At 39.9% G+C, this 70,713-nt stretch overlaps 7 protein-coding genes across 8 annotated transcripts in view; 4 read left to right on the top strand and 3 right to left on the bottom strand.

Moving 5' to 3' along the window:
• Positions 1–1,176: 1,176 nt before the first annotated feature.
• LOC102709991 (digalactosyldiacylglycerol synthase 1, chloroplastic-like) lies at positions 1,177–5,638 on the bottom strand. The gene is made up of 7 exons (XM_006647288.3): positions 4,968–5,638; positions 4,408–4,440; positions 3,416–3,503; positions 2,866–3,332; positions 2,505–2,771; positions 2,081–2,430; positions 1,177–1,971 (listed from the first exon to the last, which is right to left on the bottom strand). Exons 1-7 carry the CDS (start codon positions 5,607–5,609, stop codon positions 1,455–1,457), a joined length of 2,364 nt encoding a protein of 787 aa, XP_006647351.3. The 5' UTR covers positions 5,610–5,638; the 3' UTR covers positions 1,177–1,454.
• Positions 5,639–9,542: 3,904 nt separating this feature from the next.
• Positions 9,543–14,262, top strand: LOC102709710 (basic leucine zipper 34). Of its 2 annotated transcripts, none has more exons than XM_040520923.1 (5): positions 9,543–9,748; positions 10,261–10,924; positions 12,720–12,795; positions 12,886–13,012; positions 14,031–14,262. In XM_040520923.1, exons 2-5 carry the CDS (start codon positions 10,356–10,358, stop codon positions 14,240–14,242), a joined length of 984 nt encoding a protein of 327 aa, XP_040376857.1. In that variant the 5' UTR covers positions 9,543–9,748; positions 10,261–10,355; the 3' UTR covers positions 14,243–14,262. The 2 variants fall into 2 exon arrangements, with proteins under 2 accessions (XP_040376857.1, XP_040376858.1); XM_040520924.1 differs by lacking the exon at positions 9,543–9,748 and adding an exon at positions 10,007–10,023.
• Positions 14,263–19,717: 5,455 nt separating this feature from the next.
• LOC102712059 (NDR1/HIN1-like protein 1) lies at positions 19,718–20,794 on the top strand. Its single transcript, XM_006648643.3, has one exon. The coding sequence runs from the start codon at positions 19,862–19,864 to the stop codon at positions 20,537–20,539; it is 678 nt and encodes a 225-aa protein (XP_006648706.2). The 5' UTR covers positions 19,718–19,861; the 3' UTR covers positions 20,540–20,794.
• A 4,508-nt stretch (positions 20,795–25,302) lies between these two features.
• LOC102709432 (threonine--tRNA ligase, chloroplastic/mitochondrial 2) lies at positions 25,303–29,552 on the top strand. The gene is made up of 8 exons (XM_006647286.3): positions 25,303–25,700; positions 25,794–25,940; positions 26,263–26,410; positions 26,522–26,775; positions 27,324–27,701; positions 28,158–28,466; positions 28,537–28,737; positions 29,137–29,552. The coding sequence occupies exons 1-8, from the start codon at positions 25,395–25,397 to the stop codon at positions 29,398–29,400; spliced, it is 2,007 nt and encodes a 668-aa protein (XP_006647349.2). The 5' UTR covers positions 25,303–25,394; the 3' UTR covers positions 29,401–29,552.
• Positions 29,553–35,302: 5,750 nt separating this feature from the next.
• Positions 35,303–43,811, top strand: LOC102709145 (pyrophosphate-energized membrane proton pump 3). Its single transcript, XM_040520517.1, has 15 exons — positions 35,303–35,610; positions 35,720–35,988; positions 36,428–36,631; positions 37,737–37,888; positions 37,964–38,111; positions 38,200–38,332; positions 39,448–39,620; positions 40,110–40,230; positions 40,522–40,709; positions 41,187–41,624; positions 42,061–42,225; positions 42,407–42,562; positions 42,646–42,757; positions 42,846–43,065; positions 43,472–43,811. Exons 2-15 carry the CDS (start codon positions 35,899–35,901, stop codon positions 43,569–43,571), a joined length of 2,400 nt encoding a protein of 799 aa, XP_040376451.1. The 5' UTR covers positions 35,303–35,610; positions 35,720–35,898; the 3' UTR covers positions 43,572–43,811.
• A 10,632-nt stretch (positions 43,812–54,443) lies between these two features.
• LOC102711782 (protein SMAX1-LIKE 3-like) lies at positions 54,444–58,358 on the bottom strand. Its single transcript, XM_040521292.1, has 3 exons — positions 56,857–58,358; positions 55,982–56,204; positions 54,444–55,822 (listed from the first exon to the last, which is right to left on the bottom strand). The coding sequence occupies exons 1-3, from the start codon at positions 58,116–58,118 to the stop codon at positions 54,626–54,628; spliced, it is 2,682 nt and encodes an 893-aa protein (XP_040377226.1). The 5' UTR covers positions 58,119–58,358; the 3' UTR covers positions 54,444–54,625.
• A 10,458-nt stretch (positions 58,359–68,816) lies between these two features.
• The window catches only part of LOC102711507 (2-Cys peroxiredoxin BAS1, chloroplastic), a 3,901-nt gene continuing 2,004 nt past the window's right edge, over positions 68,817–70,713 (bottom strand). Inside the window, exons 5-7 of the mRNA XM_006648641.3 lie at positions 70,209–70,334; positions 69,964–70,077; positions 68,817–69,203 (exon numbers count right to left, since the gene is read on the bottom strand). Of these exons, the coding sequence (XP_006648704.2) occupies positions 69,087–69,203; positions 69,964–70,077; positions 70,209–70,334 (357 nt within the window). The 3' untranslated portion in view covers positions 68,817–69,086. The remainder of the gene's footprint in view (positions 69,204–69,963; positions 70,078–70,208; positions 70,335–70,713) is intronic.

The raw sequence follows: 70,713 nt of genomic DNA, 5'->3' as shown, positions 1-70,713 counted from the left end.
ATCTTTTCATACACCCAGCCAAACCTTGTTTTCACATGTTTTATTCACGAAGTAAGCTGTTCTCGCTTCTTTTATGAGGTACTACTATATGGTTATAGTGAGTTAATGGTATATCTCACAAAGAGATTCTTAGATTTAGTGGTAAAGTCATAAAATACTCCACCGGTCTTAAAATATAAGAATTTTTAGTGTAAATACTGAAGTTAGATCAAATGATTATTTTCAGTCACTTTGATGATCAATTTTTAAATTCTATTTATTAAATGGATTAGATTCTCTTTCCAATTGCTTACGAACATTAAAGTAATAGCAATCATTGTAGAAATATTTATTCTATAATACAAAATTTGAATCATGAAAATGCTTATGTTTTGGATGAGAGGAGTACACAAAAAGCTAGAGTTATTTTTTACTAGGTCCACAACTCAATATTCACTTTAGATTTGAAAGATATACAAACAATACTAGAGAAAGGCTAATAATAGGGTCAATTACTAGATGTTTTATGCATTCCTTGGGCAAATAGAGAAACAAACTGCTTAAAAAAGTCGGGTTATAAGAGTAAGAATTCCGCGGGTCCTTTCCGCTCTAATCAGATAAAGGGGGGTAAGGACCCGCTAAGTTCCTATTTTTTCATGTTTCCAATCTGGTCCCTCCGATTACTATAGAGATGAACCCAATCCAGAATATGAACCCTAAAAAAAATACCTATTAAACCAATCACAGGAATACCGGTTACAGTACCTATCAGCCAAAGAGGAATTCTTCCAGTAGTATCGGCCATTTCCCCTACTTTCCTCCACATTTTATCAAGTGGTCATGCTAGAGACAAAAACAGTCATGATACGAAAATCTTTATTGTAGAACTAAAAATTAAAAGCTCCAATACTTTAATCAAATTATTGTAAAACTAAAAATTAAAAGATGTATTTTACGAAACTATAGATTTAATATCATTACTTTTAAAAAATACATATTTGAAGTGTCGTATCACAAAACTATATATTTTATAATTTAAAGAAACTATAGTACCATGCATCTAAACTCTAAAGATATATATATCTTTTATGACCACCACTGTAGATCTATAGTTTGCGATATACACAGGGTCATCTTAGAAGAAAAATACAAACGACATATTTGCAAATAGAAAATAATTGATGAATACAACTTTTATATTTATGTTCGTAGCGATCTAGAAGACAAAACCAAGAAATAAATTTAAAAATAACAAGACAAGGACCATAGTACCGATGTAACATACCTGAAACTCCGACTTTTACTTATAATATTTTTACAAGCAGTACAATACAATGCTACGATTATGACAATAGCTTTAGTACTAATTACCATGTACAGTACGAGACTTTACAAAGATCTACATGACTCGTCACCTACATAAATGTACCCCAGTACCTACAACTAAAAGATTAACTTGTGCATGCAGGTTTCCATCACCAACCATATACAGGGTGCTGAACCTGAGGTGGCAAAAGGCCCATGTCCACGCAGTGCTGCTTGTCGTAGTCGCGTGTACCAGGAATCGCCCCCGTGGCCAACCTGAGAGCCTCGTTACCAGTTAGGCAGTGATGGGCAAACGCCAATCCTCCATCCATGATGTCCGACAAGTTAGGCTGAAGGGCTCTTCTGGCTTTGTTTCTGTGCACGCCTTCTGCAGGCTGGCTGAGAACCTTGTCGAGGTCCGAATACTCCATGAATCTCTCCGTTGCTGCCTCCCATGATAGGTTGTACCTTTGCTCGGCAGTGAGAGGCTGGGGTTCTCTGGCCATGGCCTCGTTCACTCTGGCGACGAATTCCTCGGGTGTTCTGTATGTCAGGCAGTTCGGGAACGACATGAAGAATTCGTTCGATGGGTGCTCCGCACAGACGACGAATTTCCCCATTGCGAGAGCTTCGGCTGTGGCTGTGCACAGGACATCGCTGATGCTTGGGTTAATGAAAACCTTGTACCTGACATTACACAAAAGGGAGGAAGTTCGATCAGCAATCACCAAAAGGTAAACACAGATTATGAAACGATATGAAACTTAAGAAGGCTATTTTCGTGAGTGATACATACCCATGGAGTGAGTCATCTGCATGGTCCCTTCCTTTAAAGAAGTTGACATTCAGGTTAAGCTTCTTGGCAGTAGATTGGACTTCATGTGAGTCCTCCCCACTACCATATACATCCAACTTGAATCCTTGCAAGTCAATTCTGCGTTTATCCAACAAACCTAACAGTTCCCTGTACCCTTTGGCCCAGACCATTTTTCCCAGAAAATATGCTCCCTTGGAAAATGACTGCTGCCCGTTCTCCCTGTCAGCCATTAGTTTATCTCCGATCTTAAGGAACTTTGGATTTACACCATGAACGTTGCAAACAATAGACTTGGGAAGATCCTGAGTTGCGGCAGAGAGACGTAAAACCTGCGTAAGCCATTCATTAGCAATACTGAAATCCATCCAGACAATACCACAACAAATTGAGCTGGAGACAGCACCTTGTCACAGTATGCTCTGGTCACCCAATTGTTGATGTGTTTAACTAGGAAAGCTTGAACAGCACCATTCTTCTCTCTCTTGATATATTCTAGGTAATTTGTATGAACTACACCAACTACATGATTGAACTTGTCAGTCCAACGGTTCCCGTGATGATACCAGTTCAGATGTTCTGGTTCTTCCAATATTGCAATATCAGCTTCTCTTGATGAAATGAACTGTGATGTATCCCCAGCAGGAATGATGCTACGACGCTCTTTAGAGAACTGCAGGACAGACAAGACATCAATGTATTTATTGAAGATAACCATATATTGACCTTGACATAAGATGTACCGTATGAGTGTATGAGATAATTACCTTGCCAGGATAAAAGGATATCTTGAAATTTGATTCAAACCCAAGCCTTTCCTCCAGCCACTTCTTTATATATGTTTCCTGCTCTTCTGGTGAACTGAAGGTCATGCTATTTGGATACACAAGTTCTTGGTCTGACTTGCAAAGCCAAGGCACCACCAGCGTGACATCTTGTTTTGCACTTCTTGCCAAGTATGCTGCCCGGAACAATGGATTAACTGCTGTTCCTGTCATCCATGGTAGGCTTGCTGTGGTGACTATCGCAACATGCCTTTTATTGTCTGAAACCTCGTATTTTGAAGGCTCGTTCCATAAACCATCATCTGTGTGATAGCCAGTACTTTGAAGCACACTAGAAATTCTTAGATCAAGCTCATCTGTTGAGCTATCATCTCCGAGCAGGGATGAATCTGCTGAAAGGGAATGATTTTGTCTGCTATACAATGTCTCCACTAGTTTGTCACGTAGTTCTGCACCGCAGTACAAACAGTATATAAGAGGGCCAGCATCTAATAAATGGAACGAAATACAACAGTGTTGCTTTTATGCATACCTCTCCTTACACCAAGTTGGTCCAAAAATGGCCCAGATTGCCTCACTAGATTTGCCATAATTTCATTCAGATCAAGAGGCGGAACTTCCTGCATTAGACTCAAAGGTTATATCCATAACGACGTTAACCAAGCAACAATAGTTTAATACAATAAATTTGACTTCGCATCAATTACTTTGAAATATTTCAACAGGATAGTTGGTTGAATTCATTTATGAAACATTTGTAACACTGTCATTCCGTAATAAGTCTCAACGTAGCAGTATATAACTATAGAGTTTAAGACTAAGCACTTTTCAGGAGAAACGACACACTAGGATGAAAAGCCATTTAAGGGCCCCTTTGAATCACATAAACGAAAAAAAATGGAGAAATAGAAAAAACATATGATTCTGACAGAAATGTAAGTGTAAAACAGAGTATTGCAAAACATTGAAAAAACATAGGAATGACTATTTGATTGGACCACAAGAAAAACACAGCAATTTAAGAAGAGATAAAGACTCAAAGGATTTTTTCCATGAGGTTCTACCTCTTGCTAAATTTCCTCCAAAACTTGTATGGGAAGAGGCATTCCTTAGGAATTTCATAGGATTTCATAGGGTTCGTTCCTTTGATTCAAAGGGCTTTGTTGAAAAAATTCCTATAGGAATAAAATCCTCTAGAATTCCTTTGAATTTCCGTTGAATCAAAGGGGGCCTTATCATCTCCGTGTCTATACAAATTTGAAAGATAGTTCCTTCTTATGACATGTTCTTTGACCTAGATCAAACCAATGAGTGAAGAAAGAGATGAACCAACCAAAATAAATAAAGGGAAATTAAAATACTGCAATTCATCATATCATAGAGGGAAAACATCTTGAATGTGGGTTTACCTAGAATTATTTTGAAATATTGCAATCAAATAAAAAGGATGTTTTCAGATGGTAAATGAAATTTATATCAGTTAAAGTACAGCCATAGTCCTAATTTTATGGTTTGTGGAGTTACCTTAGATCCAAGAGGCTCCATGTTAAATGATTTCTGCACCAAGGAAAAAAATATAGATGAGAATTTGATGACGCAAGACAGTACCTTTTGTTTAAATCATTTTTTTTTCTTATTGGATGAACCATATGACATTATAATTCAATTGAGAAATATAATAACAGAGGTAGGGTCACATACTTGGTACACACAAAATCGTGCATATCTTTTGCAACAATGAATTAAAATCGTGCATATCATTTGCAAGAATGAATTGAAATGAAACGTAGCAATCATAACTAATTTCATGATTATGAATCAATTCTGTAACTGTGATTTGTTTTACATTCGTCCAGCATTTCGGATTGGCATGAGAACAAAGTGACAGAGCTTGGAGCTCATAACGCAAGCATGTCGTATTCACCACTAACACCAGATTATTTTTTAGTGTCACTGATTTCTATGGAGATCATCATGCAAGTAAAGTCTCGAGTTCTTCGTTTGAAGTGGACACAGTACTCTCATAATCGAAGTAGCCCTTGCATAAGAGAACCAATTAGTAGTAGGAATTAGCGCGGAATTACCAGGCTCGACTTGAATTTGTCGACGAGCTCGCCGGGGCCAGGGAGTCCCCCCAAAATCTCGCTGCCCTGGCTGCGTCGCTCCAACTCCCTCAGCCCGCCGCGAATCATCCTCACCACCTCCCACTCCTTGTCCTCCTCCGCGTCTCCGCCCCACGCGGCGGCGCGCCTCCATCCGACGTCGGAGACGAGGGCGTTGCGTATGGCGGTGACCCCGGAGAGGTCGACGCGGGCGGTGGTGGCGCCCCTGGGCTGCGTCGGCACCGCCCAGCCCTCGAGCACCCTCCTGCCGATGGCGAGGTCGGCCAGGTCCCCGGACGCGTAGTGGCGGCGCAGTTCGGAGATCCTGGGCTGGATCCGGTTGCGCACGAACTCCACCTCCGCGATGGGCGCCCCCGCGGCGACGGGCGGCGCCGGCGCGGCCACCGTGGTGGAGGCCGACACCAGCAGCTGCTCCAGCTCCCTGTCGGCCAGCGTCCGCAGCGAGTCCGCCCGCGCCCGCATCAGCCTCAGGTCGGCGCTCGCCGAGTCCCGCACCTCCCTCCACCCCCTCGACAGGAACGACAGCGCCGTGCCCGCGCCCGCGTCCCCTCCCCCCTTCCCGGCCCCGGTCATCGACGCCGCCGCAGCCGCCGCGGCCTCCATGATGCCTCCGACTCCGAGTTCGCGGGCGAGTCGTGTGGGATTTGGAGAGAGAGACGCGAGTCGGTAGGGGGGAGGAAGACGACGACGTCCTCACGCCACGCGTGAAGCCGCCACTGGGTCGCTGACCTGGCGGAGCTGGCAGGTGGGGCCGGGGTGTCAGTGGGCGTGGCCAATGGGAGGATGTGCTGACGTGGAGGGAATATGCTTTGTGTGAGATCCGCTGGGATGGGATGGCTGACCTGGGAGTGACAAATGGACGGCTGAGCTTTCCCTGCTGCTCTCCTCCATCAGATGATTTTCGACTGTCTTTTTCTATGAAAAATTAAAGGGAGAAAAAGGCACCTTCTAGTGATTCTGCGTTTCTTCCTCGGAGCTCTTGGAAGCTTCGTGTTAGAATTTTTTTTCATTTTTTTACCATTTTAATATATTATTTATTTTTAAAAATAAACTCATTCAAAACTTATTTCTAAAATTTTTACGATTCGACCAGACCCGGTCAACCCAACCGACATGGCAATTTTACAATACCACGTCATAATTTGTTGAAATTTATCGACATCACAGCATTTGTGCTTCGTGGCAATGTTTATATAGTTGACGTGACAATATTATCCTATCACACAGACGGAGCTAGCATGGCAAGACGATGTCTATTTTGTAAATAAGTTCTGGAATAATTTATTTTTAAAAACAAATATTAAAGAGGTGGAAAACATTAAAAAAATCTCCGTGTAAATTCACACATCCATGTAAGCATTGAATTATATTGTCAAAGACGATAAATTAGAAGTTTACTATCAGATCAGATATCATATAAAGATTATGGTGGTGTTTGGAATGGATAGAGAAACAATGGCCTGGATAGGCAGCACACCGCAGCCAGCTGCAAGAGTAAGCCAAGCCGTATTTGTTCTAAACTTCTAATTAGCCATGCAGTGCAGCTACATACAGCTGTAGCGAGTGCTGCCCATCAGGGCTGGTATGGTGCGGTTTTCAGCGAAATGGTTTGCTTCCATTTCTACACCGCTGTATTTAGACTCAGGATTTTGTGTGAGGTGCTGCTAATTGTCCAAAAATCATCTAAAATTTATTGTCAGTCAAGGAAAAAAAAAGACTATTTGACGATCAAACTGAATAGGGTTGTTGATTTTATTTGCCACTGTGTTGTTGTCAAATGGGCGAGAAAGAGTCTAAGAGCATCTCATCGACAGATCATCTAAATTTGGTTATCCATATCTTTATTTGGATGATCATCTAAAACAGTTCCATCTTATATATCTCTATGTACTCTAGCAGATTATCTATATATGACATCGTCTATATTTCTTTAGAGGATGGAGTGAGAACATTCAGATATAGAGTTTCTCTCTCCAAATATGAATGATATCTAAAAATAGAGGATGCGATGGATGTTCTGCTAGAGCTTAATCTTTACCTTTCATTCTCTATTTTTAGGATAGAAAATGAGATAGATGAACTGTTGGGATGCTCTAAAGGAGTTGTGCAAGGCAGCCAGAGCAAAGCATGGGTGAATAACCTGCGCAATGCGAAGATGGGCATGTTCGATTACTCATATGTTTTTAGACTGACTCATCCCTTTTAATCTAGGCTGACTTTAATCTAGTTGTGGTGATACCTATGTAATTGATTGGTTGTTTCCGTTGATTAGTTTGGCTAGCATGAGATTTTGTTTGATTGATTTATAAGAGTTGTTTAAGGTATGAAGAGATCTTGTTTGGTTGGGTGTATAAACCTTGGACATGGATATCTTTTTATGGTGACATTACCACCTGAATTTTTGTCCATTAATATTTTCTCCGCTAAATTTATCATATGAACCTATTTCCGAAATCAATTCATAATAGACAGTAAAAATTGTAAAATGATGATGTACACTTGCACAACTGCACAGTATATCGGTACATTAAATATATTTCTTAGTACTAAGAGCAAGTTCAATAGTATAGCCAACTGTTGGCTCTAATTTGTTTATAGCCAACTTAATAGCCAATTCATACAATAGCATAGAATACACAATTAATATTTGGTCTCATCTGTCATACACACATGTATCTTGGAGTCCGTGCTGCAGCTGACTACAAACTAGTATCCCGCTGCCCTTGTCTCTTTTCTTTTATCTTTTTAAAATATACTTATAGCTGGCTTATAGCCTGCTATTATATCTGCTCTAATGACGTTCTCTAATGGAAAACATAAGGAGAGAGAGAAGGCTAAAGCTTTTTTCTGCGCCAAAGTAAAAAAAAAAATCTCTATATCAGTACTCTGATTTGCATCCACCAAAGAACTACTAAATGCCAAGTTAACCGGGGCTAATGTCTCACACCAGTTCTTTTTACACACGGGTAAGGTAATGCTACTACAAATTAAGCTTGAACCGATGGAAGTAGATACAAAGACCAATGTGCCCACGCTGGCACACACAGAACACAAGCCTGGAACAGTCTGCAACAGCAGCAGCAGCAAGCAAGCAAGCAACTCCTGAACCATTTCTGCACAACGCTGGCCCGGAATCCGACGAACATATCGATCCGCCCAACCATTTGGAGTTCATTACTACTACTACTACGCATCAGGCTGTCAATTAGCAGCAGCTTGATGATAATTCAGTGGCAACTAGTCATCCCCAACAGCTTATCTAAATTTGATTATCTATATTTTCATTTGGGTAATCATCTAAACTAGTTTTATTCTTCATATCTCTTTATACTCTACTAGATCATCCATATATAATATCATTTATATCTCTTTGGAGGGTGGAGAGAGATCATCCAAATATGAATGTTCTCTCTCTTGATATGATTAATAGATGACATCTAAAAATAGATGACATGATAGCCGTTCTGTTGGAGCTTAATTTGTAGTCTTCATCTTCTATTTTCAGGATAGAGGATGAGATAGATAAGCAGTTGAGGATGCTGTAAGCTCATGGAGCGTAGAGCTGCTATAAAAAAAAGCGCCCTAAGTGAGGTTAAAAACACGACTGCGACAGTGAAAAACGGGGAATCACCGAATCAGACAGCATTTCGAGGCCATGGTGCTTTTCGTTCTAGCTCACCGTAGCTTTTCCTTTGTGTGCACTCGAGAGGAGAGGACTCCAATGCATGGCATGTGAGCAGTGACCGGACTTAGGAGGAGGATTGCATGAAGGTGCAGCAAGTGAAGCTTCTAGAAGCTTTGCGTCGCCTCCACTCTACACCTTGTTTTTAATTTTTTAACTTTAAATTTAGAGTCAAATTTAGAGTTTTTTACTGAAGTTTATTTTACAGTCTTGATTTTAAATTACCTTAAATACATATAGAAAATTATTATCCATAAATTATTTTTCATATGATGTTTGCCTTTTCTTCCGTAAAACACCCAAACAATCATGCTTGAATCACTGCGTACAAGTTGGAAGCAGGTCATCTATCAAACATGGTGGTAATTTGACAGTGGGAATCGTCTTTTGTTTGTTGAAGGAAAAAAAAGGCAAAGAACAATTCGTGAAGAAAAGTTTTATATACATGTCCTTGGTAATAAAAAAGCAAAGATTGAAAAATAAACTCTAATTAAAAAGTCCTAAAATTAGACGAAAAACTCAAATTTTAATTTATAAGGATAAAAAAGCGAATTGGGGTGGACGTTTTCTACAAACATAAATAGGAATTTTGACTTCGTCTGGCTTAGAGCATCTCTAAGAGATATCTAAAATTGATCGCTAAAACTAAATGATCCAATAACAAATATATTCGTAACAGTGTCAAAAAGTGTCAAAAAGTTAAATGCCCAAAAGTTGCCAAATTTGGGAGTAAAACGGAGACGCGGGGGGCGTGGTAGCTGGGCCTGGCCCATAACGCCAGTGATTATAGTACGAACCCCCCTCCTTTTCGGGGGGCATAAAATCATTTTCTTCCTCCTAGAACCCTGCTCCTCCTCCCTCCGCCAGCTCGCCACCGCCGCCGGCCATCAAAATCCCCCTCTTTTCTTCTCGCTCCATTCCCGCCGCCGCCGGTAACGCCCTCCGCCGTACCCGGCCGCGGGGTGGGCGGCCTCCTCCTCGCGTGCGCTTCCGGGCGACGCGGCGCCGACCTGCTCCTCCGCCGCCGCCTGACTCCGTCTCGGTTGGAATCGGATCAAAGGTTCTCTCCTTTTCTTTTATCTCTCTCTTTCTCTGTGTTCGCGGTCCATAGTACTCGGTGCTGCTTGATGATCCGGCGGGGCGTCGGGTTGGGAATCCGTCCGGGATTGGATTGGTTTTCTTTGCGTGTAATCAGTCCCGGTTTCTTCTTGATTTCCTTCGTGTTGGGGGTTTAGTACTAATTGTAATAGCTGCTTGTGTTTTCCTTTTTTTAAAAAAGAAGAAATTTTGTTGGGGGTACTGTACATCTGAACCCTCGTCGTCCCCACGCGCTAGGTCCTCCTCTGCACTTGCTTGTTTAGTTTGCAGGCACCGGGAGATTAATTTGCACTTGTTTTTTCATGCTACATGTTTATGATGTTCTTCCTATGTTCTGATCCCATAAAAGATCGTTTTTTTTGTAGCAGGAGATATTTCTGTGGCAATGTAGCTTACCAGGGTGCCTTGATTTATACTTGATGCATGTTTACTGTGTTCCTCGTCACATGTTATATGTGTTTTTTGGTTTTGCAGATGAACGGAATCGAGGGGATGATGTTGGATGGGCTGTAGTTGAGTAGCACAAGAGAGGTGAACAGCGGCGGCGAGTCTGCGGGTGTGTTCTCGCCATGTCTCGGTCACCACATCTCCCACCCCGCTACCCGCCCCTGGGTCCGCAAATCACGAGAAGAGATGACAGCTTATTCACGCAGAGCTGCAGGTTTCCGTCAGAGGATCCATTCGTTGGTGAGCCGCCGTGTTGGCTCGATGATCTCCTCGCAGACTCTGGGAAAAGCCACAACCTTCCTCCTCTCAGGAGAGCTTGCAGCGATTCTGATGCTATCTTGGATGTGCTGACAACGTTCCAAAGCCCAACTTACTCAATTGAGGAAGGGAATCTGCAGCCGCTTGGTGAAGCTGGGGAGTCGTTCGATGCTGTAGTGGAAGGGGGTGGAAATGCTGCTGGCATTGAAGGTAGCTGTGTCTATGGGCCAAATTCACCGAGACAGAAGACTAGGCTGACCAGCTCAGAGAGTTCCATGGTTAACGCTGTCCTCGAGAATGTGCCTAGCAACCCCTTGCAGTACCTGATGATTGATGCAACAAATGGTGCGAATTGTAATGTGGGTGCAACCAATGGAACTGGAGACACTGGTGATGCTGCATGCCATACTGATCAAGAGAAGTCACTTAAAAGGTACATTATATTTGTGAATCTCTACCAGTGTGCATCATTCATAACTTTTGTGATTCCAAGTATTTTCCTGTCTTTTCCCCTGAAATTAAGATTCAACAGTAATCAATGTATTAAGCTCGAGCTATTGACATATATTTATATAAGTAGAAGGCTAGGTGAAAAGAATGCTACTAGGTAATAGTATCCGAAGAGAGAATCAGTAGACTCGCTGTTTTGGCAAAATGCAGGCAAAACATATTGGTATATCTGATATGATAGCATTCTGCAGTGGTGGATAAACAATTCTGGTTTCTATCATCAGCAATTTAATGGCTTGCCTTTTGTGTTTGCCACTAACAATTTAGGTTTATATCATCAGCAGTTCAGAGTTAGGTTGTGTGCAGTTAGGTTGTTGGGGGGGGGGGGGGGGCAAGGCAGTGGCGGTTGCCACCGGAGATGAGGAAGAAGGGTGTGTTGGGGGACAAAACTTGCTAGAATTATGTTGGGTGCGGTTAGGGCTGTGGGAGGAGTGAGGGCGAGGCTGTTAGGCGCTGCTGGTTGCAGGAGGCGATGATTACGGCGAAACAGTTATTAGGCACGATGTTGTGAGATAAGGAGGCCTTAGTCACTGAACATGAGGAAGACAGTGGCATGGATGCATGGAGGGGAGTTCATGGGTTAGGTTGGGTAGGGCTAAGGAGGCATTGTGAGGACAGCGAGGATGGTGCTGTACTAGCTGCAGGAGACAAGGCAGTGTGAGGGTGAGGACGGTGCTGTACTAGCTGCAGGAGACAAGAGATGGGGTGAGATCATGGGAGCTTGACGCCTACACCTGAAGTCATGAGGGAGGGAGGCTGGTGGGCTGGGAGCCTGGGATCACAGTGGAAGGGCCATGGGGGGGAGGTTATACAGGACAATGGGATGGGAGAAATGGGTGGTCGGTGATGAGCAGAATTGGGCATATGATGTGGCCACTGCCAAGCCATGCCCTTTAATTTTGTGTAATCCTGTTGGTGCAGTATTTATCTGCACAAATATTCAGTGTGAAACATGACCAAAATTCTGTAATACACTCTGCACAGTCATGTGTAAGCAGGAAGTTCCTCTCTGGATTTTCAAAGATCTGTGTTAGGATTATCTTTGAACTATTTTCTCACAATTTTTCTGTAGTGTAACATAACGGGAATGTGGTTCATTTTTTCTTTTCTTTTAGTTCCATAAGTTAGAGCAATTTGGTCTGCTACCAGTTTCATTGTTTATTCATTTAGTGCCTATAATTGAGCTTATTAAAGATAACTTCCGGTGCCAACTTTTGACACTGACAAGAAATTCAATTAAAAGAGTGCCTGTGTTAATGCGGTGACAACTTCCATCAAATATGCAGTCATGAAACCAAAACAACACCTCAGGAAGTCTGATGACAACTGACATATATATCTTTTTTGAAGATTATTAGTTGGGATCTTGTTCTCATGGTAAGGCTTTAAACTGTGACAAGTGAATCATGCAAGAATCTTGTTATCAATGGCATCCCACTGCATCTGTTGGAATGCTGACAGAACTTAGTTGCTATATATGGGGTTGAGGAGCTGATAGTATGACCATCTTGATGCCCATAACTCTGCTTATGAAAATGCATTACATAATTTTTTACTTTATGTAGCATGGCACTATTTAGACTGTTTTTTCATGTACAATTGTCATGTTTCATGTATGAAACTGAATTGTGTTTAGTTTGTGTGGAAAATTCTGCTCTACGCATTAAGAACAATCGAATGTGTCAGGATATTGAGACAGCATTTTAACATTTGTGCAGGCGCTCAGGTCAAAGATCTAGGGTCAGGAAACTTCAATACATTGCTGATCTTGAAAGGACTGTTGACTCACTTCAGGTATCTGTAATATATCTATTTATTATTACTTCATTTAGGATTAAGTAGTACCTAGTCTTTAATGGCATAAATTTATTTTCTATTTTTCAGAACATAGGGGCTGATTTGGCTGTAAGGGTGGCATCTCTTTTCCAGCTTCGTAATGCTTTATCAATGGAAAACAAACAACTGAGGAGGCAGATCACTAGTCTTCAGCAAGAAAAACTAGTTAAAGATGGTATGCCTAAAGATTGTTGCCCTTTCATGAATTGCCAGCACACATTGAACTTTTTAGAGTATGCATCCTTGTTTAGTTGCATAGATTTTATGTGCTGCACACTTTAATCAACACCCAAGTACAATTCAAAAACCACACCTATCATTTGATTGGAAATTGCAGTTCTGTTCAATAAGAAGGCAATTGAATTTAGTCTGCAGGAAATATGTGATTGTTCTTAGTTTATCTTTATAAAGCTGCATGCTTTTGGCTAATGTGCAAACCACTCACAAATGTTGAATGCTGGCCGTTTGAATGATCATTACTGTTTTGTAGATATAGCTAACAGCATTATGTGCACAAGCTCCCCGTGTGTCACAGAAAAAGGTGAACTGGATAGAATGAGTATTTGCCTTCTGATAATTTCCTATCAGAAATGTAACTATGGCTTGCCCATCCTACCATGAAGGTTTTTCTGTGTGCATCCATGCATTGGTAGTTTGATAATCGGTGGTACAATGACCCTTAGATCTTGGTGCTTTCGTGCTTTTGTGTGTTTCTTTGATTCTCCAGGTCTTCTATTGTTGCTTCCAAGTTATTCGGCCTAACACACTACTCCCTCCGTTCCATATTATAAGATTGTCTGGGTTGGTCTAGATTTATTCATATATCAATGTATATGTTTTATATGTGTCTGAATTCATTACCATACATATGAATCTAGACAAAGTCAGAAAGTCTTATAATGTAGAGCGGAGGGAATAGATTGTTAGGGAGAGACTAGTTAAGTTCTATGTAGCTTGATTTTGTTGGAGGAATGTGAGGGTGTTCCAGTTTGGATACCAATTAAATCATCACGATACAATAGAATAAAATTGCGATTCTCATTCACTAATATTCAGAAACTTGTGTTGGTTTTATATCCAAACTTCAAAAACGGAAGTCAACGTGCAAAGCATTAGTCTGCACTTCTCATGCCCTATTTGTCATCTTTGGTTGTCCTCAACAATGAGCTGAGTTTGTGACGACAATTTCGCAGGCCAAACGCAGATGCTGAAGAAGGAAACCGAGAGGCTGAAGCAGGTCTCGGCGCGCCACCGCAGGAGCAGGAGCGTCGCCTCCTGCTTCGAGGCCAACTCCTCCTTCGGAGCAGCTGACCCATCCGCGATCAGCTGGCAGATGCTCGACGACATGTCAAGGCTCAGCTTGAACGGCAGCGCTGCACCTCCCAGAGGCGGCTATGGCATCTGACCAACCAACGAAAAAAAAAACAAAACTGACAGCAACGGCCTCGATCTGCACACTGATCTCACCTCACCTCAGTGACACATTTGCTTCGGCACTATCGTCAGATGTGGTTAACAGTTCACTAACCCTGACCAACCCAACCATAGGTTTTATGGGTCTATCATCCTTTAGTAGGAGAGAGAGAGAGAGAGATTAGGAGAGAGATTAGAGAGAGGGAGAGAGATTTGCCGAGGTTACCATCCAAGTTCATCTTGTGTAGAATCATGCAATGACTTCCATCGGATGAGAAGAGAACACATATGAGATGAAGCAGTCTTGCTGCTTTGCTTAAAGCCTTCAAAATTTCTGTGCTTAGCGTTAGCGTTAGCGTTTGCAGCACTGTGCCCTGGTGTTGTTTTGTGTCCTCCCATAGTCCTTGTTTTGCTGGGTCGTGTAGTACGGCTTGGTATACAAATTTGTAATTATTACGAGGTCAGCAGCCAAAAATGATCAAATCAACCAAGCATTGCAACTGCACCCAATTTAGTTTGGTAATTCCTATCATTTTAAACCATAACGTGGTCTGCAAAAAAAAATTATATTGGACTATGATTTTCTACTAAAATATATACAGTAAATTAAGAAATGTTTAGTTTTATTAAAAATATTTTTAAGGCATACCTACCTATACATGTACCATTTTTAAACTAGATATTTCACAAGTTATTAATAGTACTACAAGTTTTAAAAGTTTAACTGAATTCTTATAAAAGAATATTAATGAAGGAACTATGAAGTGAGTATCCCTATATCCATGGGCCGAGTTGTTGTATGCACAAGACGGGCCCAATTGATCTGTGCAATGGCCTAGGTCTCTTTCCGCCTCTCTCTGTTTGGGCCGACTTTTTTCTTTCTTTCATTTAAGAAAATGAAAACACTACGCCACGGCGGGATCAGGATCACGCAGCGTGACTATAACTCACGTACTCCACTCTTAATCGTTGGATTCAAATCCTCGTTCGAGTACTGCAGCATGCACAGAGTTCTACTATAGCAGTGTTACTGTAGCTTGCAATCTAAACTGGTTATTATAAAATTGAACGGACGATAACATGTGCAGTAGCTTAACGTGCAGTACATGTTGGTAATGCAGGAGATCCCAATCCCTTCTAGTATGTTTGAGTTTCTGACCTGTCAAGTGATTAGCTACATGGCTTTTTTTTTAACTAGAAAATTTATACGCAAAACCAATATACACACATAAAAAACTTTATATATATAATTTGAAATATAGAAATATTCAGTATAGATATTTTATGTGAAGAAACATAAAGTGTATAAATTTATATCTACGAATATTCACTATACAAACTTTATACATACATGTTAAAATTTTTAAAAGGGGAAACTTTATAGACGGAAGTTTATTTATAGTATTATTTGGTATAGATGCTTTACACATAAATAATATTAAAACTTTATACATACAAAATTCGGTATAAAAACATTATACCTATAAAAATTTGCTACAATCACGCGGGTTGGTACTCACGGCCACCCGCGTGACTGTTCGCTAACCAGACTTCCCGTCTACGTTGTGTGCATATTGCTGTGTTTTTTTATCTTAAAAAGTACTAGTGGAGAGATTTTTATTAGGACACGATTTCACACAATCGCAGGAGTCGTGTCTGACTGTTGCTGTACTGTGGTAGTGGTATTCAAATTACACAGCCCTACCCACATATATCGCCATTAATTTAGTACTCAATAATAGTCCATCATTTGGAAATGCAACGCGCTATAACTGATCCTACAGACTGAACCTTTTAACTTAATTTTAACAACTCTAGCAACTTTTGAATAGATCAAAAACCTAATACAAATCTGGTAGCTATTTTGTTTTAGTTAGCCACTACTATATGTCTATATATATATATATATATATATATGCCCCCCATCTGGGCCTCTGGTCACAAGACAAATATGCATGTACACGTATATATATACTCAATAAGTACGATTTAGAGCATTTTGTTTAGTTAAGTTTAATTAGCCATGTATATGCTGGGTAATCATCAGGCGCTGATCTCATCTTCAAAATTAGTAGGTCGAATATATGATTCATCATGCGCGTCCTGTTAGCAGCTACCGACGGTAGCTCTGAACATTTTTCTATGATAAGCCAAACGAATTAATTCGAACTAAAAATGGATTCAAAATGGGTAGTTGACACATGCATGTCTAAGAGTACGTCATCCGGATATATATATATGTTCCTTTTCTTATATATTATAAGCCCGTTGGGAGCAAGTACATTTTGCACCGTTACCTTTAAACCAGAATGAGCCATGTTTACTTTATAAAAATTTTCGCCCAAAAACATCACATCAAATCTTTGGACACCTAATCAGAGTATTAAATATAGATAAATTGAAAAACTAATTACACAGTTATGTGAGAATCGTGAGACAAATCTTTTGAGCCTAATTAGTATATGATTAGCCATAAGTGCTACAGTAACTAACATGCGCTAATGATGGATTAATTAGACTTAAAAGATTCATCTCGCGGTTTCCATGTCAGCCGTGAAATTCGTTTTTTCATTCTTTTCCAAAAACCCTTTCCGATGTCCGGTTAAACGTCTGATGTGACATGCAAAATTTTTTATTTCACCAACTAAACACCCCGTTATTTTATATAGGTCTAGCCAGTGACGTAACATATTTTTTTTAGTACTATTGCTTTATAATGCTGGGCAATTCTGACTTTATGTCGTTTTAGTTTGACCATTTCTATTTTAGAAATAAAATTGTAAGCATTACTAAAAGTACACCATATTCCTATTTGTTGCATGGTAAATATAAACATATAAAGCCTGGCCATAGTTAGCAATTGATTTAAAAGAAATCAATGTCCAACCTATAGCAACTGCTATTTAAAATGGTCAAAGTATTGTGAAACAAGGGGAGTATATAGTATACATTTTCTTGTACTAAAATGTAAGTATTTCTCTGATTTAATTCTTATATCATAATATAAACATTGGTGCCACTATTCAAAATTCTACTTGTCATGGCAATCACTTTACATTCAAAATTCTTCTTATTTTATTTCATATACCCTCCTACGTACCCTATTCATTCCTTATTTAATTATCAAGTGGCAATATAGTTTTTTTCTTCTCCGCCTTACTTTATGATGAATAACTTGCAAATACTTATTGTTTTTTATAACAAGGGAGTAGAGGGCGAATGGCTCACCCATATATCACATATACGCAAATTACATAGCACATGCACCTAAAACTTTGTACTATGGCCTTGTTTAGTTAAAAACAACACATCAAATTTTTAGACACCTAAATAGAGCATTGAATATATATGAATATTAAAACTAATTATACAGTTATGGGGAAAATTGTGAGACGAATCTTTTGAGCCTAATTAGTACGTGATTACAAAATAAACTAATTGTAATTTATTTTGTAATTAGATTACGTTTAATACTTTAAATGTATGTCCATATATCCGATGTGATGTTTTTACAAAATAATTTTGTAAACTTAACAAGACCTATATGTGTTTACATTACATATAGAGAGAAATAAAAGGGGGAAAGCTACTAGTAGAAACAATGCCATAGATTGTCCATGTGCAGACAGGCAGTACAAGCTTACCAGAGGACCTGCCCTACACTACCGTGAGGGGGGACTACCTCTTGGTTGCACTTTGCAGGGAGCCGTATTCAGTGGTGGTGGTGGTGCGTAGGGCACGCGCGGAGTAGTTTTAAAACTAAAGATGAGACGCATGCATATGCATTATGCGCATGCGTTTGGGTTGCCCTCGATCGATCGATCCTGCCCATCTACTTCCGCGGCGTTTTGCGCCCGGAGGCCGGAGGCGACGTCGCAACCGCCGGCCGGTCCATGCCATCGATCATCGATCCGCCCCTGCCTCCTGCTACGTACTTCCCAACAACCTCTCCTCCCTCCCCGAGGGTTTACAATTTCAGAACAAAATTTCCGATTTTGCCAGATAGCAGTGGGTACCGGTTAAAAGTTTTAGTGCAAAATATTTCGAAATATTTGTACTAACGGGGCTCCAGCCCTATCCAAAACCCCACCGCCACCCAGGCCACCCCCACCCCACACACGACCCACATGCGACGACGGCTCTCTTCAGCGCGCAGGTTATCCCATTCCCCTCACCACTCACCCCCACCCCTCCTCCCCTCAAGTTTGAATTTTGAATGAAAATTTTAAATTTGAATTAAAAAACTTTCACTCGAAAAATATAAAAAATTCCAAAATTTCTCCCCCGGGTAGAAATGTGCTTACCGAATGTGCAAACCCTAGCCGCATGTATACTATGTTTGGTACCCTAGCTAGTTAAAAGCAATCATAATACAAGACACTACTTATGATTTCTATATCATCCATATCACAGAGAAACTAGTACTAGACATCACTCTTACAATACAAACACAGCTGATTCATATTTGATTTAATGATACTCATCTCTCATCATGTATTGGGTGTTATATAGAAATCATGATTTTCTTCTCCTTCTTTATTTACTTACTTAACAAATCATATTGCATCTGATGTGATAACTTATTTAATTCTATAAACATAATTTTAGCCGTTGCAGTGTAAATGCCCTAATGGAGTCGTTTATTTGTTGTCTACACATATGTAGATAATCGGGGATCACTTGTTCAATCCGCTACTTCGTACTGAGGAGACCGCCAACACGAATGGACATGTTCTAATGAGTGAATATTTTCGGATTAAGTGGTGAGCATACATGCATTCCTCAAAATCTCCAACCTTAAAAGGGTGGTAATAAACATTGAGGTCCTAACATTGATCAATTTAGCATGGTTGATGAACCTTAAACACAGTTCTTATCATTTTGAATAACACGATCTTGTAAATCTATACAACTCCGTTACAAAAAAAAAAGGATTTCTAGGTTTTCTAGCTCAAGTGTTTGACCATCCGTCTTATCTAAAAAAATTTAAAAAATTAGTACTATTCATGTTTTAACATGTAATAACAATAAAAATATTAATCATTAAAAATTCAAATAAGACGAAGAGTAAAAAACTCAGAAATTCATTTATTTTGAAACGGAGGTGGTATATATATATATATATAATATAATGTATCTTTTATGATTTATCTACATTATCTTAGTGTTTTTAAAATAGATATTTTAAAATTATTTATAATCGAAGTCTTAAAAGTTTGATCACGGTCGTTCAAAACGACACGAATCATGTAACCGGAGGGAATAACACGGAATGGGAGCACTAAGGCTCGATCGATCCAGCAGAGATAACCACAGTCATCGATCGATGGCCCATGAGACTAGTATATCGATCAGAGAGAGGCTAAACATGAACAGCCCCAAGAATCTTCTTCGGTTGAGACGTTGCTTTCCCCGGTACAATATCTCATTGCTCTCACCAGCTCTTCACCTCAAGAGATTCAAAAGCCAAAAAGAACCCCATTATTTCTTTTCAGCACGAACACACATCACATGTGCACTTGCCATTGCCATCACAGCAGCTAGCAAGCAAGCAGCTCACAGCTCACTCACACTCTCTCGAGGCGGCGGCGGCGGCGGCGCCATCATCGTCATGAGGTTCATCGGCAAGGAGAAGCACCACAAGCGGGAGCACCACCTCCGGCGGTGCTGCGGCGGGCTGGCGGCTTGCATCCTGGCGCTGGTCCTCGTCGTCGGCTTCGTGGCGCTCGTCGTCTACCTCGCGCTGCGGCCGTCCAAGCCGTCCTTCTACCTGCAGGACCTGCAGCTCCGGTCCATCGACCTCGGCGACCCGTCCCTGTCCGCCACCGCGCAGGTCACCCTCGCCGCCCGAAACCCGAACGACCACGTCGGCGTCCACTACAGGCGCCTCGACGTCTTCGTCACCTACCGCGACGAGCCCGTCACCGTGCCGGTCTCGCTCCCGCCCACGTACCAGGGCCACCGCGACGTCACCATCTGGTCGCCCGTCCTCTCCGGCCAGTCCGTCCCCGTCGCCCGCTACGTCGCCGACGCCATGAGGCAGGACATCGCCGCCGGGTACGTCGCGATGCAGGTCAAGGTCGACGGCCGCGTCAAGTGGAAGGTCGGCAGCTGGGTCTCCGGCAGCTACCACCTCTTCGTCAGCTGCCCCGCCATGCTCGCCTCCGCCGGCCCCATGCCACTCGGTGGCGCCGCCGCCGCCGCCGCCATGATGAACGGCACCGCCGCCGCCGGCACCGTCGCGTCGCTCAAGTTCACGCAGCCGACAGGGTGCAGCGTCGAGGTGTGACGCAACGCAAGCTGTAGCCGTCGTACGTGACAGATTAAGCTGTTAATTTTTTTTGGCTCCACGTAGCTCATGCATATGTATGCATGTGAGAGAATAATAAGCTTAATTAATTACGTCCATATATGATACATATACCATTGCCACAACTTGTTTTATTCGTATAAAGTGATATAATTCATTGCTGTACTTTTAGAGAATTATTGTTAATTAATATATATAGTATGTTCGCGTTATAGAGAGTGTGTCACTCATTTGTTTTTTTAGTGCTTTGGACTAGTTTTAGATTATTGTGGATGCCTGAATTTAGATGGAGAAGATGTATATACATTGAAAATTGATAAACTTTAACTAAAAAATTTATGAGCGGGAGAACCATCGGTACAATTAGCTCTGCCCCTTATCTCTCAATACATAAGCTAGCTATAATTAATTGTGGATGCAATAGTGGATGAAATTACCGAAGAATTAAGTAGTGATGGATAGTTGGAGAGAGGGGGCATGCGTAGATCAGATGATGGAGTGATGGGGGGCAACCACCCAGCAGCGCATGTACTATAGTTTAAGTAGATTGAATGAAAGTGGCATTAGGCGAAGCGTCACATCATCCCATAGCACACTGCTTTATGGTGTGGACCGTGTGGTAGCTAGATGTATCCCTGTTTCAAAATATAAATCTTATCGTAGATAAACTAAAAGTTATTATATTTGAAATGAAGGTTTATATATATATATATATATATATATATATATATATATATATATATATAATGCATTGATCACAATGACATAGTTTGTAATTAACTAGACAGAGCACTAAGTAGTGTTTAGCATATTAGGTCCAATATTACGCCCACCCAGCAGCGCATGTACTATAGTTTAAGTAGATTGAACGAAAGTGGCATTAGACGACGCGTCACATCATCCCATAGCACACTGCTTTGTGGTGTGGACCGTGTGGTAGGCAGATGTATCCCCGTTTCAAAATATAAATTTTATCATAGACAAACTAAAAGTTATTATATTTGAAATGAAGGTACTATATATATATAATGCATTGATCACCATAGTTTGTAATTAACTAGACAGAGCACTAAGTAGTGTTTAGCATATTAGGTCAAATATTACGCCACACCTTAGTGACATAATACTAGACTGAATATCACAATGTTAAGTTTTGAGTTCTCTATCCACCTGAAGTAACCTATTTATCTTTTAGTTGTATGCACTAGTTAACTAATCGATCTATTCAAATGGTTTTTTTTAGGAACACAGTACAACGCTCACAACGCACGCACACTCTCCCCTAAGAACGCATGCACACAAACCCTATCTCCGAAGTCTGATCAGCGGGGACGGCACCTACCCCTGAAAGTATAATGCCGTTAGAAAATCCTAGAATATTTGCTCCAACCAAGAGTCGTGCTACTAAGAACCGTGTAACCACTAGGCTACAGACCCTTTTGCGATCTATTTAAATGGTTAAGTTGTCGGAAAACAACTACTCCTAGTTTACCTAGGATTTTGCTATATATACATCACGCGGATATTTCTGGAGGGAAATAAAATGAATTCATAACCTTTATAACTTCTCGAATTAAGATTCATGCTCCGGTGACCTTTCCCCAATTAACCTTTCTCCAATTAACGAGATTCAAACTTTGGCCGAGAGGTTACAAATTAGGTTTTCCAGGCGGATGGGTTTTGGGGAGCTAGGGGAAGTAGAAGTGGAAGGTGTTGTCCCCAATTTAGAGGAATGGCTAGGGCAATGTCTCTTGCATCACACGCATAAGCCTTTTCCCATCGAGATAAAAGTATTTTTCTTATTTTTATGATACTTATACGGAAAACTCTTTTAAACCCTCAATAGAGCATCCACTCGTTTCCTATATTTATCTAAATAGTTATAAAAATTAAAACTTAGATTAACATATAATATATCACTACACACATGCAAGATCAAATTTGACTTCTACAGGTTACAACAAAAATATGACTCTAAATATACATAGAGTAATAAGAGTTTAGTTTGTTCTTTGTTATAGTTTACGGAGATCGAATTTTATTATGTATGTTTGTGAAGTGATATATCATATATTAATCTATATTGTTATTTTTTTAATTTTATAACTATTTGAATCAAGTAACATGTAAAAATTGGAAGACGTCCTCTCGAGGTATTATAATTCATCTCTGACTTGCATGGTAATTATTCTGTCCAATGTAATTATATTATATTTGTCACTTACTCTACTCGTGACATCCATGTTATTTAGCGAAAAAATTAATCTCTCAAGCGATATATAGGTAGTCTCGTTTACGTATACTTAAAGCTATGTGCAACGATCAATTCATCCAAAATACTGAGATACTTGAAATGGGCATACACAATTTATTAACACGGGGTAAAATTTTAGATAAATACGGAGTAATAGTTATGGTTCTTGATTTTTTTCTCCTAGAACATTTTTTAGTTTTGTCAACCTCGACATGAGTCGTATCCACAATAATGAAGAAATACGAATCATACGAGAGAAATATTAGGCCCATAGACCGTGCAAACGAACTCGAGGCACCGTTTGGGCCTATACTCACATGACATGATCAGTTGCATGTTGGCTATTAGGCCCATGTACATGCGTTGGGCTTCAACCACATTTTCGCTATTTGAGCATATTCAAGAGGAATGGTTAAAATTTGACTTAATAAATTTTCATTTAGTTATTTATATCAAAAGATTCAATCTCTAAATTGATGGGCATTCCAACAGACTTTTCATACCCACTCTTCAAATCCTAAAGGCTGAGAGAATGACTTGTGAGCCCAACCATGTGGGACCCACATATAGCAATCCTATTGTGTGAGCGGATGGCTTGCTAGATTCGGACATTGAGGAGCCATGTTTAGCCATTCAAATGGCATGATGCTCTTACCCTTCTAGTGAAACACCAACAACTTGTATGTCTTCTAGCCACTGGGGCCTATATTTTACGATGAATTTGGGATTACACCATTGTTGAGAGTGGAGTTTGTCTAAATACCATTCCATACAATTGATTCAACAAAATACAACTCTAAACCAAAACGCGAATTTATCGGATGCCAAAAAGCAAATTTACTGGATGCCATCTCAGATGAAATTTTCTATGGGATATTTTTTCTTCCCTCAAGTCTAGCACCATCTTACTACCTCGGCTATTCACTTATACTTATTCTTATAAGCCAAAATTTATTTTATTTAATTGTAAGAAATCATTTTAGAGTTTCCACGTTAGCCTGCCACAGTTGCAAGTACCTTCACATCTAGCATGTTCCCTTCCTCTTTTGAAAACTTTTATCATAAATATATTCTTAGAAAAAGTTCAATAAAAATAGACACTTTTACTCAGTGCCATGGTCATTGGCACCAAGGTTCACATCTCAGCACCGAAAACAATGGCGTTGGCCCCTCGACCCTTGTGACAGGCTAAGTCATTGACATGGAGAAGATCGGTGCCAAATTATTGATGTTGTCACTCTAAGGACCTATTTGTAAAAAATCCTTAATGTATAAAAGAATGTTTATAATTAGGTCCTTGTTGCCAATATAGCTGGTGTCATCGCATTGAGGACCAATGTGTAAATATATTTTACATGTATATTATTTTTCTAGATTTTTACAAATAGGTCCTTGCCACTGAGAAATTGATGCCAATCTTCTCCATTTTTTAGGGTAAGGATCTTGACGTCAACGGATGTGCCACCAAGATCTTAGAGCTCGGCACCAAGGTCATTGATGCAAAAGAAATCGTAAGTTCTAGACACCTATTTGTAAAATTAGTTCAATGAAAGTGCTAAAATACACAAGTCCACGTTTATGGATGCTTCTGAAATAAAAAAAGTTATATAGAAATACAACTATCTCTTCATCCTCCTCTATCTTAACTAATAGCAATTATTTCTCATTTAATTTCTTCTTCTACTTTCTCATATTAATCAATTACAATCATATTTAAAAATGTTTTGAGATGGAGGACATACTTTTCAAATGTTTCTAAAATTCTTAAAAGTTTATTTATAACTGTAGTATAAAAGTTTGATTAAAAAATCAAACATGTTATATGTATTTTTTAGTAGTAAAAAGTTAAACCGTCCTTAGTTTGTTCCCTCCTCCTACTCATTAGTCATTATGCGGCAACGTGTTCCTATGTAACGTCCATAAGCACCCCAGGATGGATACATTCTCATATTCTCAATCTGTTTTCGTAATCCACATTTCCAATTATATTGGTCTAATTTATTAGTAATAAGGTTTTTATCTCATAATGAAACTATTTCTACACATATCTTATCATTTTAACCAATTACAATAATTTTAGCTTCATTTCACACACGCCTTGTCATTTGAACCGATCACCACAATTTTTTATTTAATATTCTCACATATGTTACCTTCTCATCTATGATATTTCTACCATTATTCACACCTGCTATTTTAATCCCTATAACTGGCTCTAAAAATTGTTAAATTTTCAACGAAGAGAATAGTCGGTCAAGAACTTAGGATACATGTTTTGTATGTACTAGTTTCGTTCCAAAACATAAGTGCCAGCTTTGATATAATATTTTTAGTTTGTTTAGTAGTGATTAAGAAGGAGATGAAAAACTTTAATATCTTTAAATAAATACGGAGATGAAAAATTTAAATGAAAAATGAGACAGATATGCAAGTGTTTTATTTACGTACAGCCGTACAGATAGCATCGAAGCGTACAGGATCGGCTCGATCTCGAACGAACCGAGCGAGACGATATCCAAACAGCAGCGGCCACCACGCGCCCACCGCCTCGCCTCGCCTCGCCTCGCCGTGCCAGAGAAAATGGCGGCCGCCGTCTCCGCTCCCCTGCTCCGTTTCCACCACCACCGCCGCCTCCTCCCCCGCTCCTCCTTCCCCCCGCGCCGCTGTCCGGCCGGCTCCCCGCGCGGGCTCCACCGCCACCCTCTCGGCCCCGTACACCCCTCCTGCAGGCTCCCGCGCTCCACCGCCTCGCCATCGGCGGCGGCGGCGGCCGAGGCCGAGGCCACGGAGGAGGAGGCGGCCGCCCAGGACGGCAGCGAGCGGGAGGAGCGCGTCGTGCTCCCCACCAACGACTCCTCCGACCTCCTGCTCCGCATCCGCCACACCGTACGTACTCGCCTTCTCCTTCTTCTTCTTGATTCAGTGTCTCGATTTCTGTATATCGCCGGCTGATCTGCGTCGTGCTTTGAATGCTGTTAGTGTGCGCATGTGATGGCCATGGCCGTCCAGAGGCTGTTCCCCAACTCCAAAGCGACCATCGGGCCCTGGATAGACAACGGCTTCTACTACGACTTCGACATGGAGCCCCTCACGGATAAGGACCTCAAGAAGATCAAGAAAGAGATGGTAATTAACCCTTGCATTTTGCAGCCCCATCTTTTCGTTTTCTGCTTATGTTTATAAGCTAAAATTTTAATTTTGAACCTTAAATTTCGAGTAGATTCGAGGGTTTCTTTCATTGTAATTTACTTTTTAGACTTGTCTTTTAGATCGCTAAGAACACGTATATAAATGTTTTATTCATTTGCAAATATGTTGCTTGGTTTTTTCCGTGAATAAGCCAAACAATCACTCTCTTAGTGTATCTGACGATGACTGAACCGAATTGGTAGTAATTAAGATTAAGATGTAGAGTGAATTTGAGTTGGTTCACATGCTATGGTGGTAGGATCGGATCATCCGGAAGAACCTCCCATTGGTGAGGGAGGAGGTGTCCAGGGAAGAGGCTCAAAAGAGGATTCAAGCTCTTAATGAGCCATATAAGTTGGAAATTCTGGAGGGCATCAAGGAAGAACCTATCACAATCTATCACATTGGTTTGTACTGCTAGTATTTCGTTTGACCTTGGGCATTACTTTTTCTGATGCATCTTTCTGGTTGATTGGTGGAGTCTATGCTCATGTTGGCGAGTTTGCTGCGTCGTGCAGGAGAAGAGTGGTGGGATCTCTGTGCCGGGCCTCATGTCGAGTCTACTGGCAAAATCAATAGAAGAGCTGTTGAGCTTGAGTCTGTTGCTGGTGCTTACTGGAGAGGTGATGAAAATAATCAAATGCTACAAAGAATATACGGGACTGCATGGGAAACTGAAGACCAATTGAAGGCTTACATCCACTTCAAGGAAGAGGCCAAGCGCCGAGATCATCGGCGACTAGGTCAGGATCTTGATCTATTCTCTATACAGGTACAGTCTTAATTGTGCAACTAATTAACTTGAGAACCATATGACATTAATCTGTTAGTAACGGCAAGCCTCAACCTTCCATCAAGCCTTATCATAGTGTTGGTTCTTTCCCTCCATGCTATTTGATTATGCAATTTTAGAATTCAGAAAGTCTTTACAGTGTGACATAGCCTCTTTGTATGGTTAGAGCATGCAAGTAAGTCCTTTCTTCTTTGCTACAAAGCTATATTTTGATGTAGAATCCATTTCTCAAAGTGATGGAATTAAGTCTGCAGTATCAGAACGCCTTGTTAGTTGTAACTTAAAGTGGCCCCTCCATTGGAATCATAGAACAGCTTTGTTTTGCTATTAGTCTGCTACCACCAACATTTGCTGATGATTCACAGATATTTGCTACTGGCCACCATTTCCAGCACCATATCATCCATGTCTCATTGGCTTAGCTTGACAACCCTATGACACTTTAATTGAGGCCCGATTTTGATCACGTGCATATCTAGCTTTTTATTTTTTATTTATAGTAACTGTAGAATATGAAATTTTAACAGGAAGATGCTGGTGGTGGTTTAGTATTCTGGCATCCAAAGGGTGCTATTATCAGACACGTTTTAGAAGACTCATGGAAACAGATTCACTTGCAACATGGTTATGATCTATTATACACTCCCCATGTTGCAAAGGCTGAACTCTGGAAGGTTAGCGGGCATATCGATTTCTACAAAGAGAACATGTACGATCAAATGGATGTTGAAGATGAGCTATATCAACTGCGGCCCATGAATTGCCCTTACCACATTTTAGTATACAAGAGAAAGCTACATTCGTACAGGGATTTTCCCATTCGAGTAGCGGAACTTGGAACTGTCTACAGATATGAGTTGTCTGGTAGTTTGCATGGCCTGTTCCGTGTCAGAGGATTTACACAGGTGCTTCCCTACTTCTAAATTCTGATTCTATTTTCTTTCTCATGGCATCATGCATTCATCACTAAATTCAAATATATATTGTACATTGTGATTTGTATCGATGGCATGTTTTTGTAGTGAGGCTATGTATTCTTTCTCCTTTCGTCTGTCAAGTACTTTTGACTCTTTTTATTCATCTGTATGGTTGCTTATAATGCCATTAGCCAGCAAACACAGTCCATAGGGAGATATTTCATGTCCTTGAAAAAAGTGGAGGCCCCTGCCACTTTGTCATGTAGTTTTTTTTCTTTCTATTTTTGAATTTTTTTAGATATCATATCCATAAGTTAATGTCTACAATCTGGCGTGTACTAACAAGTAATGCACTGGATGTTACTACCTGCTAGTCTCATTAAGTACAACTACCTTTTGATTTCATAACCGTTCTTGGTATTTCTATAAAATGTCTTTGTGCAGGATGATGCCCACATATTTTGTCTGGAGGACCAGATAAAAGATGAAATTCGAGGTGTTCTTGATCTGACTGAGCAAATACTGGGCCAATTTGGCTTTCGGTATTATGAGATAAACCTTTCAACCAGGCCAGAAAAATCAGTTGGCGGTGATGACATATGGGAAAAAGCAACACTTGCACTAAAAGATGCACTAGAGGATAAAGGTTGGGTATACAAGGTTGATGAAGGTGGAGGCGCTTTCTATGGCCCAAAAATTGATTTGAAGATTGAGGATGCTCTTGGAAGAAAATGGCAATGCTCTACTGTGCAGGTCAGTATTATATTTATCTGAATTCTTTGATCAAAATGGACCGTGTTAACATTTTATTGCGTACATTCAGGTTGATTTCAATTTACCCGAGCGGTTTGACATTACTTATGTTGATTCAAATACCGAGAAGAAACGGCCTATCATGATTCATAGAGCTATTCTTGGGTCTTTGGAACGGTTTTTTGGTGTCCTCATTGAACACTATGCTGGCGATTTTCCACTCTGGCTTGCACCAACCCAAGCTCGTATTCTACCTGTGACAGATAATGAGGTTTGATTCATTTACTTTGAACATCTATATGCATGGCTGCATGTGCTATTAAATCATGGAGTAGAAAAAAATTTGTCCAGTAGCTATCCCCACTTCTGTCCTTTCGCTTCATTTATCTGAAATTCTGAACAACCTAAGTCAGGACATCAGTGTTCATTTGAATCTGGATCCCTCTTTGTGGATTTTATTGGTATGTATTAAATTCGTTTAAGACTTCAGCCCTCTATTTCATAAATTTCCATTCTTCATTCTTGTCTTGCATTCTAAGACTGCTAGTATACTTTGTGTACTTTTCCTTTTTGAGTCCATTCAGGAGATATTACCAGGTCACACACGTCTTAGATATTTTTCCTTCTTGCAACAGCCATAAATCAATTCCATCTTGTTTCACATTTGCAGTTGCCATACTGTAATGAGGTGGCTTCAGAACTGAGATCAAGAGGCATCCGTGCTGAGGTATGCCATGGCGAGCGTCTACCAAAGCTGATACGGAACGCCGAAATGCAGAAGGTCCCGCTGATGGCGGTCGTTGGCCCTAAAGAGGTTCAGGCCAGGTCCCTGACTATCAGGTCCAGGCACAGCGGGGAGATTGGTACGATGCCTGTGGATGAATTCGTTAGCAGAATCCAGCTTGCTGTTATGAACAAATCTTCTTCATTATAATAAGCACTTAAATATGCTAAAGAGCAGTTAGTATTAGATCTTGTGCAGATACACGATACAGCGTACGTGTGCTCTAGAAGAAGTTAGCAACTGAGGTCTCCATGAGCAGATCCAACAATTTTGTGCATAATTGCCATCACCATATCTTGCAATGTAAGTATGTAACTAATGTCCAGTATTTTTTCATAACCTTTTCATCTCTGCATACGCTGAGTGTAATAAAGAGAGAGCAGTCAATTCAGAGCATGAAGCATAAGTGCATAATGTTATGGACTTTGCTTATTTGACGACTTGTTTGTGTCTATTCAATCTGTTCTATGTAAGATACTAAACCTGCAACATCTGTAGAAAGAAAAGGTGGCGTAGTATCAAGGAATGGAGTAATTTTGTTTTGCTGCCAATTAATGCTCCAAACCAACATATCTGATCCAATGTTATCTGATCGCCTGACCGGCCCTGACCGCCGAGGCACCGGTCAGGTAGATCAACACGATTAATCGTTGATCAGGTCGATTAATCGAGGCTAATCGATACTGTATATACCTGCCAAGACATAGTGCATATTGCTATTCATATTACAAAGTAATTGATTACTTATTTGAGAGTTTTGATTTGTACTGAAGAATCCATAACTCCATAACTCACTTAGTACATGATTAATTAATTATTAATTATTAAAAAAATATAAAATAGATTAATATGAATTTTTAAAACAACTTTTCTATAGAAAAATTTTACAAAAATACACTGTTTAGTAGTTCGAAAAACGTGCGCGTGAAAAACGAGAAAAATAAGTTAACTAAAACCTAGGAGAATGGGCCGGCTCGATACTACCGAGTCTCTCACTGAAAGCACACAGAGCCGCTAGAATTCTAGAAAATTCGCTCCAAAGAGAAGTCTTTGGAGTCAAACTTAGAACCTCAAGTGCTATTAAGACCTTATGTAACCACTAGACTACAGGCCCTTTCGCTGTACTTTGCTATTCATTCTACTCAAATATAAAACCAAAACATATATAGCATTTTTTTAATTTGTGTTACCCTATAATGCACCAACAAATATAACTTATTACCTATTGCCTTACATGATAAATCCTACGACCCATATTTATCCACCTCGATTGAACAACTACAATTACATCCACGTCTTTACCTACCATCTACTGCTCCTAAACCAGCACCTCGTCCCTAATTCTCCTAACGGTATAAGTGCCACGTCCCCTTAGAAATTGCTTATGTTATAGATATAGTTCTACTATATGCCTATAAGATGGCTACAAATATGAAATTTGATAGGAAATGCAATAGAGATTATATGGGATTGATTTCATACACACTTAGTGTCACCTAATTTGAGAAGTATCTACATAGTATTTTCCTCTTTTCCTATTCTTCCTACTTGGTGGGTGCGGTTGTTCATTTGTATTCTTACTAGAAACCATATAAAGTTCACATGGTCAACTTCCTCTTTGATTACCGTATCAGGTGTGTTTCGATCTTGCTTTTTGGAAATCATATGAACTTTTGATGAGTTGTTCAAACATAACACAATGCCAAGCTGTGTAGACCAAAACTGAATAAGTTGTGGTCGGTTAAGTTTTAGAAATTTATAAGATTAATCATTATACACACAATTAGTTTTCTGAATTTTATATGATTAAGATTTATGAATAAGTTTTTCTTTTACCTGGCCTGGGATTTGCAGTGAATTTCTATTAGATTGTGATAAAAGAAGGTGGTTCAATGGGATTGTACGAATTTGCCTAAATATTTCATTTACATGAATATATCTCAATTGAATTGTATTGAAGAGTAAATACATACATCTTCAAAAAGATTCCTATTTAGTACATCTTTAATATATACACTAGAAAAATAGTGCGGCATTGCTGCGCTGGACGTTAAATTATTGGCCAAGAGGCATAGCAAAGATAAAATAAAAAAAATTTCTGCCCATTTAGAATGCAGTAATAGTTTAGGATGGGTATATGTAAACTCACGGATAATTTAGGAGCTACTGTAACTCAACAAAATGAACTAAATTTTATCACAAAATAAAATTTAGTTCATTTAGTTTAACTAAAACTGATATTAAAATACCCGCATGTTCACCCATGACCATCCCTAGTAATAGTATAGAGCTAGAGAAGCTTGGTGCTGAAGACAATTGTATCCAGCCCATCTCATTCTCCATCATAACATATTTATTCTTTTTTCCAATTACCAGGATATAAAAAAAACTATTGGTTGTTAAATTTCACAATTACGTAGTTGTCCGAAGATAATGTCGATCACAAAACATGTATGCTATGGTTGCTTCAATGCCAGTTTCCCAACACGTATTGAATGTCAATTGACAAATAAACTAAAATGGTAAATTTTGAGTTAGCGAGGAAATTTTGGATGATCCAATGAAGTATTACCGATAGAAAGATCAAGAAAAAAAAGATGGTCCATGTAATCTACACTCATTATAAATAAAATGAAAAGTGCGTTCGTGGAGTTAAAAAATATCTACTATTATACTGCTTGAGCTCCACTCTGACCTGAACAAACCAACCACTTATAATGATCGGTAACGACAAGTGCATAAGTGATTGAGAAAAATATAATGATGCTATATTTGGAGTATCTAATATATTGCTACGAAATCAGGCATGGCCATGTTGGAAGAAAAGATTTCGTGGCAATATTATATTTTCTGGACTTTCAATATAGCAGGATAATAGGTACTCCAATTTAGCATCATTATATTTCTCAATCACTTATTTATTTATCGTCGCTAATTATAATTATTTGTCGTTACTAATCATGATATCAATGTATGGGCACATATAAATTTGTACCAACACAGCGTGGCGTCGTTGCTGTCCCTGGGCAGAGTTGTGGTGGCATGCGGAGAACAGGTGGCCGCCGGGGAAGGGCGGCAGATTTTTCTTTTTTTTTCTTTTTCCTTTTATGAATGGATGGCGCAGGACGAGGGCACGATCGATCAGAGCTGAGTTTGCAGCGCAACGCGGCATGCCACGTGGCCCAATCATACGCAGGAGACAGGACCCGAAATTCGTATTTAAGAGATGCCTTAATAGCATGGTAGATGTCACACATATGACCATTAAATTCATTTTGATAATATGACTATGGATATACCAAATTGTGTAATATTTGGCTAGGGGTGGATAGAAAGCTCGTGGCTCGTTAGCTCGTTTGACTCGTGACAAACTCGGCTCGGCTCGTTTCATTTTTCTAACGAGTCGAGCTAGCATTTTAGCGCGTTAGAGATAACGAGCCAGCTCAAGCCTAACGAGTCGATATTCATTGATTTCACCCAGAATGCATGTGTTTAGTACTTCATAGGTTCACCATGTAATCTGTTGGTTTAAACTTTAATATTTAAATACAATTGTATATGATTTGCATGTTTCAAATGAAAATTTGCTTATATAACCTATTGAAAAATTATTTATCTTAACTTTTTATGCATGGCTCATGAGCCTAACGAGCCAGCTCGAGCTTTATAACGAACCGAGCCGAGCTTGGTTTATAGCTTGTTACGATAACGAGCCGAGCCGAGCTGAGCCATCTCGTTATCTTAACGAGCTGGACCGAGCCGAGCCAAGCCGAGCCGAACCGAGCGAGCTCGTTATCCAGCCCTATATCTGATACATAAACTTTCTTTCAATTATTTGATTTTTATTATCAAATGTCACCATCTCTTAGCACATGTATGTTTGATATATGACTTAAATTGAATTAAAATGTAATTAGACCTATTTTAGAAATATTAATTTAAACGAACATTAAGTTAAATAATGTATGAATATAAATATTATAATACCGTAGCGTTAACATTGGTATGTTGCTAGTCTTATTGCATGGTTCTGTAAGGTCATTTATAATGTATAAAGAAATGGTTATATGTCATACCTCATCGTTGCTAAGAGTGATTCATAGGATAGACCAGACGATGAACCTCCCATATACATAATGGCCGGTGATATAGAATAAAATCTATTATATTCTCTCTTCTCTTTTATTTCTTTTTAGTCTTATTCGATCGTATGTAATGACGTATGTTTCACCTTAAAATTTAAGGCACAATATGAAGTTTGTCATGACAAAAGACAACTGCTATGGACCACACCTTAAAAATTGGTTGGGTTCTTTACCCCGGATTTTTATTAGATTTTTATTTGGTTTTTGTGAGCATACTTTCTGAACTACTAATGATACATCTGTTATAAAAAATTTCTATATAAAGTTTATTATCTTATCTTTCTAAAATAGAATTTTAACTTTGTAGTATTTAATACCATCGATTACATCATTAAATAGCTATCGAAAAAAATCAATTTTTTTTCACTTTTCATGTAAATGCTGAAAAAGAACACAAACTATATGGTGATATACATCGTTGATGCCAAGATTAATCTAAATCTACAATACAATAGTACAATATATTTTTTCACTACTCCATTATTATAATGGTGAAAGGAAACATTGTATTACAGCATAATAGAGTACTCCTACATGGCAAGAATATACTCTATGAGGCAAGAGCATCTCCAGTTTGCTAGATTTGGTTAGTACTCAATTATTTATTGTGAAGAGGGTCACGACGTGATGATCGGTGACGACAGATTGCTCACAGGCTACTAGAGCGAGGATGCGAATTGGCGAAATTTGGCAAGTGGTTCCAATTTGCTAGATTTCGTTAGCTTGTGAAAAATTTGGCAACTGGGATAACAAGTCCGTTGAAAACTAGTACTTTTTCTCAAGTTCGCTAAAATTTAGTTACGAGAGTTATTAGGCTGGTGAACATGTTCTAATAAAAACCTAACATGACAAGAAGCAACGTCTAGCTAGATAAGTTAAGAGACTAATCCCCAACTAAAACGTACCCCTCCAAAGTTTGCTCTTTTGAAATGTTATCACTTGCAATTTACCCTTCAAATAATATCGATATTTTATACTCCCTTCATATTTTTTATATGACACTATCAACTTTTCAGAAAATCTACACTACTGTAGGGATCGTTAAAACGACCCATGCGTCGTAACTCTCTTTCTCTCCCCCCTTCTCTATATTTTCTTTCTCGCAGGCTAACTATGTCATCGTCGCTGCCGTGTCGACTGCACGCCACCACCAGCCACTTCACACCCCCATGAGCCCGACCGTCCTCTCGTCCCGGGCCGCTACGCAATGCCGCTATTGCCACCGTCCTCCTCTGTGCCCATCGTCACGATTGTCGGCCTCAAGCCCTGCGTCACTGACGCGCCATCGCATCGCCGTGGTTTCTTGCTGTTCTCCCCCTTCTTACCAGCAACTCGACCAATAAACCATATGATACTGTCTGGTACCACCTGTTATCATGTGGTACCTGTATTCTTTGAGCTATCCTTTGTCACGCGACGCTATGATATCAAATGATACAAACTGGTATAATTTGATATGAACTACGCGTGGCGACGTGAGGCATTCCGGAGCGCAGAGGCGGGAGGGGCGCGACACGCGGCGGCCAGAGCACGGCGTGGCGTGGCACACCGCGACGACGCATGGAGGCGGGCGGAGGCAGATGTGCAGACGAACACGAACGCAATTTTTTTGTTCGTTTTATTTATGTACTCCGTTCGAACGGAATGTCGAACGCTAGCAGTCTCTTGACTTTTAGATCCACATTTGACAACTCACTTATTAAAATTATGTAATTATTAATTATGTTATTATGATATGATTTATTATTATAGTAACTTTAAATATGTTTTATAATTTTATATATTTGATATGAATTTTGAATAAAATTAATAGTTAAATATTGATTTAAAAGTTAACGATATCGTATAAAAAACATGGAAAGAACATCAGATTAGTAGTAACAATAAAAAAATAAATAGAAAGAGCAGTCAAGTTAGTGTGTATCGCACTACCCGCGTGGTTCCTCCACGCTCCAGATCTCCATCCCTCCGGATCTCCCCGCCGCGCCGCCGCCGCCTCCCGTCGCCGTTCTCCGCCTCCCTGGACGACGCCGCCGCGCATTCTCCTCGTAGACCGCTCGCCTCCCCTCCCCTCCCCTCCACCGCCACCCGTCCCCGATCTCCTGCGCCGTCGCGCCCAAGTCAAATCCCCGCGTCCCCTCGCCCCCCCCCCAACTCCTGCGTCGTCGCGAGTTCGTCTCCCCGCCGGCGAGCAGCGGCTGCTTCCGCCCCTCCGGTGAGCCACCCGTGCCCGCGCGCATCCTCTCCCCTTCCTCCTCTCTCTCTCGTTCGACCCGCACGCACCTCTTCTCGAATTTGCACTAAACCTTCATCTTCTCTTCTAGAGTGTAGATCTGGAAGCTACTTTGGGGGGGTTTGAACTGAACCCCCATGCCCCACGCTGGGTCCGCCCCTTGGGTATAAACCATCCAAAATTCAGCGGCCGGGATCCGGGAGCGACCTGCCCCAGAGCGGGGAGATCGCTCCTTTTCCGGTGACGAGGAGGGCGAACTCCTATTCAGCCATGATGGAGGCGGACATGGAGAACGGGAGGTTGTATCCGGAGAGGCCCAGGACTTTCTCTACCGTCCGGAGTAAATCGTCCTTGCCACCGGTATGGATTTCTCCATCTTATAGTAGATTTAACCTCTCCTGAGTGAGTTACTAGGAAGAGTATGGATTTTAGGCGCATTGCGAATTTTCCATCCTTCCTCTGTTGCGTGCACCTTTGTAGTCTTCGCTCTTTAGGGCTTTTCACTGTTGAAGAACATATAATCTCTAGTAACCAAAGTTTAGTTATCTCTGCATAGTTTTAGACGTTTGAAAAAAAAAATCCGAACCACAAGCACTTCAGTCCAAACAGGTTTATACGTTTGACTCTAGACATTTCAATCTAGATGTGCATAGTATATGACAATATTTTCTCAAGTTGCAAACATCAACATATAAATGTTTTCGTTTACTCATCTATCAGAAGAGTTTATTTAGCACGGTATCAAAAACAGTTACGCTATTCTTTTGCATCTCCTTCATTCTCTATTTGGTTACTGCAGATCTTCCGTGTGTTGATGAGGATAAATCCCCGTGCTTTCATTGTTCTCCTTCTCTTGGTCTTCAGTGGTGTGCTCTACGTAGGAGCCAGTACATCACCAATTGTGCTCTTTGTGTTCTGCGTATGTACTCTAAGTTTATTCTTCTCTCTCTACCTCACAAAGTGGGTTCTTGCCAAAGATGAAGGGCCTCCAGAAATGTCCGAGGTATTAAAATTTCATCTGTTCAGTTCTTTGGTGACATACCGATGCTTCATGTTTCTATATGCTCACTGCGATATACTGTTTTTATTTGTTTTTGTAAGTTATTATTTCATTGTATGCAAATGCTATATACAGTTGTTGACTTCTTGTTGTGCACCTTTTACTTTATGCAATTAACACTTCCACGTAGGAGACAAGAAATGCTTACTTTTTTATCCTGTAGTTCTTCATTTCTGACTTAAATGTTTAGTGATATTTTGATGTTTCACAAGGATGCTAGATTGTGGACATGTTTTTTTTTTCTTTTTTTGCTAAAGATCCGTCATAAGGCCATCCTGTCTGTGTTGGTGAGGTACGGGTTGCAGAATGGTATTTAGCTAGCTGTTGGACTATGTTTGGATGTTGCTTCACAATGCACATGGGAACCTGTGCAACATCATTGTATGGAATCATATCAGACAGATCACAATTAACTGTAGCATGGACCCATTCACTAGTTTCTGGAGATTATTATAGAAGAGTTAATGCAGCAATCAACTAAGCAAAACCAGCTTTTTACCATGTAGAATAAGGAAATCTGGGCGCATGCATTTGGCATATAGTTATTAGGCATCAATATGGTCCCTCACAGCTTTCCTATAGAGAAGTTGCACATTGGTTCTATGTTGAAGCAATTTTTATTCATACACAAGAGCAGAAGAGCTGATCCAGTACAAAAAAGTACTGCAAAAATCAGGGCATCAATTGACTAGTCAAATTCATGGTATAAATGAGTTTGTATCTAACATGTTCCTAGTTTTGTTGTGTACTGGTTTTATGATTTGAGTTTGTTAGCATGCATGATTGCATCATGCAACACAGGTACAATGCTACACTATTCATTGCTCACCTGCTGTTGTTGTTAGCTAGTGAATTACAGTTATGTAAATAATCTCATTTGAACCAGTGGACTGAATCTGGATTGTCATGTCAATATATATTAGCTTGCATCCATCTTGCCCCTTTCAAGGCTTCAGTTTCTGATATATTATTCATTACTTCATACTGTTCTTGAGAGTTGTATCAGATTTATGCCGTATTTTTTATTGTGTGCCTTCTTGTTTTTCAGATATCAGATGCCATAAGAGATGGTGCTGAAGGATTTTTTAGGACACAATATGGTACTATTTCTAAAATGGCATGTATCCTGGCACTTGTCATTCTTGGCATCTATCTCTTTCGAACCACTACCCCACAGCAGGAGGCATCTGGTGTTGGAAGGTGATTTACCATTCTTATTCTGAAATCTTATTTGTGCCCATTCTTTGTCATCTCATGAATATCATGTTTACATAGGACAACATCGGCATATATTACGGTTGCCTCATTTCTCCTTGGAGCTTTATGTTCTGGAATAGCTGGTTTTGTTGGGATGTGGGTCTCCGTACGTGCTAATGTTAGAGTTTCAAGTGCTGCCCGGCGGTCTGCGAGAGAAGCACTGCAGGTTTTGTTTTGTATTGTTAATGTATTACATTTCATGTGTTTGTCCCTCCACAATAGAATTTCAAATCATGACTAATTTCTCTAAACAGATTGCTGTCCGTGCTGGTGGTTTCTCAGCCATTGTGGTTGTTGGCATGGCTGTATTTGGTGTGGCAATACTGTATGCAACATTCTATGTTTGGCTTGAAGTAGATTCGCCAGGTTCAATGAAAGTTACGGATTGTAAGTTTCTCTTAAACCTGTCTTTTTCAAAACATATCCTGCTTAAGAGAAGTACTTCTCCTTCTCCATTCACTTATATTAGACTAGGCATACTTGATTTGGGCTGAAAATACCAAGGAACAATTCAAATACAAGGATGTTAATGCACAAAATGCTGGGCTAAACCTCTGATATTATTTGCAATATGCATACTTTCCAAGTACCCATGAGTGCAGTAGCCATCTGATACCAATTGCGTTGGAAGTTGGAGAGTTTATTTGCCATTCAATTAAAGATTTAGTAGCCGCAACAAGGGGAATCAAAGAAAGAAAAATATAGTTACTTTAAAAGAGGTGCACAACCCATATAGTTATAAACAGTGATGAGAAAATAATGGCGTTTTCTTTCTTTCTTTCATATCTGGTCTGTTACAGCTACCTTCTGAAAGAGCTATTTCAGTGCGTTAAATTTCATCCTTGGTCCTGGAGAAGCTATCCGTGTCAGATATTTTTTTTGTCAACCTTTTTATTTTTAAAATTTTAAAACTAAACTCCACCAAACTCTATTGTCAAATAATCTGAAACTTTTACCCCCCCCGGCCATGCCATGCCATTCAGACTGGCGCGGCAAGGGTTCTGTGACACCAGTTAGATTAGAGTGAGTGTTGTTTGACCACGTTAGGCAGGGTGGTGTGGCCAAAAGTTTCACATCTTAAAAGATAAAAAGGTTCAAAATTCTCCATGTCACTTACAGGTTGGGCTGGGTCCAAATGAAGCTCATTACTATTTTGAAATCTAACTACAGTTTCGAAAATGTCATATAAGAAGTAGGAATAATTATTTATGTTGAAGGACCTTAGTGAGACTAACAGAAAATGGAGGAAACAAAACAGCTTATGCAAAAAGCTAAGGACCTGTTTCTCTCTTAAGAATCTTAAAAAAGGTATAGGCGTGGTTGGTAGTCCGTAGTCGATAACAGTGAAACTTGGGAGCCCTGGAGCCTAGCTGAAATTGTGCCTTTTCAGGTTGATAACACTAACTAATCAACCAGTGATGTGCTTGTGGTTGTGGATTTGCAATCAGTTCTTTTACTCAAATGGAACATTTCTTCTGTTAATTTCACTTTCCTTTTTCCAGTGCCTCTTCTCCTTGTGGGATATGGTTTTGGTGCATCTTTTGTTGCCCTTTTTGCTCAATTGGGTGGTGGAATATACACCAAAGCTGCTGATGTTGGGGCTGATCTTGTCGGAAAGGTTGAGCAAGGAATACCAGAAGATGATCCTCGTAATCCTGCTGTCATTGCTGACTTGGTATTGATAATCCTTTTGAAGACTGCTGTATTTTTTATTATCTTATATGATTAGCATATGATATTTTGCTGATTGGATATGCCTAGACATAAGTTTGATTCCCCAAAGTTCTGTCAAGGATAATGTTTCTTTGTAATTCAATTTGTTCTGTAACTAAAAGAAACTTCCACAGTTGATGCCATGATGGACTAGCATTGTTTCCCAAGGCTGGATAGAATTCTTCGTACAATATATAATGATTTATCTTAATGTAGAAGTAATAATTATCTGGTTATAGTTAGCCTATATTTTATCTCTTACTGATATATGCTTTCCTCTTCAGTAAAAATATCTAAGCTGGTGGTAATGGTAGACATCTTTATCCATCCTACTATACCTCTACTCACAACTTAGAGATGCATCTAGAAAAAAAATCACTCATATAATTATTATCATATTGTGCCATGTAACATGAGTACACCAGTAGTATACTAAAATAGAGCTACTCAGGTTGGTGACAATGTTGGAGATTGTGCCGCACGAGGAGCTGACCTTTTTGAGAGCATAGCAGCTGAAATTATCAGTGCAATGATACTCGGGGGAACAATGGCCCAGCGCTGCAAAATTGAAGGCAAGTCTGTTTTGCTGGTCATGTGACATCACTGATAAGAATGTCAAATTGTCCAGTGGCATTTCTTTTGAGTTCCTCCTATCCTAAGAACACGGAAGTTTCAGCTGTCAAGTGGTATTGTTAATATGAGTATGTAGAATACTTTAGCTATGTAACAAAATGGTATTTGAATGAACCTTTATGCATGGGCAGTGCTTAGTTTTGAATAAAATTGAGAATTACCTTTGCTTCTGCCATAACATTTCTTCTGCAGTATTACTAGTTTATAATCAATATTCTTTACTAATGCAGATCCCTCGGGCTTTATATTGTTTCCTCTTGTTGTCCATTCATTTGATCTGGTGATATCATCAGTTGGAATACTCTCAATTCGGGGAACACGTGACTCTGGATTAATATCCCCTATTGAAGATCCGATGGCAATTATGCAGAAAGGATATTCTATCACTATACTGCTTGCTGTGCTTACCTTTGGAGTGGTAAATCTAGTTATTTTTGTCATTAGTTTCCTGTTTGTTCCTATTGAGTTACTGTGAAGTAAAAGTTCTAGTGAGAATACTTTGTTTCCATGGACTGGACATAGATGTTCTTTATGGTCAGAATATGCAAAATGGGTCTAGCATGGGTTGCATAATTTCTTTCATGAACTACTATTGTCGGCATGTCTTTAAATATCATTTTTGAATGAACTATGAAAGATTGAATTATTTTTCTAGTGCTATATTCAGTTACATCAAAAGTAAAAACTGATGGTACATGGTTAAATTTCAGGGGAGAAAACAGGAACATTATAGAAAGTTTGGAAGAACAAACATCTAGCTCAGGAATTTTGCAATTAAATCATAGGACCATAACCATTGCATGCATTGCAGGAGTGTCTTGTCCTTCCTGTTCTGTAGTAAACATCAAATTCTTTTTCTCTGAAGTTTGTTATTATTTACCCATGTAATTTTCAGTCTACTCGTTGGCTCCTGTACACTGAACAAGCACCTTCTGCATGGCTCAATTTTGCCTTGTGTGGCTTGGTGGGCATCATCACAGCATATGCTTTTGTTTGGATTTCCAAGTATTACACAGATTACAAGCATGAGCCTGTCCGCCTTTTGGCTCTTTCAAGTTCCACAGGGCATGGAACTAATATTATTGCTGGAGTAAGCTTGGGATTGGAATCAACAGCGTTACCAGTTCTGGTGATAAGTGTAGCCATCATATCAGCATTTTGGCTGGGGCATACATCTGGATTAGTAGATGAGTCTGGGAACCCAACTGGTGGTCTTTTTGGGACAGCTGTAGCTACAATGGGGATGCTCAGCACAGCAGCATATGTTCTCACCATGGACATGTTTGGTCCAATAGCTGACAATGCTGGTGGTATTGTGGAGATGAGTCAGCAGGTAATACACTCAATATCTTTTCCCATGTATATACAGCTTCATCTTTGAATTTTAAAACGTAAATTTAGAGTTGATTTTGGGGTTTTTTTCATCGTAATTTATTTTCCAACCTTAGCTTTTAGATCGCTAAGAACATATATAAAAGTTTTACTCACAAATTATTTTTTAGTCGTTAATAAGCAGTTTCCCTTATGCTTATAAAAAGCAAAACAATGATGCTAATAATTCAAAGTTTCAAACCATTATTGCTGTAGGTCCTTGTATGCTGTCTTTGTTAATATGCTTTAGTCATTTTCCCTGTACATTTTCAAATCACTCAACTGTTTTGCCATAACAAGCTATAAGATAGAATTGAACATATAATTTTGGCTTGTATTTACATGTGATATTTCACTTTCTGTGTTTTCCCAACCATCTAATTGAGTAAATTATGCAGCCTGAAAGTGTTAGAGAAATCACAGACATTCTAGATGCTGTGGGCAATACAACAAAAGCTACTACAAAGGGATTTGCTATAGGGTCAGCAGCACTGGCCTCCTTTCTCCTTTTCAGCGCATATATGGATGAAGTAGCTGCATTCGCACAATTGCCATTCAAAGAGGTGTGTATTACCTAGACACACAAAATACTTACTATCTGTGCTTAAGCCAGGGCTGAAGTGATGGCTCGAGCCGAACCAGCTTGTCGTTGTAACGAGCTCAGCGAGCCCAACCAACCTGGCTCGATATCCACCCGCATCTGTGCTTATAACATATACAACGGTCTTGTGTAATGGATTGCAGGTTGACATAGCAATCCCAGAGGTTTTTGTTGGTGGCTTACTTGGCGCGATGCTTATATTCCTGTTTAGTGCATGGGCTTGTTCTGCTGTTGGCAAAACTGCACAGGAAGTTGTTAACGAGGTCAGGAGACAGTTTATTGAGAGGCCTGGCATTATGGTGAGTACATGCATATAATTAAGTTTGTCAATTTCTTATGCCAGTAAAAGTTAATGCTAACTTCTAAGATAATATATATGCAGGATTACAATGAGAAGCCCGATTATGGTCGATGTGTTGCAATTGTGGCATCTGCTTCCTTGAGAGAGATGATAAGGCCAGGGGCTTTAGCCATTATATCACCCATGGCCGTTGGTAAGTTCTATAGATACGGGGATTATCACATTTTTATTCAGAGTGTTATGTACCGTTTATAAAAATGAAAAAAAATCATGGTTTGCAGGTATTATCTTCCGTATGTTGGGCCACGCTACTGGCCAGCCTCTTCTTGGAGCCAAAGTGGTAGCCGCTATGCTTATGTTTGCCACTGTTGCCGGTATTCTCATGGCACTCTTCTTGAACACTGCCGGTGGTGCCTGGGATAATGCTAAGAAGTACATTGAGACTGGCGCTCTTGGTGGCAAAGGCAGCGAGTCTCACAAGGCTGCAGTTACTGGTGATACGTAAGTGTTTATCCTATATGCTCCGCTTTTCAAATTCTATTTTCGGGGCTGTTTCTAGGTCTAAGTTTCCACATTTTGACAAAATATAACAAGTACTTATATTCTCTACTCCCTCAGATTCCAAATTAGTTATTTTAGACTCGTGCACAAGAATTAGAAAGTAGCTCAAGAAGAGTCATTTATTTGTGAGAGGCATAGGCATTTATTTAGCAAGGGCAAGCAAGGAAAGATGGTAAGTGCCTAAAAGTTTCACTTGCATTTAAGAAAAATTGAGAAGGCTAAAATACTAAAACAACTTACACTTGGAACCAAAGGGAGCACTCCGGAATTCTTGTCATCAGGGCTTGATTCTGACTAATCCCTCCTGAAGTATTGGATACACTTATAAGAGTTTGTTATGCTGCAGGGTTGGAGATCCATTTAAAGACACGGCGGGGCCTTCGATTCATGTTCTTATCAAGATGCTCGCTACAATCACATTAGTCATGGCTCCAATATTCTTGTGATTAACCATTGTGTATCGAGCTTGTTACTAATCCTGCGGCGAAAATATTCGAGGGTCCTGTAGATGAGCTATTTACGTGAGTGGGACGTATTGATTCGCTAGCTTTGTGTAGTTTGCCCCAATTGAAGAGAGAATCACTACTGCCCATTTTGATAGTGTCCATATTATACTATCACTCTTTTGGACGAATGATACTAATGTTGGTAATATACTGGGACAGGGATTAGGAGGGCTTTTAAAATGCCCAGACTGTCCACACAAATCTCCAAATTGCTTCCCCTTTGCATTTACATTTGCTTCCACCCAAATGGTAATCTCTTATGATAGCATGATCTAAGCTGGTTACAACATTATCAAAGGTTGGATATTATTGGATTTGTTTTTCATGAAAGGGTTATTACGTGTTCTGTACTACTGGGGTGATTGGAAAAAGACAAACAATATATTTATAAATAAAAAATAATTTATAAATAAAGCTTTTATATGTATATTTTTAATAATCTAAAAGTCAAGGTGGGAAAATAAACTTTTAAACCCTAAAATATACTCTACATGTAAGGCTAAAAATGTAAATTGACTTAGGCCTGTTCGTTTGGAGGGGGATAAGTTAACTTACCCCGGCACGCGAAAAAGATTAATATATCATTAATTAATTATTAAAAATATAAAATAGATTAATATGATTTTTTAAAATAACTTTCTTATAAAATTTTTTACAAAAAATACACCGTTTAGCAGTTCGAGAAGCGTGTGCGTGGAAAACAAAGGTGTTAAGTTATCTAAGAGGGACGGACGAACGCGGCCTTATAAGCATAATGTTTTCATATAAGGTTTCATGTTGTATCAATTGCCATACGTCTGATTGGGGTCGGTGCCCGTACGTGAGTTTTCGAAAGACGTTTGTTCTCGATGGTTTCATGTACAATTTGTATGGTCAGTTGGTCACATTCCCATACAGTTTAACATGTCTAATGCCAGTAAATAATTATGCCAAACTTTAATTAAACAATACACGAGAATGGCCATAGACTTAATTTGGTGGCCACGTTCATATCATCAGGCACAGGTACGTATGCGCATCTGCATGTGGTCAGCTAAAACAAATCAGAAGAATAAATGGAGCTCATGATCTTTGATCAGCTGCAACATGAAAAATAATATTTTGTCCATATTTTTAGAGTATAAAAAGGATTCTACCTATATACATGGAGAGTCATTATTTACCGTCAGGTTTGCTGCCGCTTTATCATGTGATATACCCCCATTTTTACAAGCACTGAGGGGATGCCTTTGCAGTTAAATTATATAGATAACAAAAAAAAAGGTTCATTCACAAAAAAATATTTACAGCAAGTTAATCCAAGATTGCAGGACATCTCTCTCTAAAGAATTTATAGCTAGCAGAACACTTTAGGAGATGTCCAATTTTTTATTTGGCGCTATCTGCCGGTTAATTAATAGAGAGATATTTATTTGTCCTCCAAAATTAATTGAATTCTCGCATTCGTAAAATTGGCGACTTCTATTTTTGCTCGTTTTTTCTGTTATTCTCCATCAACCTACTGTTAGGCGGGTGTGGAAATAACTTGTATACAGGGCCAACAATTTTTATGTAGCATATATATATATGCAATAATCGGTAATATGTACCATGAATCTACAAATGTTACGCATAAACTTTTGAATTTAGCATACTACTAAGTGAGGCATGCGAAGTTAGATATAACATTAGTATCTCAATGACATGTAGGACCCGTATTAGTCAATGACGTATGGGTCAGGATGACATATCTCTAATTTGCAAAATTATAATAGCATCCTTGCAATTATCCCGAGTTTTTAATATGTCTCATGAGCCTACTTTTGAATTTCCCATAGATTATTCAGGAATTAGTTCACTTGTCATGCATGCATTCAATCTAATCTCTTTTCCGAGTTCATGTCTTAGAGCATTCCTAACAAGTCATCTAAAATTTATCATTATATTATCATTTAGATGACCATCCAAAATATATTCTCTATTCATATCATACATCACTTCAATAGAACATCTATATTGTATTATTCATATATATTTTATTATTTTACGAACATCTACTCTCATGTTGATATTACTTTCTTCTCTTGTGATTGGCTATTAAGATATGAATGGAGGAGAGAGATTATCCATATTTGAAGTATGTTTCCTATATGAATGATCTCTATTTTTGGATAATGAGATAGATGACCTGCTGAAACTCTCTTTTCTCCTTACATCATCGTTTATTTTTAGGATAGATGATATAATAGATAATCTGCTGGGCTTTGCTCGAATAAGTATGAAAAATTAATCAGACCTCTCTTTCCACGAATCTAAAGCGGCATTTTATATATAAAAGCTGGTAATACCTACACTTTTTTGGCCCCCCCCCCCATCAATATAATCTCTAGGCTTGTGTTGGGATTGCCACCCTCTCTCTGTCATGCATGCATAAAGCTACGTGCTTTGTCCTCCCAAAACGTATCCAGTCTCACATGAAACAAAAAGCTCGCACATTTACATTCTTTCCCCTCTCTCTCTCTCTAACACTTTTCTACTGTTCTCTCTCACTCACTCTATCTCACACATACACTCCTTTTGACCAGTCCACAGTGCATCTAGCTACCCAAAACACAACCAAATTAACCATGAGACCAAATGAACCCTTTCCCCTTTAATTTGCTCTTCTTTTACTGGCAAGGTAGCACATCAAAGAAAGGAGAAAAAGGAAACCAAAAGACAGAAAGGAGCAACTAGGTAGAGCATCACATGGAAATGGTATCAGGCCATCAGTATGTGGCTGCTGTCTATCTTGCTCTTTCTGCTGCAGGTATAGCACATATATATCATGGTAGCTCATGATGCTTCATGGGAAAGATATCAAAGAGCCAGCGATGTAATGTACCTTAGATCCCTAAACCATCGGTTATGACCACTATCTCTAGCTACCGCTAGCTATATAATATAAACTAGCTAAATACTCATGTTTTGCTACCGAGAAATATGAATTATATATATATATTAGTATTTTTTTAGAATTTGTATTTCTTAGAACCAACATATATAACTATTTTAAATATTTTATATGTATAAAGAAGTACTTGGTACGGTGGATGACGGATTCATTGTCTCCATTATCTTTTTTTAGAATAGTACATGGTGGATCTAGAGTATATTGACAAATTTAATACTTAGTGTATTATTAATATGTAATTAAGTAAAAAAGTTTTCAGCGCACTAACAATTTTAATAAATGCCTCTACTCGATTTTTGGGCTAGGTCCATCCCTGCAATAGTATATATACAACCGCGTGTATCCTTAGCTGGTGCATATAGTATGCGAAAGAAAAGCTATGTAAGTCTACATTTGCATATTGTCCAAAGAAAAGCTATGTACTTATGCACGGGCCTATGTGTGTATATTTTATGCAAGCATCTGTCTGTAGATATATACTACCATGCATTATTCATATAGCTATAGCTACTAGTACAGTTATAGGTGTCAGAGTGAAGATGCTTGCCATGATCAGTATAGGCAGCGAAAGATCCAAGATCTAGGGCAAGCCCTCACTTTGATACTGCAGAGCAGCATATATACATATATATCCATACATATACTATAGTCTCTGATGTGCATATATGCAATGCATATATGTGCATGCTTTATCTTCTTCTCTCATATGATCCTCACACACACATGACATGAAAAGAGGAGCAGATCAAAAGAAGTAAAGGGCGAGAGGAGCTCGATCTTTCTCCTTGAAAGTCTCTAGCAAAAGACTCTGAGCTGTGGAAACTTTGTCTCTCCATGACGCCTCGATCCTTCACAATTCATTCATTACCTAACTAGCTAGCTTTGTTCAGACATATTTATCTATCCAGAAACCTTAATTAACTGATAAAACATAAGTACAGCCACTGGTGTATTAGTTAGTTAATCATAAAGTAGGGCAGTCAAAAATTCCTGTAAAATATGAATGGGAAGTAATTATGTACGTATTCAGGGAAACAAAATAATGTTATTGCATCCATAGAATCCTCACGCCTAAGGTTGTACTGATGGGAGCTCAGATATTTTCACAAAATGCATAGAATTTTCATGCAACTTTAAATGGGATTTTGGAGCTAGGCTTAAATCTTAGGTGCCCTAAGCCTAAATCTGCCCCTGACTAAGCCGTTACTTTTTACTTGAAATTTTGGATTTTGAAAACCTTCAATACGTATGTTACATCATTACTTATCAAACCTGTATTTCTAAATTGAGCAATTTTACCGTTCTTAAGAAGGTATCAGGAGGTATCACTTTTTTCAATGTAAATTTTGGTACCTTCTGGTACCTTCTCAAGGACCGTTAAATTGCTCTTCTAAATCATATATTAATTAAACCATATATATTATTGTTTTAAGATTTTGAGTTTTGACCGCACACATTTTAGAAAATCATCTATATAACAAAGGAGGTCGTTTATCTGAATGTATGGGTTACATCTTATTAATACGTATACAATTATATATATTTTTGACACGGCACCTACCGTGCATCATATATATGAGAGAATATTAAGCTTTCGGTTCATACATATTCGTCTTTTGCTACAATTCACAAATCCAATGTAAAAATTGAGCATATGTACCTACAAGTCTCCTAAGAAAGTGTCTAACAACTCATTCAAATTTGGTTCTCTATATCTTCATTTGGATAATCGTCCAAAAAAGATTCCTCATCCATACATATATACTTGTACTCTAGTAGATCATCCATATTACATTATCCATATCATATTTAACTATGTTTTATTAGTATACATCAACAACCCATTATATACTACTCAAGACACATAGTCTTGTATCTCCATTTGGAATAAGGAGGGAGAAACTTTAAATATGAAGTTTTACTCTCCTTATATGGATGATTGCTAAAAATAGACAATGTGTTGGAGAAACTGTTGAACCACATTATTTACCTTTTATCCTCTATTTTACAGATGAAGTGCGGGATGGATGAACTACTGGACATGCTCTAGGGAATTATATCGAGGAGAGTCTCTCGAGTTGCTAAAAAGCGTTTGCAACATGCACTTTGTTAAATTAAAAATAAAAGGCGAAAAGGGCAGGGCAGGCCGGTAGGAAGGAGTACTATACTATATACACATACTTGCGATCAAGACGCAAAATTCATCCATCCATCTCGCAAAAGATGGAGAATCCCTAGAGATGCCGATCGATCGATCGAAGTCCTTTGTCTCATGATCATCACAGATTGGAGGGCAGATGGAAGAAGGCCAGAAACGACGGCGCCGGTCGAAGAAGGCGCACACACATATATATGCATCCCATGATAAAAAAAGGAGATGCTGTTCAACGTTAGCCCATGCTAGCTATATCATGCATGCATGCATCATGGTAGCTAGCTAGCTTAGCTAGAATGGACGCAAAGAAACACTCAATCTAATAAATACATAATTTATTATTTTTAATTAATGTCATGTGTTGGGATGTTGGTTGTATTCTTAGGCTAGTCCTAATGGAGGTTTTATGGAGATGTCATGCACATTAATTAAGTGACACATCAGCACAAAAGAGAATATTTGTATGAAACTATGAGAAGAGAAAGGAAATTAGTTTCATGGCTATGAAACCTTTGGGCACCGTTACAAGTCCTCGGTAACGTAGTGAAACTTGCATTGAGTGGCTTGAGGTCTTTCATGCAATCAAAGACTCTCTGCATACAATCAAACTTTCAGCAGTAATTAAATGTTTTATTTAGCTTTGAAAATGGTACAATAAAACGTTGTATTGTGAGTAGTTGTTTCATGCATTGTTTCATCGAGTTAGCTATTTTAGAAACTGTGTAGTGAAACTGAGCATTGAGACTGGCCTTAGGAAAGTCTTTTTAGCACGTAGGTGGATATTTATCTGTTTCTTGCATATCATCCAAATGATCATAAAAAATATGAGCAAATTGAATAATCTAGACTAATATGAGATATATCACTCAAAAATCCGACATCTCAAATTTGACTTCTATAAGTTATAGACTTATAGTAACAATAACAAATATTACTGTGCGTATACTAGTCTCACTTTATTTTTCTAACTTGTAGAAATCAAATTTGAATTTACATATTTATGATTTTTTTATGACTATTTAGGTGTCATACAAGAATCAATGGATGTCCACCTATATGCTAAAAAACCTTTCACTTTATTCTCAAATGCTCCACCTGTGTGTGCAAGCGTCATCTGGCTACAAAAGAAAAACCTAGGCGCGGCATGCTAGCTATACGTATAATTGTCTACGAACGTGTAGTATTCATTCAATTTTCACAAGAATTAATTCTTCTAGCAGTCTGTATTTGCAACATACTATTATGTTTCTTTACATGATTATCAAATTTTTAGCAGGCATGAGACATGGGCTAACCTGTTCAGGCCTGTCATGAGGTTTTTGGTGGCTCAGGGACAACTAAAAATATGGGCCCTTATAAGCATTGTTAAAAATAATCAAACATTAATTTCTAGATGCGAAATTATTGATGATAGTCAATATCAATCTTATCTAGCATTTCCTTTTTTTGACGAAAACATCTAGGATTTTTTTTTCTGAATGCTTATAGTTTCCAAACCATTTAATTTATAATTGATCGACGAGATAATATCAATAGTGGGCTAAAAATTTTAAAAAAAACGTATTAACGGTCAAATCCATATAGATTACGTAACTTGAGAAGCACCAAATGAATTCAAACATTCTCATTATTTGCAAACAATCAAATTAATTAAGTAAATACATTGCAGATTATAATATTAGAAGAAGCAAATTAAATTCACCTATACATAGACATCACGATCAGTTGGAAGCCATCGCAGAGCAGAAATTAACGAGAGGCCGGGATAGCAAGAAACTCTTAAAAAAAAAAGAGAATCAAATAGATATAAATCTACCAATCTTATGAATTAATTTGGACGAGGAGCAGCAGATAAGCAGATGGATGGTGGGACACCGTGTCTCGGTATGGTCTGGAATCAGGAACATATATCGGTTGCTACGTCTATATACATTGCGTCAGGCATCGCTGCGGCCTACTCATCTTGTGAAGCAGCGTATCCCAGCTATTCCCTTCAATTTTTTATTTCACATGGTTAACTTTTAAATATATTACCTTCGTCTCTAAATGTTTGACGCTGTTGACTTTTTGATACATTTTTGATCATTCGTTTTCTTTAATTTTTTAAAAAATATGTAAAGCTATATATATGCATAACAATGTATTTAATAATAAATGAAATGATATAAACACAATTAATAATTATGTAAATTTTTTGAATAAGATGAATAGTCAAACGTATATCAAAAAGTTAACCACGTCTAACATTTTAGGACGGAGGGAGTACGTTTAACTTTTCATCTTATTTAACCATAGAACTAAAATTCAACAACGTCAAATAAAACAACCAAAGACGAGAGTATATACTCCCTCTGTCTCTAAATGTTTGAAGCCGTTGACTTTTTATACACGTTTGACTATTCGTCTTATTCAAAAAAATTATATAATTATTAATTATTTTTATATCATTTTATTTATTATTAAATATACTTTTATGCATATATATATATATAGCTTTACATATTTTATAAAAAGGTTTGAATAAAACGAATAGTCAAACATGTGTCAAAAAATCAGCGGTGTTAAATATTTAGGGGCACAGTTAGTACTTCCTAATATCAACTGTGCCTAGTGCGGCGGCGCCGCTGCCCACCTATATTGTCTTTACATAACAAAAGAAAAAAAAGACTACAAAAATCACATTGAGTACACAATATTGTGTAAAAGTGAAAAGTGCTAGTATTAACGACATTTTAGCATTTTACAACTGTCCTCTTCGCCAGACTAATTTTAGGGTTCATCTTCAGATGGAGGGAAATGATGAAAGATCTTTCTTTCCAATTGATCCTAAAGCACCAAACTTTAGGGTCCAAGAGGCATATATGCTTATATCTTCGATTTTTTTCTGTGTGTCTATGTTAAGCTTTTCACACACCTCACCACTTTCCAAAGATGAGAATGTTGGGCTTGTGAAAACCTAAAGCAAAGACGAGAGAATTGTAAAAGGGAAAAAATAAAGGAAAAGCAAAGCAAAAGGAAGCAGGGATCCCTTTTCTAAATCACATTCGTCTAGCATTAAAAGAAGTGCCCTTCTGTTACATTTCTTAAGGAGGAGATTGTTCCTTTGCCTTCTAAAGCGGCTCCTCCTTTGCACAAGCTCTACGTTTTGAACCCTTATGTGTTTGCACCCATCGATATATACCACGTCATCTAGCTAGTTTCTGGTTGTATATATAACTCCCTTTACATCTAAGTTTCTGCTCTCGATCACCCAACAGAAAACATAGACTCTATATATTAATTATTTATATGAGATTTAATAGTGTTTGTCATTTTTATTAGGTGGGAGCAGAAACATACATAGGCTGCGTTCCGGATTGGGGGTGAGGAGGGTTAGCTATTCGGCGTGAAAAAATAGTAATAGATTAGTACATAATTAATTAATTATTAATTAAAAAATATAAAAAGATTAATATGATTTTTTTAAAACAACTTTTCTATAGAAAATTTTTATAAAAAATACACCGTTTAGCAGTTCAGGAAAACATGCGCGCGGAAAACGAGAGGGTTTAGATAAATTAGCCATGCGACCGAACACGATCATAGAGGTGTTTCTACACCTTAGACGTGAAGATAGTAACTACACTGTTGTACTATCTAATTTTTTTCCCTCTCTATATATAAATGATATGTATGTTTAAATTTATATGATAGGGATTTGGTGTGGTGTTACCTTCCATTTGTTGATCACCGCCACCGGCATAGCTTTGGAGGGCACTTTATGTGTGTACTTTGGTACCAAGAAAGGGCCGGTGTGTCCGGTAGCTAGAACTAACCTTATCTGATTAATTAACAAACCGGCGCAAGTCTCCTTTATGTGCAAACCAATGCTGTATTATGATATAACTAGGAATATTATTGTTAATAGCATTACTTACAAAAGTTTATCCTAGAGACAACCTATCAGATATGGTTAAAGATAGTCGTGTTTGATAGTATTGTAATAGACGTGGTTGTGCACAGTAACCATATTAGCAATTTGGGGTGTGATGTCAGCTCATGTGTATTATGTGATAATCATATCGATTTATAACTGAAATCATATATGATACTCCTCTACATAGTTTTAGTTTTACCATATATGCACTGCTAAAATATTGGACATTGATAACCTAAAATCGTTTCTGATGATATTTACCTTTCCCACTCTCATAATATATAATATTTAAATTTTTATGGTCATTGCTGTAAAATAGTAAGCATGGATCTCTTTACTCTAGAAAATAACACGATATGCATGGGCACAACCCACGGCAGCGAAGGGCCTTTGTTAGTGGTCAACTATGGCGTTGCCGGCAATAAAAGGAGAGGTCGTATTTCAGTTGCGGTATTTTGGTAGCTTCCTCGCAGCACATGAAAAATGCCTAAAGCCAAGTACTCCCTCCTCCATCCTAAAAGAAGTGACTTTAGGACACAATTATTGCACTTGTAGAGAAGTAATGTTAACATGTCTTAATCACTACATGTATTAGTAATAAATAGAGGCATGAAGATTATTTTATCTCAGTACTAATTTGTTTAAAATTGGTAAAAAATAGTCACTTATTTGGAAGTAAGGAAGTAGCCAACCACCCCCCTCATATTCCATATTTCCTATCATCTTAGACATAATCTCATTTACCAAAGTGTCTGTATATGTTGTCAAAATATTCTCATAACTTTTCATTACTGCATAACGTTAAGGGTAACACTCTCATCTTTTCACTTATGTTTATACTTATAAGCCAAAATTTAAATTTTTAATCCTAAATTTGGAGTTATTTTTTGAGTTTTTTAATTATTTCTAGCCTTTGCTTTTAGATCGCTAAGAACATGTATATAAAAATTTTATTCATAAATTATTTTTCATTTACAATATGTTGTTTGCTTTTTCCTTAAAAAAGCCAAACGATCATCCCCTTAAAATCCATCTCATTAGCTAATAGACAATCTTCTTTATATCCTCTTTTTTTAAAAAAGAAATTTCTCCCTTGTACATATTTTATAAATATCTTTTTATTTTAATATATTGCAGAAGAAGCATCTCTCATACATGTTTCACGTAAAAAACAGTAATCGAGAAGGAGCTTACGTATATATATGTGGAAAGTATTTTCATCAATTTATCCTTTCTCGTACGCCACCTAAATAATTATTGAAAAATTGGAAAAAAACTAAAATATATTAATATGAGATATATCATTCCACAAACATGAAAGTTTAAATTTAACTTCTATAAATTGCAACAAAAATAACAATTTAACTATGAATGTTTGTATAAAATTCTCGGTTTAATTTGTTATTTTTATTAAAACTTATAGAAGTTAAATTTGAACTTCATATTTGTCAAGGGATATATCTTATATAAATTCATCTTATTATTTTTTTTAAAATTTTTTATGGCTATATAGATGATATACCAGAAAGACGTGATATCCAACCAAGGAATTAAAATCCATCTCCCTATATATATATGTCCCTGTTATGCATCACTAACCCATTGTGAGGAGCGTCTTATATATGTTATAAATAGGTTTATTGCTAGCTCGCATAACCTCGATAAAATCTATAGGTGCATCTATACTTAACACTAGGACAGAAAAGAATATCACAATATCAACGAGTAAAATACCTTAATACACGTTAATCACAACTAGAATTTATACTACAATGTAGCTAGCATTTCCATCACATATAGATCATTCCGTCCCATCCAATCTCCTGATCTCCAAAGATTGACAAAACAAATAAAAATATAAGGAGAACTACAAATAATTAAACATGCACGCCAGCAAAACTACATGACAATCCATACATTGATCAAATTCTCGCGCATTAATGATCAAGAGCCACCCCAAGAAAATTTCACCAAAGAGATTATTGATATGATCACAATTCCTCAATTGATCTGAACACCAGCACCCTGTCCACTGCCTTGAGCAGCAGCTTGCCGGCTTCTTCGCCGGAGCAACGCTCCTCCGCCGCCTCGTCGTCCTCCACGCTCATGTTCAGATCGAAGCAGGACGACGACGACGACGCGGCCGCCTTGCGCTGGTGATCGTCATCCACGTTGAGCTCCTCCCCGCTAGTGCTGCTGTCTGTCTTGGCCTTCTTGATCATCGCCGGCGGGGAGGACGCCGTCGTCGAGCTTGAGCTCAAGCTCTCGCAGCTGAGGACGACGATGGCGTCTCCGAGGACGGCATCCTCTCCGCCGTCGCGGCGGCTCCGCACCACGCCGCTTTCGATGGCCTCCCTTATGCCCGTCTGGCAGCGCCGGTCGGCCTTGTCGACGTGCTCGATGAGAATGACGCGCCGCGGGTTGTCGCGCACGGCGTCGTAGAGCGCCTCGAGGTGGTCATTGTCCCGCCCGCTCGTCGTCGTCTCTGGCCTTGGCCGCTTGCTCCGGTGCAGCTGCTCGGTTGAGTTGTCCGACCGTGCCGGCGACGACGACGCGGCGCCGATGGACACGAAGCTCTTCGGTGAGCCGAAGACGAGGCTCGCCAGCTCCCTCGCCACCCTCACCTTGCCATCCATGTCGCCGCCGAGGAAGAGCATCCACGTGTGCTCCTTGGAGCTCGCCGATGTCTTCGACGAGGCGTCATTGACACGCGATCTCTTCGCCATGCCCGACCGGCACCGGAGAACCGTGCTGGCGATCTCCGGCACGATCTCCTTCTGCCACGGCACCTCCTTCTCCAGCGCGCCGCACAGCACCTTGAGGTTCTCGGCGCTGACCTCCTTGAACCTGGACCGGCACTCCACCTCCACGGAGCCATTGGAGGCGCTCGAGTCGTGGGACTTGACCTTGACGGCGGGAAGAAGAAGAAGCTTGCCGCCATCGTCGGCGCCGCCCACGGCCACGACGTCGCCCCTGCACCTGGATTTCCAAGGGTGCTGCTTCGCCTCTTGGGCATCATCGTCGTCCGCGACGAGCCATGGCTGGTAGGGCTGGTGCAACGGGTAGTACTGCTCGTAGGATGACACGGAGGAGCACGGCGACACCACCGTGGAGATGTTCAGAGCCGTCCTGCGCGACGGCGAGCCGCCATGCGCCGACATCCATTTCTTCATATGAGCAGTCTCCTGCTTAATTAATAAACAAATATCGCAACAGATTAAAGCCTAGTCACGCAATACTTCCACCACACGCCACGTTGATCGATCAAGTGCAAAAACCTAATGAAATTCTAGTCACGTTGGTCTCATTATTAGCAGCGTGATTAATTAGAGTGCCTGTATTTGTACCGGATCGCGGCAATGGAGGTGCTGCATCCACGGAGGGATGCTCGTCGTCGTCGGCGGCGGCAAGACTGACTGCGGCAGTGCTTTGGCTGCGGCGCAATCGCCGCAGCAGGCGGCACCTGCAGCGTCCAAAAGTGACAGGCAAGGCGACGTCGATCCGCTCCCGCCTCTGTCACACCTCGCTTTCGCCGACTGCTGATTGACCGCTGCCATTGCCATTGCACCACTGCAAAAACACACATGCAGCTAGCAAAGATAAGATTCATCTGTCATGCACATAGACATATATATACTACCCGCTCTGGATTACTACATAATTATCATGCTTAATTACATACATACATTCTCTTTAAATTAATGACTTAAGATTAATTTTACTGGTAGCATAATAATATTACCTGTGGAGAGCACCGGAAAGAGACTCATGCTCTTTGCAACACATCTAATGAATGATTATGCACATTAGTTGTTTCTAGTTGTAATTAGCGGCACGTCTGATTAATTGCGCAATGCACGTACTATTTGTTTTGATTAGGTGGTATATATAGGATCAGAGGATACCAAGAAAAGATGTAGTCGTACGTAGGAAATACTTAAAGATGCAAGCTTTAAGGGAGGATGTGAAGCTGATGACCTATCTAGATGTGTAGTAGCAGCTATTTTGCCTGAAAAGCTTGGAAAGATGCGAGCTTTAGCTCTCACTCATGGCAGGCAAGAAGAAAGGCGTTAATTGTACCATCTCAACTAGCTAGGTAGATGAGTACATCCAACTGTTCGAACAGTCGTGGCATCAATTCAGTGTAAGGTCGTTGATGGTGATCTCTGTTCTTGAGATGATGCCAAAATGGATTGGTTTTGATTGGTTAGGTTTAGGCTACCTGTCGGCGTCTCCGGCGTCGGCGTCGGCGCAGGTGAGGCTGAGGTCGAGGCTGCCGGCGGGGACGGCGAGCGTCTGGAGGCCCCAGAGGCTCTCCAGCGAGGGGTGCCCCTCCCGGCACCGCATGTTGGTCTGGTACGTGCCGTGGCCGACGAGCCAGACGCCGCCGTGGCACGCCAGGGCTCGCACCTCCGCCACGGCGTGCTCCACGGCGCAGTAGTAGTAGCCGCAGGCGGGCCTCCTTCCCACGCGCCCAGCCCAGAACTCGGCCGCCCACGCGAGGTCCTCCACGGCGAGCACCACCGCCCGGCCGTTAACGTTGCCGCCGGCGCCGGCGCCCTTGACGACGCACCGGAGCTCCGCGAGCCGCCGCTCCGCCTCCTCCCTCGGCGCGCCGCGGAACCTGGACACGCTGAGGGTGACCACCTGCGCGGCTCGAAGGGCGTCGTGCTGCTGGTGCCTCGCCTCGCCGCGCTTGATTCTGTCCACAGCCGCCCGCGCCGCCGCCTCGGCCGCGGCCGCGCACTCGGCGACGACCATGATCCGCTTCTTGCCCCGGTTTGCCAGGCAGTCCAGGATGGCCGCGATGTCCTCCTCACGGACCTGATCGAGCGGCATCCTGCTAGGTTTGGCCTCTTGAACGGGCGAGCTACCGGCAGCCGAGCCGTTAGGGTTAGGGTTTTGGGCCGCAGCGGTGGCGGTGCATGGCTTGCTCGCCTCGAGGGACGAGACGGCCTGCTCGACGTTGGCCTTGACCTGGGTGCTGGAGAAGCCGGCCTCGCGCATGACGCGGCTGACGCTGGGATCGTCGAGGATGGAGATGACGAGCTGCTCGAGCTCGATCTTGACGGCGAGCACCGGCTGCTGCTGGGTCTCGACGGAGCCCCGCCTCTGGTGCGCCTGGGCGCGCTTGAACGCGGCGACGAGCGCGTTGGAGAGCGACGGCGGGTAGTAGACATGGTGGCCGTGGCCGTGGCCGAGCAGCGGCGACGCCCCGGCGGAGGCCGGGAGGCGGTTGAGCGCGACGTTGAAGCAGAGCTCCAGGGCCTTGCACTGCAGCGGGTGCGAGTGCGACCGGAGGCACGCCGCGCGGAGGAGCCCCGCCGTCGCCGCCCCCGCCCCGCCCTGCAGCATCGCGCTCGCCACGTGCAGCGGCGTCACCTGCGCGTTCCCTCGCCGCCGCGCCAGGCTCACCGCCTGCTTCACCACCGCCGCCGCCTCCACCGTCAGCGCCTGCTGCACCGTGCACCCCCCAGCCCTCATCTTCCCCTACCAAGCTACCTTCTACCTCCTCTCCTCTCTCAGCTAGCTAATTAAGCTAGCTACTCCCAATCAAATCAAATCAAAGAAACCAATCAACAAAACACCTATCTTAATTCCCAGGACCAAAATGATCACCCAATCAATCACACGCCAAGTTTGATGGACGATTAATTAGCTAAGAGCTAGCGAAACTGCGATCTAGCTAGGGATCGAGATGAATGAATGAACAGGTGATGGATATGAGGGGTCATGGGTAGTGGGGGATTCTGCAGCAGCATCCAGCAGCTGCCTCTGCTTTATATGCTGTGTTGGTGTGTGTCTCTAGCTAGCTGAGAGTGCTCATCTTTTGCAGGGTTCAGAGAAAGAAAGAGAGAGAGAGAGTGTGTGTGTGTGTGGGTAAGAGATTGTACTATACACTGCTACTGAGATGGATTTTTTGGTGTTTGGGTTTCTGCTTTTCTTGCTGGGGAGGGTTGATAGAGAGAGAGAGAGAGGGGGGGGGGGGGGGGGAGGATTTCTTTGGTCCAAAGGGGATTTTGTGGTGTGGAAAAGAGGATTGCATGTGCTGACAAAGCAGGTACAAAGCTACACCAGCTTTCTCTCCATCTCTCTCAACCTCATCTCTCTGCAGGATGGACGCACAAGCTGTATAGATTACTGTAGCTTGGCTTGCTGATATAGATCATTTGGCTTGTTTGGATCCAAGAATTTTTTTTTAAGTTCTTATCATATTGGATGTTTGGATAATTAGAAGAGTATTAAATATAGACTGATAATTAGTATCTAAATATTCAATGTAACGAGGACTAAAAAAATTCTCTGAAAACAAGCAGGGTCTCACATATATGGCAGAGCACCTAGCTAGGTAGTTCTAGCAAGTTAGCATGCATATGGATGGATGTGCACTAGTGCACAGTATCTGTAACTAGATTGTTTGTTTGTTTCTTGTGTTGCATGCATGCATGCAAGCACTGCCTATGAGTGTGATAAGCTACTATGCTACCTGGCTAGCTGCACTGCACTGCATTGCCTGCAGCATGTGGATGCATGCCTCTAAAGAATAGAAGTCGATCGATCCTACTGCTACTGAAAACCTTATCAAGGGCTCATTTTGATGCCATTTGTGTGAATGAATGCATGCATCAAAGTGAGTAAACTCATCAACCTCCTCAAATTTAGAACCTGATCTAGCAAAGATTTAGGGTGTCTCCCAATTAATGCGTTGATCATTGGTGTAGCAGAGCTGATAATAGACTGCATATTTTTTTTATGCAAGTGAGTTTGTGCATTGATGGATCATTTGTGCTTTTTGCCTAGCAATTATTTTTGCCAAATCTGGCAGGGCACTGCCGCAGGTAGAGGAGGAATACGAGGGATGGGATGCCTGCATCTGCGTGATCAGAGCCAGAGATTCCATTTGCTATCCACTTCTGCTTTCTACTACTATAAAGATTCGATTTTTTCCTGGACACCTTTAATTTAATTTTTTCATACAATTATATCTTCATGCATAAAAGACATGGTTAATTATTGGACAGTGGACACTGTGGCGGAGACAGTAACATCCGGTAGCCTAGACGACTAGGTGTGTGCATAGCTATGTGTAATTTTTTATATGCATTATAACATAAATATAGTGAATATTCCGGTGACGGGAGCTTGGGCGGTCACTGATCGGATCTGGGAAATCCCACATGTTACTGTGGAAAATTGCATAATAAAATCACTCCATGATTGAAGGAAGATTATTGAGGTGTTGCGACTTCAGATATGAGAAAATTAGCATTAACTAAACGTAGCGGAAAGCAATATTGCACAAGTACACCAGTAACAACTATGCATAGTGGGGAGCAATTAAACAAGCACATAGGATTTCTGAAGAAAAAAAATGCTTGTCATATCTTGTCATCTATGGAACAAAGAGGAAATGCCTTCTGGCCCTCATGATCACTTTGAGTTTGTTTATAAACTCCACGCCAAGTACCACGACAATCTACCAATAGGGATAAAATCCACAGCATGGTATACATATCAGCTGAGAGATTGTACTGACACTTTATTTGCCTTGGGATCATAACAAACGGACCCATCATGTTAGCTTTAATTTGTTCTATTGGCTAGCTATAGCTGGTTAGTAGCAAATGAAATGGAGAATGTCTAATATTGCTAACTTTAGTAAGGCCCCACAATCTTTTGTTGCGAGGTGCTAATCCAGCAAAAGTATTAGTCCTTCTCCTTTCATCTTGCAAACATATATATAATTAAAATCACAATTATGGTAACTTCTCCCGGCCCTCTAATCATAATGTAGGTCATTTTAGTCTTTTCAACTCTTTCTTAAATGAGAAATTGTACTTTCATTTACGAAATGAGCAGTCCATTTCAGGTTTTTTTTTTTTGCCATCCTTGCCTTCTAAGTAATGTAAGATCACTCGAGTTTCTATGCAGTTTGTCCAAATTTCATCTATATATATGTTAGCTCTTTGTTAATTAAATAATGTACCATACCCTCATAGAAATGTCTAGTCTTTCCGAAAGTAGTATAAATGGAATAGGTAATGAACTGATCATTAATTAATTTGAGCCACTATCTTGCATTCTTGCATCTTATGCACAAATCTAAAACTACTTACATTTCAGTAGTGCTCTTTACAAATTTACAATGCAGCTAATTAAAGTACTTATTTTAATAGCAACAAATTAAACTGAAATGTGAAATGCCCATTACCTCTTGCAACAAACAGGGGAATAAAATTAAACACACATACACATCAGATGTTCATCAGCATGACATACGTACACATACTATACTTTTAGTACAATTCCTGCATGTGGATGCCTGTTGCACTATATCTACGTCTAGTAGGTAGGTAGTATTATACACGGGCATAACATAATCAAATAATACAATTAGCATGCACTGAAACAGGAAACGGCCGGGAATCCCCAGCAGCAGCTAGCAATGATGGTGATGCAACATTTGATACTTTATGTGATCGATCTGATCGATGGATCTGATGTTGCCTCTCATCTTTTGAGAAGAGAGAAGATGATCTGCAGGCCACATATGTATGTATGTATGTATGTATGTATGTACTCTACGTAGTAATATGTGCATGAAATATTGGCATTAATTCAATCGATCGGGAATTGTGTACGTACGGCCCGCCGGCCTCTCTTCCTTCTTGTCTGGATCGATCAAAGGTATCAGGAATATATAAAGTGACGCTAGCTCTGCTGAATTATGCATGTATGCATGCATGCTGCGTGGATGACTGACGAATGCATGCAAGCTTTCAGTTTATGTTTCTGTGTGACGTGCATGAATTGATGAATGAATTAACATCTCTCTCATAAGCAGGGGTGAAAACGGGACGGATATTATCCGTCCGCCGCCCGCCCGAATTAATTCGGGACAAATTCATGTCACCAAATCAGGTATCCGGAAGATAATACGGATTTTGGGTCGGGTTCAGGTATTTTTTCTCGGATACAAATACGGGTTCGGGAATATGGTATCCGATGGATACGGGTTACCCGGCAAAAAAAACAGGTACTATCCGGTTAAATATCCATATATGACTCGGATAGTTATAGCCCATCAAAAGACCATGTTATATTCACATACAATTAAAGCCCAGTAATAAGAAAATATTATTCTAAGTGTTACGTATACATGTACATTAACTTTATTTATACTTCTTATTCATATATACTAACATGCTAATGCTAGTTGTTACTTCCATGATATAGTTGTATTTAAGATTTATGAAATAGTTGAATAGCTATTATATATGTGATATATATAGTTGTTGTTTTGATTTGATATCCAAATAAGTATTGGTAACCGAGATCATTCGTATCCGTCTTAGCCCGTATCCGTTCTGTATTTGTGCCTGGTATTATCCGTCTTCGTATTCGTATTCGACCCGATCCCGAAAAGAAAATATGGGTTAGGATACGGGAAGGATGCTATCCGACCGTACCCGACCCGGTTTCACCCCTACTCACAAGCCATAGGCCAAGATCTGCTGAAAAGTTGGAGGTTTTTTTGTATTTCATGCCTCCTCAAAAGCAATATATATAGAACTTTACAAAATATCAGTTGAGGATATGTACAAGATAGCTTTTCTTTACTACCGGTGCTCGGTATAGTTTAGAGGAGATGCAATAGTTATTCACGAATCAATTATTTGTATTGGGGTACTATGTGATAGTGGACACAATATAATCTCTAAAGGCATGTAAATACTTTTATGGCCGGCCAACATTCTACTATATATACAATGGCATAGGGATGCATTGATATATGTAGAAAAAGATTCACATATATATAATTGTCAAAATTTCTAGCTCGTTTAGCAACATATTTCAGGCCCATCCCTAGGCGTGCAATGTGTGCCGCACATTGCCCCCAATAATAGGTGCCCCTAGAAATTATGTGTTTTATTTAAATAAATATGTTTCAATATATTTAAATTTTCTTTATTCTATTTTTGCAAATTTCTCTCTTTATACCCCACTGAATTAGATAGGACGTGTTTTTCCTCCGACAAGTGTTCAATGATAATCATGGCTATCTTAAAGAATTGTATTTTGTGGCAATGATGTGAATGTGCATTCCAATCAATTAAGGATGCCATTTTTTTTTTCATTTAGTAAGAAAGAGTGAATTGTGGCAACTATTCTTCATCTACTTGGCCAAATTAACATTACATAGGCTTTTTGGTTGAGCTTTTTGACGTAGATTTAAGTTGTTATTAGTTGTGAATAATTCTTGCTCCTTTCGTAGCAGAACATATCTAAATAAGGAAGAACTTTATTGATACTAGCTTTCTTGACGTTGTTGGAGGGTCACTTGCTGCAATATAGATCAAGCAAAAACCAATGGTAATAGGGACCTGTCAATAATGTATTGTGAAAAACAGATATAATATTGGTCTATCATACAATTGTAATTTTTGAAGATCAAATCTTATTAATTGTATATTTGGCATGTGGCCTCCAAATTGTTAAGAACTGTCCGAAGCATATATATTTCATTACACTTCGGATTTCGTAAATCTCCGTGTGGTTATTTGTACTGACAATGAATGGAGATCTGCACTTTTTTTTACTGGAGATCATTTTATATTTTAGTGAGATCATTGATGCTTTGGATAGATTGGTAGGAATAATTAACGGTAAGGTTAAAAGACAAAGCTTGTGCATGAAAGTGCGGTTAAGCGCCATTGACTGGGTCATAATTGCATACATTTGCATATCAAAAGTCGAGCTTCAATGTTTGTTCTTGTAGAGATATCACTAGAGAGATGGAAAAGAAGATCAAAAGAAAAACTAATGATCATAAGTTGCTCAATTTTGTCAGGTCCTTGCCCCTTCCAAGAAATCTATCTTCATTCCTCAATGATAAACTCTCATATCACAATGCATAACTTGTGCATAAATATATTCCACATCCGTATTCACATCAACATCAAAGAGTCCAAAACAAATTAAGAATGCATATCTGAATGCTTTCAATTAACTAGACTCAAAAGTATTGAGCAAAATTTTGCCATGGTCATCCAAGCGTCTCTAGCCAGTGAGCTTTTGATATATGCTTTCTTTATAGGATTCTGAGTAAGCTGTCTAGCTAGTACACATATATTACTAATGCTACAATGCAAGATGATATCTTTCTCTCCGTATGATCTTTTCAAGCTAATCCCAGGTCACAGTCAAGAAAAGCTTTGGTGACCATATGGGGCCCGGAGGACAGCAAAAGGACAAGCCCTAATGATAGCAAAGGCAGTGGTAGTCTGCAAAGGCAAAGAGAGAGGGAGAAGAAAAAAACAGCTACTATAAAAGGAGAGCTCTTCATGTAAAAGTACACACAGCATCATCTAAGCTGCTTGGCAAATTAGAAAAAGCAAAGAGAAACAAAGGGGAAAGAAAAGGATACAAACCATATGAAAGGGGGGAAAAGGAGCACAAAAGACAGTAATTAACATCATATAAGCAAGGCACTAATCTCTCTGGCTCTCTATCTAGCTTTAGCTTCTTTTAGCCCTTGATTAGCCCTTGCTTAACCAGTTGCCTGTTGCAAGCAAAGCACATGAGTGTAATTAAGGAACAGCACAGTACAGGCAACAGGTTAGTTAGCCTGTCGCGGATGGATCAGAGTATCAGACTAAATTAATGAGCTATAACCAAAGATGAACAAATTAGCTAGGCCAGCCCCTGTTATCTGTTTCATGGACCGATCCTTTCTTTAAAGCTGTGATAAAAGAGGGATGAAGAGGACGCTAAAAAGCACTTATGTGGAGTTATCCGGCTAAAAGCATCCACATTTTAAGGCAGCGTTCACTTGACAAAATATTTTGGGAGCGGGATCACATCGACGCTTACGGTCACACATTTGAAGTATTAAATATAGTCTAATTACAAAACAAATTCCAGATTCTGCCTGTAAACCGCGAGACGAATTTTTTGAGTCCAATTAATCCGTCATTAGCACATATTGATTACTGTAGCACTTATGGCTAATCATGTACTAATTAGGCTCAAAAGATTCGTCTTACGATTTTCTCCATAACTGTGTAATTAGTTTTAATGTACATATATATTTAATGTTTTATTTAAGTGTCCAAAGATTCGATGTGATATTTTTAGAAAAAAATTTTGGCAACTACACAGGATCTAATACTAGATCAGCTAGGCTTACACACTAGTAGCTGCTGCCTCCGGCCTGGCCTGGCCTGACCTGACCCGACCTGACTCCGGTGAGAGGAGCATGCAGCACTAGAATGAACAGTAGAAGCAGCAGCAGCAGCAGCAGCAGATGGAAAAGAAAAGTGCATGTCAAGTCATTCCTCCTTCCTTAAGCTGAATCCATGCACATGCAGGCATGCAGCAGGCAGGCATTGTTATTTGTCAGTCAGTATAGAGTTACACATGCACAGGAATATGCAGAGGTTGCAGATAGATTGGAGATGTCATGTTCTGTATAGCACGTACTGTCCTATCGTTTCAGCTTATTGCTGGTAACTGGATTCATATGCTCTGGGTTGTGCTAGCTGTGTTGTGTTAGATCAGGAACAGGAATTTTCCTCCCCAGAAAAAAAAAAGAATCAGGAACAGTAAAGGTTTTTTTTTTTGGTTTTTGTAGGATTGAAACAGGGGAATACAGGGAGAGAGAGTCAATGGGAAATTAGCGTGGAAAGAATGAGCGGTGATCGCCAACTTCGTCCTGTTGTGTTGTCCATTGCATGCAGCCGGGGATGTTGTTCTACCATCTTTTTTGCCTTTGCAGCTGTGCGATCATGCTAGATCGAAATATTCCTGACGACCCGCGTCGGCTTGTTCAAACGGGGCCGCGTGTATGGTTGGTTTTTTTTTCTCTCTATTTCATTTTTTGCATCGCCGCCGTGATCGGTACAGGATATGACGATGATTCTTCGAGAAAAGATAGAGAAATTATATGACGATGATTCTTGGAGAAAAGATAGAGAAGTCATTATTCTTATAAAGTGCAGACGAAAAATGATGTTTTAGGATTAATTGCTCACTTATACTTCTTTCGGTTCATATTATAAGATGTGTTAGGCCTTACCTAGATTATCCATGGATCAATAAATATGTTTCATATTCATTAGTATCTATATGAATCTAGTGAGGTTAAGATGAAATAGAGGTAATACAGTTTAACATGATAGAGAGATTTTAATAAAGTATAGATTATTGTGCTATATGTACAGTCTGTACCATATCCCTCTTGGAGGCGTCATCGTACGTACCATCTATGCTCTATTTAGTTTTGGGGTTTTTTTGGGTGAAAATCCCATTTCCATCTCTCAGGGTATATGATGGCAGCATTTGTATGATATCCACCATTTCTTGAAGGCATCACTTTTGGGGATCCCTGCCACGAATCACAATCCATAATTCCTCCTTTTGCTTAGTAAGAACTTTTAATGCTTACATCTATTGCACACTAGGATGTGCCCGTTGTTGGTGCCTTTGCTTCATCGCCATTTAGGACACTTGTTTAATTATGTTGTCCCATCAAATGCCGGTCAGTTTAGACTAAATCTTGTGGCTATGCTTATGAGTTGTGCATCCTGTTGAGTTTCCCTGCGATGGTCATTGTTGGGGTTTGCTTGATAGTGTGACTGTCACATTTTCCGGTTCACTTTTTCCTAGTTTCCTATGAAAGTGCGGCTAGAACCATTACGAGTTCTCGATATGATGATAATATAAATAGGGGACTCATAACCATTAATGAGTTAAGTTGTCACGCCTACAAATTTAATGAATTTCCAAACAATAGCATGCATTAAATCTTGGTCCAAGAATCAGCCCGAAATATACACTATGACAAAGTTGAACAGTTCCACGACTTAAAAACAAATAAAAACAATTGACTAACAATTATGCAACGGAAAAGAAAAAAAACTAAACTAAAACTAAAGTTTCATGACGACAACTCCATTCCACAGGCATCTCTTGACAATAGACGAACCTTACTCCTCCAAACTTCCTCCGTCAGACTCAACCTCTGGCTCTGAGGGGGGTAAAAGTAAGGTAAGTACAAAACTCAACAAGTAATACTCATGGGAGAGGAAGAAACATGAGTGTATTTGGATAACAACGGTAGGCTAAGGTTACTTTTGCATAGAACAACATTTAATAAGCAAAACAGTAATGGAATAGAATAAAATAAATAAAATAAAAATTTGAAAACATCGTCACTGTCCAACGTTATTTCACATTGCAACAGGGCCCAACCTTTGTCCAACGTTACATCACGTTGCGACAGATCCAAATCAGTTCCAAATTTACCAAGTTATTAAAGGTGAGACTAATCCCGATAAGTCTGGGAGTTCGCCCCATAATCGCGCGGCTATTCGAATAGTTTTACTCTAATTAGAGGTTTACAAATTTATCCACAAGACATGGTCTCACACACGTTATTGTGCACCGACGTGTTAGCAGATACCGTGGAATGGAAACCATGATAGAACCTTTCACCTAACCCTCTCTATCCAATTGACATCACACTTCAGGTTGCACCCTCTCCTTTACACCAAGTCGGACAGTCCCATCTTGTGTCTAGGTAAATCAGTCCCATCTCGTGTTTAGGTAAATCCCGAAGTAGCAAAGGTCGTCGCAGGATCCATCCATGCTCCAATTAAAACTATTCCCTATTTATGCATTTGATAAATTTATCATCAATTGCCCAAAACCCATTTAAGAGGTCTAGATGCACCCTCAACACCGTTGTCATACACAATGAAACATGAAGAGTAGTGAGCAGGGTTCCCCTTACCGTGCAAGCCGCTAAAACCGCAGTACCGCGCTCCCGCGGATACCGCACGGTAATCACAAAAACCGTGATAAATTTAAATACAAAAAAGTTGAATTTAAACTCGCGTGGTTTTCGCAGCTTACCGCGCGATTTGCCGCAGTTACCGCACGGTTTGCCACGGTAACCGCGGTAACTACTTGCTGGAACAACACATGAGAACGGCGGTTACCGCGAGAAAACCTCGGGTGTGATGTCAAATACGAAAAAAACTTTAAAAAAATCTTTAAAAATACATGAAAAATAGGAAAATATTTTGTGACTATATTTATAACATAGGAAAAATAGGACATGTTATAGGGAAAACAAGAAAAGTTTCACATGACATTTTCTAAATTTTTAATATTGCAACATACAAACATACACCGTCATATCACCCTTCACCAAATAATTCACACCAATAACTTCATTTTGATTGATGTGTCACAACTATACCTACTATCTATTATTACGAATAAAACTATTATGTGTACTAAGATGCACATATAATTTTTCTCTATACATATTTTTCCATCGTTGTATATTTGTATTTTAACATTATGTATCCTAGTGTCTAGTGTAAATTATAATGACTCAACACAAAATATTCTTGACCATCTTCCTATGAAATATTACTTGCAATAGGCTATTTTTTAATTTTGTTTCCTGAAATACTCGTTTATGATTTTTAATTACGCCGGAAATACAATTTTTTCATTAATTTCTTTGACAAAACTACACAATACATCAACATATACAACATATATTTTTTTCATTAAATTTCCTCAATTTTTTTAAATTCTTCTCAAATTTAAACTCGATTACCGTAGTTTACCGAAGCTGTCTTCACGGAGAGCGTGGTTACCACGTGGTAACGTAAACCCTGGTAGTGAGGACATAGCAGAGATATGCCGTGAAGGAGCAAGAGGTGATCGGCAGGTGGCCAGTAGGGTCCACCTTACGGTTACCGTACCCCAGCGAAAAGCACGATTACCATCGTGCCAACATGAAAAATCGCAAGAAATCATACAAAACTTATCAAAAGTTCAAATTATTGTTTAGTAGGTTTAAATTTAGCAGTGCTGAACCCCAACGGTAAGTACCGGAACGTAATGATTATACAACTAAAAAACTGCATCGGCTTCGGTTTGTTGACATAGTATGCCAACATGGGCTTCTTACACCTGGGCCTTCCCTTCCATTTCCTTCCAGTTCCATCCCATCCGGAACATGTCTGTCACGAGCTGCACTGCAACAACTAACATGGCCGCAGCCCATAGCTCGATCGGACACGAACAGGCCGCCAATCTGGCCGTCTCAAAAACAAGGGACAAGAGGAGAAAAAAAAAAGACACCGGTGAGCAATCCAATCGAAAACCAAACCCCTTGGAAGCTTGGATGCACCAACACGTATAACACGGACCAAAAACAAGCCTTATTTGTTACTAGGGGACAAGGGTGGCGAAGGACAACGTCCGATCAGACAAGCACACGGGGTACCACACTCTTGGCACAGAACGCAACTGCAAACTGCAACGCAACGCAATGGCTCTCGCGAAAGCAAAAACTCTACATCCACCGGTGGGAACACCGGCAGCGAAGCCTGTGCTCCTCGCCGTCGTCTTGGGCGCACGCGCGCTTTCTCAGATGGCCGCGAAGTACTCCTTGCTGCCCTTGGGGTCGGGCTTCATCGACTTGTCGCCGGGCTTCCATCCAGCCGGGCAGACCTCGTCCGGGTTGTCTTGGACGTACTGCAACGCCTGCATCGTAGGAGAGGACAAATGATATGAGTGCTTAGGTAAGCTAACATCTGGATCGATGAAGCATTTCCATGTGAACCACGGGGTTAACTGAAGAAACCGTGCATACCGGAAAAATGCACACAGACTAAAGTGGTCCTATATGCAGGTTGGACCAGGATTGGCCCACCTAGTAACTTCTATGCCCATAACCAACGAAGGTCACCCTACCAGCTTGGCCTGGGCCGACCAGGCCAACCTGATTCTTAAGCAGCTCGAAGCTTCAAATTTTGTGGGCCATTGTTTTCTTCAGATTTGCTAAGTAAATATTGCAGTGCTTAACGGGTCTACAGTATGTGCAGAAAATGCATACTCTTAAAACTCGATTTCTACATGCAGAACAAAGTAGGTGTTCATCTTAGCAGAGAATGCTACCAAAAAAAGTGCACAGATCAGTTTGTTGAAAGGTTACACATTCAAAAGTGCATATGCTATCAGGCCACTGCTCCGCTAGTCCGCTGGACAGTACAATTCATCCAAACTGCTTCATCGTGCATGATTTGTGTTTCATTGGAATCATTACTCTATCAGTGCTACTTGAATTTGTTTTTCTTTGTGGCATGTTGTTTCTTGTACAAGTTGTGTTTCTCAAGCACAAGTGCTCAACAAATTTGCTTTCTTTCTGGGCTAAAATTCCAAAACTAGCAGGTAGTTGAGCACTTGTAGGACACAGTAATGCCCTAACCAAAAAAAAGAAGGGAATTTTGATGTAATGGCATACCTGAAGGGTCCTCATGGTCTCATCTACGCTGCGTCCAATGGCAAGGTTGTTAATAGTAGAGTGCTGAATCACTCCCTCCTTATCAATGATGAAAAGTCCTCTCAGAGCAATTCCCTGCCAGATCAACGTTCAGATTTAGAAAACATTATAAGCAGCCAACAGAACCTGAAAGGTGCACCAGCCACCAGTGTGGATAGCGAAGAATCTAAATCAAGAATACTATAGTTGAATGGAATATCAAATACCTGGTCATGGATCAAGACACCAAAGGACTTTGAAATTGATTTAGTAACATCTGAAATCAACGGATATTTCAGATCACCAAGCCCACCAGACTTCCTGTCTGTCTGAACCCATGCAAGATGGGAGAACTACATCCAACGAATCAGTCACATGTCAGATACCAAAAATGACAGAAAAATACTACTGAAGTTATTCCTATAATGGAACTACAGACAACAAATCAAATACTCAAATATACTCCCTCCGATTCAGAAAGAGGGAGTCAATTGTTTACTTAGCATAGTTGTCAGCATGAGATTTATAAGATGCCTTTCGTGATAAATATGCTCGTCGTCTTCTGACAAATTATGGAACAAAAGTGGAACGTCTTTTGTATCAAAGGGGTTAACACATCATAACAAAGAAATAAAGTAAGACGTAAATGCCCTGCTCCACTAACAAAGGCCATACAACACGACAACCATGTGATCTAGAAATTTAAAAAAGTCTGTTAACATTTATTAAATC

Source organism: Oryza brachyantha, chromosome 2 (assembly GCF_000231095.2).
Source record: "Oryza brachyantha chromosome 2, ObraRS2, whole genome shotgun sequence".
Taxonomy (NCBI): domain Eukaryota; kingdom Viridiplantae; phylum Streptophyta; class Magnoliopsida; order Poales; family Poaceae; genus Oryza; species Oryza brachyantha.
The sequence above is the reverse complement of the archived record's forward strand: the minus strand, read 5'-3'. Positions and strand labels throughout refer to the sequence as shown.

What these genes read in the sequence shown, in the direction of transcription:
- LOC102709991 (XM_006647288.3), bottom strand. Translation starts at nt 5,609, where the DNA reads ATGGAGGCCGCGGCGGCTGCGGCGGCGTCGATGACCGGGGCCGGGAAG. An exon ending in TATCCTTTTATCCTGGCAAG is followed by an intron (nt 2,772 to 2,865) that starts GTAATTATCTCA and finishes TCTGTCCTGCAG; the next exon opens with TTCTCTAAAGAGCGTCGTAG. An exon ending in CCAGAGCATACTGTGACAAG is followed by an intron (nt 2,431 to 2,504) that starts GTGCTGTCTCCA and finishes TGGCTTACGCAG; the next exon opens with GTTTTACGTCTCTCTGCCGC.
- LOC102709710 (XM_040520923.1), top strand. Translation starts at nt 10,356, where the DNA reads ATGTCTCGGTCACCACATCTCCCACCCCGCTACCCGCCCCTGGGTCCG. An exon ending in CAAGAGAAGTCACTTAAAAG is followed by an intron (nt 10,925 to 12,719) that starts GTACATTATATT and finishes ACATTTGTGCAG; the next exon opens with GCGCTCAGGTCAAAGATCTA. An exon ending in AGAAAAACTAGTTAAAGATG is followed by an intron (nt 13,013 to 14,030) that starts GTATGCCTAAAG and finishes ACAATTTCGCAG; the next exon opens with GCCAAACGCAGATGCTGAAG.
- LOC102712059 (XM_006648643.3), top strand. Translation starts at nt 19,862, where the DNA reads ATGAGGTTCATCGGCAAGGAGAAGCACCACAAGCGGGAGCACCACCTC.
- LOC102709432 (XM_006647286.3), top strand. Translation starts at nt 25,395, where the DNA reads ATGGCGGCCGCCGTCTCCGCTCCCCTGCTCCGTTTCCACCACCACCGC. An exon ending in GTGTCAGAGGATTTACACAG is followed by an intron (nt 27,702 to 28,157) that starts GTGCTTCCCTAC and finishes GTCTTTGTGCAG; the next exon opens with GATGATGCCCACATATTTTG. An exon ending in TACCTGTGACAGATAATGAG is followed by an intron (nt 28,738 to 29,136) that starts GTTTGATTCATT and finishes TCACATTTGCAG; the next exon opens with TTGCCATACTGTAATGAGGT.
- LOC102709145 (XM_040520517.1), top strand. Translation starts at nt 35,899, where the DNA reads ATGATGGAGGCGGACATGGAGAACGGGAGGTTGTATCCGGAGAGGCCC. An exon ending in CACAATTGCCATTCAAAGAG is followed by an intron (nt 42,226 to 42,406) that starts GTGTGTATTACC and finishes AATGGATTGCAG; the next exon opens with GTTGACATAGCAATCCCAGA. An exon ending in GCTGCAGTTACTGGTGATAC is followed by an intron (nt 43,066 to 43,471) that starts GTAAGTGTTTAT and finishes GTTATGCTGCAG; the next exon opens with GGTTGGAGATCCATTTAAAG.
- LOC102711782 (XM_040521292.1), bottom strand. Translation starts at nt 58,118, where the DNA reads ATGAGGGCTGGGGGGTGCACGGTGCAGCAGGCGCTGACGGTGGAGGCG. An exon ending in GACGCCGGAGACGCCGACAG is followed by an intron (nt 56,205 to 56,856) that starts GTAGCCTAAACC and finishes GTGTTTTTGCAG; the next exon opens with TGGTGCAATGGCAATGGCAG. An exon ending in ACCTCCATTGCCGCGATCCG is followed by an intron (nt 55,823 to 55,981) that starts GTACAAATACAG and finishes TTATTAATTAAG; the next exon opens with CAGGAGACTGCTCATATGAA.